Source organism: Acinonyx jubatus, chromosome A2 (genome assembly GCF_027475565.1).
Source record: "Acinonyx jubatus isolate Ajub_Pintada_27869175 chromosome A2, VMU_Ajub_asm_v1.0, whole genome shotgun sequence".
Taxonomy (NCBI): Eukaryota; Metazoa; Chordata; class Mammalia; order Carnivora; family Felidae; genus Acinonyx; species Acinonyx jubatus.
In genome coordinates, this window is record NC_069383.1 from 22,089,119 (window position 1) to 22,145,964 (window position 56,846).

The window sequence follows — 56,846 nt, forward strand, 5'->3', positions numbered from 1 at the left end:
TCTACCTGACAGAATGGTTCCTGTTTCGGTGATGGATGCAACAGCTTCTAACGGCCCAAAGCCATCCTTCCTTCGATAAAATATCTCTTGAATGTCCATGCTTGTGGAATGTGCTAATAAAATGAGCACAGGATCCACCCGCATGGAGCTTCTCATACTCTAATGAGAGGAATAAACAAAATCACGTCACTGTGTAATTATAAACTGTGATAAATGCTATGAAGGAGAAAATCACGGTGCTATGGGAGCTTAAAATAGGGGCATTTGTCCCAGTCTTGGGGGTCAGGTCACATTCGAGCCCAGACTCGCAGGTTACTAGGCATGTGTGTGCTTTGGCAAGGGGGCGGGGGAGGGGCAGAATATTGTGCCTTAATTTCCAGGCAGAGGAGATGAGGTGTGCAAAATCTCCGAGGTGTTGAGGGTTTTTATGTATTGGAGAGATCGAAAGGAGACCAGCATGGCTGAAGTGGCTGAGGATGACGGGGACAGTGGTGCTGGAGGAGGCCGGGCAGGTCAGCCAGGGACAGGCGAGGCTTTGGGGTGCACTTTCGGGTCTTTATCATGAGCTCAGTGTACAGCCCTAAAGGGGTTTAAGTAAGGCTGAGCCATGACCTATTTTCTGTCTTTGAAGGTATACTCTGTACACAGGGTGGATCGTGGACTGGAAAAGGGAGAGAGTGGAAGCTGGGCAAATACCTGCAAGTATCCTGCGTTTCTCCAGGAGAAGGATGATAGGGCGAGGATGGTGGTGGCACAGGAGCTCGGAACACTTGTCTGGAGGGAGAATGTTGGAGGCCAGCGGCATCGAGATTGTGATTGCTCTCATTTGCTCACTGAACAATCTTCTGTTCGTTTGGCTTGATCTTAACCTGCCTGTAAGGTGCCTATCCCTGGGATTTCAGGAAATACTTGTTGACTAAAGAAATGTGAATACGTTGGTCAAGCTGGACGGAGCAGGTGTCCAGATGTCTGGCAATTACGCTTTTCATTGTAAATGAATATAAAGGCAGTATAGCTTTATGTATCAGTCTCTTCTGAGCTTTCTTAGCATGTATCAGTACTGATAAACGTAATCATTTCTGGAACCTCACTGAGATAGACTTTTGGAGCCAAGAAATTTGACAGACAGTCCTGAATTACCTGTCAGTCCTGAATTCTCCGAGGTGAACGTCACCCTGTGGAGACTCTCTGAACAGCTACCTTTCCCTGGCAGTATCGTCTATTTTGATCAATGCTTTTCCATTGTCCTTTTTAAAAAATTTAAGTAAGCCCAAGATAGTCATATCCACGAATTGTTTCTGTCTTTAGCAATTATTCCACCCAGTGTGGGAAGGTGCTGCCCACCTACAAAAAAAGAACTATAGAATTTGATTGTCTAAAAGGCATATTAAATGTAGAAAGATTCAGAGTCAAGGAGAACCTTGTTCTAAATTGTTTCTCTGTGCACCTAACTTTTTATTATGGCACGTTGATTTCCTATGAAACTTAAAGTTTTTGTTTTTCAAATCATCTGTTATCGAGGCATCCGGTGATACTTGTCTGAAGGGCTCTACCTAGGAACTCTGGGAAGTTGGGCAGCTGAAATAATTGTCTAAGGTTTAATGAAGCCCTTTTGGAGCTCCTGAGTTCAGAAGATGTCAAAGAATGGTATAAAACACGTGTGCACATTTATGGCTGACTGTATTTTCCTCATCTTTTGCAGGGCAAAAATGGAAGAAACAGAGGTACTTTTAGATGGAGCAAAGTGAGCCACTGAACAGGTAGATAACTGAAAATAGCAGGGTGTGTGTATACATTAGCTCAATGAATTAGTATTTGTGAAGTCCTTGGTAGAGTACCCAGTGCATAGTAAATACTGTATGTAAGTATTTGCTCTTATGAAATTCTTTCGAATGTAACTGAGCCCAAAACAAACCAGTTGTGCAGCCAAGAAAGTACCCCACAAAAGCAAGCCTTTGCTCCTAAAGCAACTGAGAACATCGTTGGTAAATTCTTTTTTTTAATCATTGGTAAATTCTGACATGGTCTCTGTGTGACCTGTCATGCTGGCCTGAGAAACTTACGGTCTTCTTAATCTTTGAACACCCAAAGTGTTTGCACACTCATCCATTTTTGAATTTGAGCATTCATTCATGATGGATGACCTATTAAGCGTCAGGTCCATTTCACTTTTTGAAACAAAACAAACTTTTAAAAAATTCTTGAAGTAATTCCTTACCGTTTGGGGAATGAGATCACGAAATTTGAACTGTCCCCTTCCTTGGCCCCTGTGCCTACCTCTCTGGGTCTGCACAGTTCCTGCCTTCTTGCCTCGCTGTCGGGAGACGTGGGTGTCCTGGTGCTCTAGAATCCCACCTTCCCTCTCATTTCAGCTCCTCTGTTCCCCCGGCTCCTCAATAGGTCAGCTCCGTTCAGGACAGGGAGGAAACGCTGGGAGTGGGGCCCACAGTCTGATTAGGTAGAGCTAGACATTTCTCTAGATGGCATTCATATTGCACCTCCTCTCCCCCTGCCCCAGCTTCTGTTTTACAATTTCTGTAGTTTATTCTTTTTTTTTTTTTAATTTTTAATGCTTATTTATTTTTGAGAGAGAGAGAGAGACAGAACGTGAGTGGGGGAGGGGCAGAGAGAGAGGGAGACACAGAATCCGAAACAGGCTCCAGTCCCCGAGCTGTCAGCACAGAGCCCGATGCGGGGCTCCAAACTCACGAACTGTGAGATCATGACCTGAGCCCAAGTCGGATGCTTAACCAACTGAGCCACCCCGACGCCTTGTCGTTTACTCTAAATATTCTGTTGTTTTATGTTTTGTCATGTCTCCCTTCTGCGATTTTTGGATATTACCTTTGGAAATTAACTCTTCTGTTTGGAGATGTTCCCGATGACATTGTTTACTTGTGAGAGCTGGGCGCTGGTGGGGCACTCGGTATGTCCGTGGCTTTCAGACCTTTATGTTGGAAGCCCCCAGGAAGGGACCACGTGCTGCACCAGGAGCCAATGCACACCTTCGTGCACGTGGCTGTACGGTTTCCCGAAGTCATACCTTCGCTGTTTGTGAATTGTGATAGAATGTCCTAGTCTGTTGTATTTGATCCCTTTTTTTTCCTCTTTTTTCTCACGTCTTTTCTCTTTAATGCTTTGCATAACCTACAACTGCTGGTCAGTTGTACTCTGACAGGCTTGCAGTATTTTTAGGTGGTGGCAGGGGTACATGCTTTCTTCCTGGCCATATTCTGTAGTAATGTGCACAGGTCTCTTTTACCCCTACCCACTCCTTCAGACTTGCCTTATTTTCATTCCTTCTGTGCAAACCTTCTCTTTCCTTTTGTAACTAAGCTTCTGTTTCTATTCCACATGCTCCTCACTTCTCAGCTTTCTTTCTGTTTGAACTTTGACTTTCCTCTCCTGACCGATAGCCAAGAATCATTTTACCACTTTTTAAAAAATCTTATTTTTAAGTAATCTCTACATGGAGCTTGAATTCAACAACCCCGACCGAGATCAAGAGTCGCACAGTCCACCGACAGAGCCAGCCAGGCACCCCTCATTTTACCATTTTGAATGAAACAGATTCCTATGTACTATTAGGTCTCGCATATTAAATGTAATTTTCAAAAAGTAACACTTATTTTTCATTAATTCCTGTATTTGCTTATATCCCCATATGCAGTTTTTCAGAAACCTTACTTTTCTGATGGTCTGATCTCACAATTCATGCCCTTGCACGGTCCAGGGATCACAGAAGTCTAGTAATGCGGGAGTCTTCTCTACCCTGTTATCTTTTGGGTTGGTGTCATGGGTTACAGAGAGACATCTGCTGGCTCAAATGTAGTGTTGCATTGTTTTTCTATCCTGAAGTTTAGTGTATTGTCATTTTTAGGACCTTAAAGTTTCATAGTGCGCAGGTAAGCTTGTCTATTGGAATGCATTGAAGTCATTCACCTAATCCCTTCAAGCGTTTTTTTTAGCATTTCCAGCTCAACATGTAATGAACTGAAAAGTACTGGTATCATACCACCCTGTCAAGAAGCTGATACCTAATGGGGAAAAGGATTTCATGGCCAAACTAGATTCCTTCCCTTCATGTGCTCTTAGTGGGACCACAAAATGATAGTTTAGTAAAACACCCAGTAAGCCAAGATCCATTTAAAACTTCTGGAAATGATAATTCACTTTTCCAAGATAGTTAAGAACTTAAGTTTTACACGGTTTAGGTTTGCAGCTTGGTTGTATACGAGTGGTACATTTGGTTCTGGTTATAAGACTAGTGCTGGAAAGCAGGAATCTAAAATCTAATGCTTATTTATTTTGAAGCTGTAATTGGAATATTGTAATAGCTTCTGTGCAGTGCTTGTTGTAGCAAAATTTTTGTTCATTTCAGAGGCGAGTTTATTTCTCTAGGAATCATAATTATATACACCTAAGATTACTCAGTGCACACAACAGCTTTTAAAGATTATAATGTGCATAGTGGTTCTTTTAAACAAAAGTAGTATTCACCTGTCTTTGAGGAATATTTCTAAGGTTTTGTAGGCAATAAACGAGGCAGCATGCTCCAGTTTTCTGTCCTTGTTTACTCCTGGTACACAATCCATGCCTGGAAGCCAGTGAAAAAACACCAAAATTTGTGTGTCAGTCCCTTCAATCAAGGGCTTTGAGAGCGTACAGGAGAGAGAGCTAAAACCGTGGCCTGCCATGGCTCCAGCTCCCAGCAGTTGTCTCTTCTCCCGTCCATTTCAAAAGATAAACTAAGTGTCATCGAACAAGATCATACCGGCTTCAGGGAATGGCAGAAAAGGATGTTATTAATCGTTCAAGAGGACAAATTACGGCAGAAATCTAAACAGTATTTGGGAACATCAAATACTGTGTTTGAATTTAACAACCCCACACAAGAAGAACGACACGCATTTTTTAAAGTATTTCATACTTGCCTAATTTTTCTGGCCATCTTCCTTTATGCCTGTTCGGAGAGGGGAACCTGAGAAGAAAATAGAAACTATTTTTCCCTTAATCAAGGCACCTGGATTGTCATGAGAAGTGGGAGAAGTCACATCAGGTAGCCAAGCACTTCTTCTAAAAGCATGAAGGAAAGAAACAGAAGACAGCAAACAACAAGATCTGAAACAAAGTGTGTTATGGGTTGTGAGTTTTGAACGTCAGTGCTTAAGTTGGCTTATGGTATTGCCATGAAATAAGAGGAGTGAAATGCTTGGTTCCCGGTCAGCGCTCGGTGGGTAGCAGCCGCTGTTGCAGTGTACGAAGGCACCCTCCGTAAATTCTTCTAGTTGTGTTTCTTCTAGGCAGGGATGGATTTGTTTTGATCCAGCCTATATTTTTCGTGATGGTGTGTATGGCAAAGGAAACAATAATATTAATGGCATTTATTATTTTCCCACATTCTAAGCCTTGTGTGAAGAGCGTGAGGGAAGATACTGTTCCATCCCGGTTTTACAGGATGTGCGTGTTGTAAGAAGGCTTAGTTAGACTAGCGTGTGGAAGAACTCTGTTACCTAGCCCCTGTTGGGAATCAGCACTAGCCAGTCTCATCAGAACCATATGCTGGTCGGCTCTGAATAATGTTGCAGCTGTATATAAGCTTTAAAAAAAAACTTTGTTTTACATTGTTCATTAGCTGTGATAGCCAGAAGGGAAAGTACCAGTTACTGAAAGAAAGTGGGGTTTAATAACAGAATTAAAAAGTAACTCAGAGGGGCACCTGCGTGGCTCAGTCGGTTAAGCATCTGACTTCAGCTCAGGTTGTGATCTCATGGTCCGTGAGTTCGAGCCCCGCATCAGGCTCTGTGCTGACAGCTCAGAGCCTGGAGCCTGTTTCAGATTCTGTGTGTGTCTCTCTCTCTGCCCCTTCCCCGCTCATGCCCTGTCTCTCTCTGTCTCTCAAAAATGAATAAACGTTAAAAAAAAAAAAAAAGTAACTCAGTTTTCTAAGTTTGGAGCATTGCTTTTTACAGTCTACTGGTTAGTTCTCAGGGATAGAGTAGTGGTAATATTTTCTAAAAAGTTAAAAGTAGCCTCTTTTAAAATGTGTGTAGTCAGAATATCCTCGTGTTTTCAGATGTACTTAGTATATCTTGCTATTTTAGTAGGAAATGGTCTTTTTAAGGTAGACAGATTCCAAAGGATTTCAGTAGTTTGGGTATGTCTACATCAATAATGGGAAGAAAATAAATCCAGGACCTCTGATTGAAGAGGCAAATAAATATGTATCTATAACTGATTTTCAGTTTCCCACCTTCATAGCATGAGTAATCAAAAATTCCCTTTTCGCGATAACTTACTTTCTTGTTTAGTTTTTGCTTTGGGGTTCTTTGTTTTCTGGAGTGCAGAGGAACTGCCAGTGGGTTCAGAAGTGGCTTGTATAGGGGCGCCTGGGTGGCTCAGTCGGTTGAGCGTCCGACTTCGGCTCAGGTCATGATCTCATGGTTTGTGAGTTCGAGCCCCGCGTGGGGCTCTGTGCTGACAGCTCAGAGCCTGGAGCCCGCTTCGGATTCTGTGTCTCCCTCTCTCTCTGCCCCTCCCCAACTTGTGCTCTGTCTCTGTCTCCCTCTCAAAAATAAAATAAATAAATGTATAAAAAATTTTAAAAAAAAGAAGTGGCTCATATGTATCTGTGGAAGAGAGGAATATCCCTGTAACTTAAAATATGTCGCAGATATTGCCAGGTGTTAGAATTAATGCATTGGGAGTTTATTACATTTCATATTCATTTGCCTAATCCTAAACCTATGAAAGTCTAGGGCAAAGCAGGAGTTTAACGAGACAATCTGCTTGAGGAGCTCTCTTGGCCCCCCTCCCCTCCTCTTCCCATCTTTTTTTTTCTTTTCTTTTAAGATGAAATTAATGTAGGATTAAGATCAAAGATACTTGAAGGGGAAAATAAGTTGCAAAATAAACTAAGCTTGTGAATTTGGAATTGAAAGGTAGGTTAGAGGACGTTTACCTTAACGTTTTCAATTTGCAGGTAAGGAAAGTGAGTTTCCCAGAGCTCCTGGGGCTTGCACAAGGCCACGGAGCTAGTAAGAGGTGAAACTGATCCTGACACATAGATAGGACTTATTCAACCAGAAACTTCAATGGGATTTTTTTTTCATCTTTATTGAGGTATAGTTGACAAATAATATGGTAAAACAAAGCGTACAACAGTGATTTGACAGATGTATACCTGGTCAAAGGATTTCTTTCACTTGAATAATTTTCAAAAATGGCTATTTAACTCAGCCTCCTTTTGTCTTTTGTTTTTTGTTCTTTAACATACTATTTGGAAAGTATGGGTCTTAGCAGAATGTCCTGGAAAGCAGAGCCTACTCATATACCCAGTGCTGTTTTTTCCACTCTGCTACATTGAGGGTGGCCTGACATGTGCACAGACAGGAAAGGAAGAGAGAAGCCCAATCTTTGCCTCAGTGACCATGAGGCTGGTGTGGGATAACTAGTAAACCTGGAACCACTTCCTTTTCTAACAGTGGTTGCTCCCTGGGAAGTTCTGTGTCTCTCTCAGCTGGTACCCCTGAATTGTGTACCCCAATTCAGCCTAGAAAACAACACCCCTAGTTCCTGTAATCTAGGGGGAGGCATCCAGCAGATCCCCTCAATAAACAAAATGCTCCTGTTTGGAAGGTTCTTATCCAAATTACTTTTTACTGGTATAGAAGCATCTGGATGGCTGTCTTAAAATGAATGCGCTTGGTCCCAAGTAATGAAACAGAGTAATTGGGCAGCAAAATGAGCATCACCACCAAGAAAAGTCCCACTATGTAATACCACTAGTAAAAAGTGTCATATTCTACCCAAAGGCTATATCTTTTTTAGAAACTGCTCAACTAGATTGGTACATACTTGAATCATCCTTTTTTTTTTTTTAACCATAGAAAATGTACCCTAACCCATGTGAAAAGTATTGGTTTTAGATGCAATGAATACCTGTTAGAAATCTAATCTGACCTAGAAAAGAAGTACCTTTGAATATACCTAAAAATAACCTAAAATTATTATAGTGATAAATACTAAAATCCTATTTCTGGCTTCTGCTATGACTTTGACACAGGCATCCACACAGTTACTATTCAATTAGAAATTTTATTTTGACAGAACTCTACCTTATATGTATTTTTAAAACGTGTTACATTGCCTTACTTTTTTTCTTTGGTTGATTGATTGGTAAGTAATCTTCTAAACCCAATGTGGGCCTGAATTCACAACCCCCAGATCAAGAGTCATATGCTCTTGCCACTGAGCCAGTCAGGTACCCCCACCATTGTGTTACTTTTTTCTTTTTAAGTTTATTTATTTCGGGAGGCGGAGGGGCCGAGAGAGGGAGAGAGAGAATCCCAAGCAGCCTCTGCACTGACAACTCAGGGTTCGATCTCATGACCTGTGAGATCTTGACCTGAGCCAAAATCAAGAGTCCGTCACGTAACCCACTGAGTCACCCAGTTGACCCCGTTGTCTTACTTTTAATAGACTTTTTGGAGTATGTATATATAAACAGAGTATGAGAAAGCGTTGTCACAATATACTTAGGCCTCAGATTTTAACTTTGTTATCGGAGTATTTCATTGCATTTTGAAAGAATCCTGAATTACTTGAATAATTGAATTCTCCACATACAGTACATTATTATGCATTAATTTTTTTTTATAACTTTTTTAAGTTTGAAAGATAATCCTGTTTGGCCACAAGGCATTTTTATGAGGAAAGTTTCAAATTATGTGGCCGAGGTGTGGGGGTCAGATGAAGATCCAAACATGATTTCCCTTTGGTTCTGGGATTCATTTGCATGGGCCGTTTTAATTCAGATGGTATAGGAAGAGGAACAGTACTTTTCTTCTGCTTTCAGTGTGGAGAAGCACATTGTGTTTGCTCAGCACTTAAACAGTGCTGTGTCAGTTTCTTACTCGTGAACCTGGTAGCTGGAAATGCTAACCTTGCTACCGAGGATAGTGTCGATTTTTATTTAGGATAGTGTCGATTTTTATTTATTTTACTGTCTGTCTAGGCTCCGCGTGCACAGCTTACTCCATTAACCTGATGGCAAAGGTGGGTAGATTGGAGGAAAAAGAAAGCTTTGGTATATAATGCTTTCATACTTTTCTGAAAGACGATGGTGCACCTGTCACGGTGTGTATTATACCTGCGATATCTTTGGATCTTGTTTGAAACCCGTGTGTAGAGTAACATAAGTGGATGCAAAGAAGGAAGCACTCCTCAGAGCTCTGTGTAACCCAGACTGGCAGTAAACACAAGGGCTGCCGGCTGCCCGCTGGTTTGTGGAGATAAGACACGGAAGGGATGTGTTAGAAATGATTGGCTAGGGGGCGCCTGGGTGGCTCCGTTGGGTAAGTGTCCGACCTCAGGTCAGGTCGTGATCTCATGGTTCGTGGGTTCGGGCCCTGTGTCGGGCTCTGTGCTGACAGCTATAGAGCCTGGAGCCTGCTTCAAATTCTGTGTGTGTCTCTCTCTCTCTGCCCCCACCCCCCCCCACCCCCGCCTCTGTCAAACATAAATAAATATTAAAAAAAAAATGATTGGCTAATAGGAAAGTTTAAGCATCCAATAATGAATTCTTTTTAACTTTAAATAAATAAAGGAAGCTCGAGGCGCCTGGGTGGCTCAGTCAGTTGAGCGTCCGACTTCATCTCAGGTCATGATCTCACAGTCCGGGAGTTTGAGCCCCTCGTCGGGCTCTGTGCTGACAGCTCGGAGCCTGGAACCTGCTTCGGATTCTGTGTCTCCCTCTCTCTCTCTGCCCCTCCCCGGCTCATGCTCTGTCTCTCTCTCTCTGTCAAAAGTAGATAAACATTAAAAAAAAAATTTTTTTTAAATAAATAAGAGCTCAACTCATTACCGAAAAGCAGGGACACACTCAGTTGCATTTTTACATGTTTTCTCGGGAGGGAAAGAAGAGATGGAGTTTGAACTAATTTGTTGGGAAGCGTGTTCAGATGCATCAGGGTATCAGAGTGTAAAAGAGGCTAACTCTCTGTGGCATAGATGATGGACTTGAACCGCAGGAGAAAGAAGCAGGACAGCGAAGCCCAGGCAGTAGTGTTAGGAGCATAAGTTTGCCTTTGGGTGTATTTATTCCCTGCTTCCTCCCTGTCACAGACTTACCTCAATTAGGGGTGAGTGTGGAATGAACTGTTAAGGATGCCATACAACAAAGAGGGAAGGCTCGGGATCCAGACTTCTGGGTTGAGATATGGCTCTGCCTCAAAGGCAAATAACTTAATTCTCAGTCTCCTCATCCATAAAACATGGAGAGCATTAGTATTTACCTTTGTAGGGTTCTTGGGAGGATCAAATGAGTTAATGACATGTAAAGTGCTTAGAACCCTATCGGGCGTGTAATAAGCATTGGGCGTGTGTTAACTATTCCTATACTATGTGACCTTACTTAATTTTTTAAAATAATTTCATCCTCTCTCCATAGCCTCTGCCTAGAGAGAATAGACACTAAACTGATGAATGAGTGGATAATGACTTGAATGGTATCTTTACGGTGGTTGATTAGTAATGTAAATGCATCTTCCGTTGTGGGTCACTTTCCAAGATGAGGCCATGTAAGCACAGGACGGATTAAATTAAATCCACACATGTATCCTTCCCACCTGTTTTCAAACATGATCTTTAATCTTCTTTCCTAATAAACCATTTTCTTTCCTAGGACTCAAAGAAAGGATTATGTTTGTGAAAAAGTAGCACATAACACACACACACACAAAAGTAACAACTATTTTATGAAACAGTAATTACACTAAGTGTGAAAAACTCTTTTCTGTTTTATTCTATTCTCTGCTTATAGTGCATCTAATTTATTTTACAAGCCACTAATGGATTACCCTGCAGTTTGAAGAACCCTACATTAGACAAGTTTGACTCTTGTCCAGAACCAAATAGGGATTGTAACCCATATTCCCTTCCTTTTCATTCTCTTTCCATAATTGTCCTATAATGGAACTGGAATTCACCAGCTTTAGACACACACGGTCACACTCACTCAAAAATGCCGTCCCATCTATTCAGTAAGTCCAGATTTTGTGTTGTCATAAGAAAGAGCTTTAAATATTACTGTATTTCAGATTTCCTTTTAGCACGTTTATAACATTAAAAAGGCATGTAGCTTGGGATACCTGGCTGACTCAGTCGGTGGGGTATGCAACTCTTGATCTCAGGGTTGTGAGTTCGAGCCCCACACTGGGCATAGAGCTTACTTGAAAAAAATTTCATGGGGCTCATATCACTATAAGACAGGGTCCAGTAAGCATTGTCAGGAGACCGTTTAAGGTTAGGTATGATAATAGTAACCGATGTCTCAGATAATGATAATATAACTTCAGTTCCATCTCACCCTCCCCGATTAAATAAGGAATTAACTGTGTTGTACAGAAAAATGATTTTATTGTTAGAACAGAGCTCCAGAGAGCTGTTATCCTGTATGGTCGGTCTATAGGCTTGGTTTGTTCCTTCTTTTTGGCCAGCATCGGTTGCTTGGGAGCCTGCTGCTTAGAGCTCTTCATGCCCCGTGGCCATGAAGCTGAACACACACCGCTCACTACCCCATGCTGAGCCTTGACTCTATTCTCATCGACTGAGTCCCCAGCCAGGCCAAATAACTGCTTCTGTTGAAAGATTGACAACCAAATTCTTACCAGATTGAAAATGCGAAGCCTTCCTAGATTGTAAACACTTGGCTTTGCACACATTCTGGTCACATTCATGACCATTTGCACGTTGCCTTTGGTCAGTCTTCCGTACGCTCTGCTCCACACAATAGCCAGACTGTCCTGGCTCAGCTGGAGAGGTCTAATCCAACATTTTCCCATCTTATTTGGCAGAACTCTATTAAATTCTCTTCTTTCCCCACCCCCTTTTTACGTTATAGTCTTCATTAATTCCCTCCATTCATGCTACCATGTTTCCCTATATTTCAAGTAAATCTCTCTTTTTCTAAGCTTTTTTTTCTTTCTTCCCTCTGTTAAGTTTTGGAGAGCCCCCAGTGATGCTAGTCATAGCTATAAGCTCAAGGGTAGGGATATAATAGTGGTCAAGAGAGAAGAATGGAGTATATTTGGAGGTACAATAAGGCATAGTAACCAATGTCATCAACTTTTGAATGATTTTAATTGTCGTAGTGTAGCCATCCTCTTCTGATTAAACTTTCTCACACTTGCATATAGAAAAATCAAAATCATTCTTAGTTGTATTAGTTTATTCCTTATGTAATTACTAGTGTTGTTACATAGTTACAATATACATTTCATTTCAGGTACATAGTATTACAGATACCTTATAAGTGAAATAAGTTTCTGTGGTGGGATCTGTGCACTATCACTAACAGCATCATTCCTAAGGGAAAAGTAACACCAGTTCTGAACCCCAGCCCTGGTTTGGGTAACATAACCAGGTATTTGAGGACTGTTTACTGTCCTTATTTCTCTTAACCATGCTTTTTGTTCCTGGAAAGAGGTTGACTATTTTAAAATCATCTAAGTACTACTAGAGTGCTTCCATAATTACATTTAATAATCAATTAAAATGAAAATCGTGGGAGAATTCACAGTATTTTGAAATGAGAAATATGGTTAATCATGGATTTTGAAATGACAAGTCGCTTTTATTCTTTATATGTATGTGAATGTTTAGGATACAGTCTTAGACCTAGAGTTTGCTACTTTTAAACACTGTGTTTATTCTGAGGGATAGAACTTTCCCCCCGATTCAAGTTACTGGTTCCAGGTGACTCTGGCCATTTTCTCGCATGAACACCAGAAATACGTTGTCTTTGCCTGATGAGACACAATAACCTTTTTAAATAAGACTGGGGAACAGCAGCCAGAAAATGCTTAAAAATAGAAAAGGCTATTCCACTTTCTTGTTAGCAGAATATTAGAAGCATTGACTCTTCATAAGGGCATTTCAGTCTTTGTTCTCTGTGCTGATCTGGTATTACACTTTTTAAAATAATGATTACCTAGCAACACTTTAAATCCATTTTCATACTAAATCTCAAGGTAGTGTTTTTTTTGTTTTTGGCTTGAGTTTTATAGTATATAGTCTGAAACTTACCGTATCATAAGTGGCAAGCTAATGGTCACTGGTGAAAGTAGGATCAGAGCAGGGGATCTTACATGTCCTGGTGATGTTCTTACTCATTTAAAATGAATTATCTTGGGGCACCTGGGTGGCTCAGTCGGTTAAGCATCTGACTTCAGCTCAGGTCATGATCTCATGGTTTGTGGGTTCAAGCCCTGCATCAGGCTCTGGGCTGAGAGCTCAGAGCCTGGAGCCTGCTTCAGATTCTGTCTCTTTCTCTCTGCCCCTCCCGTGCTCACTCTCTGTCTCTCAAAAATAAACATTAAAAAAAAAAAAACCTTTAAAAGGTAAAATAAAATTAAAATAAAATAAAATGCATTATCTTGACAAGATTTTGTGTTTATAAAATGACTTTGAACTTGCAAATATCCTAAGGATATTGTTGCCAAAGAGATACAAATAAAGACCATAATTTTTGTGAGGGTCCACATAAGCCAAATATGACATAGAATTACTGAGTTTAGTGTAGTAAGCAGCATTTGAAATGTGATTTGATGCTTAAGAAATTGTGCCCGACTTGGAGACACAAAGGCACACATAGAATAAAATACAGTATGAGTTTTAAGATGGCACCAAGGTATGGGATGGGAAGAGATAAAATAGAGCCTTTCGGGTTTGGCAGCGTTGCCTCAGTAGCCACCTTGGGGGGATAATGAATAAAGTGGGCCCAAAAAACCCCCAGGGAGGGACTTTGCACCCTCAAGTCTTCCACATCTACTAAGGACATTCTGCTTTCATCCGGTGCACGGATGGAGCTTTCTCCTAAGGTTTTATTTGGGGGAATAAGAGTAGTTCCAGTGCTCACATCTAGTTTGAGAACCATTGTCCTGCCAGATTTAGATTTTCCTGTTAGGCAAAATACTTAGAGCACCAGACCAGCTCATCGTAAGGAGGAAAGGTATAAAGTCAGTGTCCTTGCTGTCAGATGTCACATGTGCTGGTCATCCTGATGCACAGAGGGGGAGCGAGCACTGGAGAGCTTATTTTGAAATGTTTTGTTTTCTAAGTTGGGGTCCCCATATCCAGAAAAATTCCTTAGAAACTTTGTATGTATTGGAGGAAAAGGTAAAACCCTTTTTTATTAAAGTAAGTCATAATTTTCATACTTGTTGGTGATGTTCAAAAAAACATTTATTTTTTTTTGTTCATGGTATAATGATAGGGTTTCCCCCCAGCACTTTGCACTGAAGTAAATTGACTGGACAAAATGGAGAACAGGTGATTTGAAAACCATTGTAAATATTCTGAAAGTCCCCACAGTGTTAGGTTGGATAAAGAATGTACCAAGAACAAGAAATATGGAAGTGTGGCATCATTTCAGATACATTTCTCAGTTTCTTTTTTAAAAAATCTTTTTTAAACAATGTTTATTTATTTATTTTGAGACGAGGAGGGGCAGAGAGAGAGGAGAGAGAGAGAATCCCAAGCAGGCCCCTTGCTGTCAATGCAGAGCCCAATGCGGGGCTATGACGCAGGGCTCGATCTCACAAACCATGAGATCGTGCCCCGAGCCGAAATCAAGAGTTGGATGCCTAACCGAGACCCCCAGGCGCCCTGAAAATATCTTTTATGTGCAGGGGGTAATGGGGTGGAAGTAGGTACAGGGGCCAGTGCAAAGTCAGTCGTAGGCAACGCGCTGCTGGTGTTCCTGCTGTTAGATGTAGACTCCTGAGCATATGTATTAGTACACTTTTGCAGAAGTTATTTTTTGTTGAGACTTCTATGGCAGACAGAACTGGCCGAAAGTTCTTCGTCTGGTGTCTGGAGCATAGTAAGCAATCAGTAAACATTAGTGTCCTCTCTTCTTCTATTTCTTCCTCTTGTTTTTAGCAGTGTATTTTATCTTGTTTTCCAGTGGCAGCATCTTTTAATGTAATGTTCATTTCAGCCTTGAGCACTGCATTTTTCAGGTTCTGAAGCTCAAGCTTTTCTCCCTTAATAGAGGGATAGAGAGGTGGCGGGGAGTGGGGGGGGGGGGGCGGCGGCGGCGGCGGGTGGAGGTCAGGTGAACCCAGTCTGGCTCTTCTTTTCCCAGTTAAAGCCACAGATTGTTCTGGGGAGGCTTTAGTGTTCTTATTGCTTCTGATTTCAACAGTAATCAAAGACAAAACAATTGAATAAGAAAGGAAAGTGGCAGCAACTGTTATCAGTTGTTCAGTCCCATTGTCAGGAAGACCTACAATCTACTTGCCATGCAGATTCCTGGGTTCTACCCCCAGAGACTCTGAGTCCACTCTCAGGTCATTCTAACGCGCATGGTCCAAGGACTACATGCTGAAAACCTCTTAATTCTAGAAAGATCCGTTTACACCATTGCTCCATTATTCTTGTTTTCATTCCTTGGTTGATCATTACTGTAGCACAAAGATCAGATTTCTTTTGAGAGTTTTCACCGCTCCTTGGTAATTCTGAGCCTCCAAACCATGGCTCAGAATTCTTGGCTTAAAAATAATGTGTACCATGCCTATACCAATGCATAACTCTTACGCCGTCATATAACAGGAGAAACTTTGGCGGTGGTTTGAGATTAATTTGTAAATTGCCAGTGTTGACACAATAATTCTTTCTTTCATTGGCATTGCCTAGTGAAGCAGTCTCACTGTGGTTTGTTCTCCTCGTGGTTTCCGTAGTGTTAGAGATTCTGCTACAGAAAAACGAACCCTTTCTGGTTTTGAATCACTCAGGAGTTACTCTTGACTCTTTATATAAGAGGCATGTCCTGGGAGGGGGCAAATCAGACCTCCACACGCGTTGCCTTCTCCTAGCCAATAGCGTGCTCAGAACGTGGATATTACAACGTGCAGTTTCATTCATCAAGGGGATTTTCAGGCTCTAGCAGCAAACTGCTTTGAGTTTTTGGGTGAATGCTGGGCTTTTGGGTCTTTGCATTAACTCTGCCATAGAATCAAGCAGGTGCATCTGGCTGTTAGAAGAATTAATGGTGATTCAGGTAAGGATAAATTGGAGAAATTATTTTTTTTTCCCTTTGGGTGGGTTTGAGATTTTAGAAGAATTAGTCCTCTCTTTGAGAAGAGCTCAGAACTATTTAAGTTAGTCCCTCTGAATTGCTTTATAGTGTTACTCAGTGTATCATCGTTTTAATGTGAAATCCACCCTCTTCAAAATGTAGTTTCATTTTCAAACATTAAAGTGAGGATTCCGTTTTACTTTCTGTGCATGAAATTTTTTAAACGAAAGAACTATAGTTGCTAAGATACTAATTACACAGAGTTTCCTGGTTTAGAGCTGAAGTCTTATAATTTTAGAAAGTATGCTTTAAAGGTTGGGCAGGGGAAATCGATGGGTTTGCATTTGATTTATAAAACAATGATGTTACATGTGTGTCAGACTTTTCCCTATTAAAGGCCAAATTTTGAGATAGACCGCTTAATCTGTTCTGACATGAGATTCCCCCACCCCCCATCTCTCCTCTCTCCGTGTTTCCTGGTGGTGGGATCCACTCAGCTCCTCTGCTCAGGCATGTGGTTTAGTCTGTGTACATTCAGTGCAGTGGCATTTTTCTTGAAAAAGTGACTAAGGCTTCTTGGATGAATTCTGTCTTTGAAAGAGGTGGTAGAGTTGCATCAGAAAAGCATTTACAGTAAATGGCTCCCCCCCCTTTCCTGTAATGACCACATGTGAAAGAATGCATTAATTCTTGTTTTGAGGAAATGAGAGTTGTAGAATTCTATGAAAAACTCCCTTTTTATCATTAATTAACCAGATTTGAATGTTAAAAATTCTAAAATCTGAACCACTTTCTGCTGTGTAAATAAATGTCACAAAAATATCCAGTTTTTCACTCCATATTCTATATGGAGTAACCAATTATATTGAGTTCAAGAAGAGAGGAAATAATGTTGACGATGGCACTAGTTAAAGCATACGCCTAACCTAAATTAATTTCTTCATAGTCATTTTCCATATTAAATTAATAATTTCTTACGTGTGTTGCTGATTTGTTTCAGGATTTGTTTCTCTGTGTGGTAGAACCTGAATCTAGAAGGAAACTCCCATAGCTCATCTAGCCAGGGGTTCTCTTGGGAAAAGTACCGCCCCCTAGGGGACCTGATAGGAATGAGATAGTGTAGTGTTTGGTTCTGCAGTGAGGGGCTTTTAATGGATGGGAGCCCGAGATTTTAGATGTTCCACCGCGGAAAAGACAGAAAGAGCTGTCCTTTATCCCCTGTGACTTTCAACTGTCATTTTGGATATAAAAATATGTTTATAATTACTTTAGCCTTGAGTTAAGTCCATTTTATATAAGGATGCAGGATAACATTTACATACTTTTAATTTTTTTTTTTAACGTTTATTTATTTTTAAGAGAGAAAGAGACAGAGTGGGAATGGGGGGTGTGGGGGCAGAGAGAGAGGGAGACACAGAATCTGAAGCACGCTCCAGGCTCTGAGCTGTCAGCACAGAGCCCAATGCGGGGTGCGAACTCACAAACTGCAAAATCATGATCTGAGCCGGAAGTCGAAAGCTTAACCGACTGAGCCACCCAGGCACCCCTTGCATACTTTTAATATACACAGAATATACTTATTTTCATCCTTTGGCCCACCCATACTTCTCCTATTTCGTTTTCCAGTTTTAAGATGGAAGTCTTCTGACTTGGCTCCTCTGAATCCAAGCTGTTCTTTATAAGTAAGTTGTAAGCATTTCATTACATAGTTAATTGGACCTAAAAATTATTTATATATTATTTATATATTGGATATATAGTGTTTTATTATAAATTGTTTTTCTTTTACTTTCTCCTTTATATTACATTTAGAGCATTATATTGATGTTTTAAAGGTTATATGTATGCTAGTTACTATTAATGAATTTTATTTCAGAATAGCAAATAGGGCGTTACAGAATTTTTGGTTCTAAAAACAGGGCTTTGGGACTAGTAGGGTTTTGAACCAATAATCCATTCTGTCTCTCTACTTTCAGGAGGGACAGTATGCATGCAAGCCACCCAGGTGGGAGGGATGTTTATCTTCTCTGTGAAGTTCTCCGAGGAAGACTGCACATGTACCTCATTAATATGTTTTAGTATCTTGAAGACTTCATATTAAGCTAGTTCTTCCTTAGTAATAATTTCCAGGAGTCTTCATTATGTCACTGGAAAAACACGACCTTCGGTTTTCCCTCTTTTTGTAGGAAAGGACAGACAGGTATTGAGAGACGCTTATAAGTCATCCTGCAAGCTAGCAGAGGAGTTAAAAACAGACTCCGGTTGGGCCGCGTGGGTGACTCAGTCATTTAAGCGTCTGACTTCAGCTCAGGTCATGATCTCACGGTTTGTGAGTTCGAGCCCCGCGTTGGGGTCTGTGCTGACAGCTCAGAGCCAGGAGCCTGCTTCGGATTCTGTGTCTCCCTCTCTCTCAGCCCCTTGCCTGCTCACGCTCTATCTCTGTCTCTCAAAAATAAATAAACATTAAAAAAAATTTAAAAAGGAAAAACAGACTCACATTTTCTTGAACAATGGTCTTGGCCTCATTGTCTCCTTACCGTGAACATGTTCTACATGTGCGATTCTGATCTCTGACTGTGCTGTAAGAATAGCACATCGTGGGTAACTGTTGTCAGTGTAGTAGAATTAAATCACCAGAATCACAGCTGTGAGCTTATGGTTCCTGGGCACATGCCCGTGCTGTTCACTCAGACCTGTTGTTTGGGGCCACACTTTTAATTTGGTAGATCTTTTTCTTGGATTGTTAGTCCTTGTGGTATTTTGTTGTCATTGTTTTTCTTGTTATGTCGACATGATGTAATTATTGCTTCTCAATATTTCTAGGGAAGCTAATAATTAATAAAGTTGTCTTTTGAGTTCTTTATAAAGTGTCTTCACTCCCTTGAATTTTCTGTTTCTTCCGGGGTCTTTCTGTTGTTTATCTTAGTTTTCTGCTTTGCATCGCAGGCTTTCTTTAAATGTATTACTGCCCTTGACACTTCGTTCACATAAAGGTGAGGTGGCACGAAGGCTGACCGGGGCTCTGTGCACGTGGGCACATCTTGCCACTGGCAGCCTCCCCTCTGGTGGCACAGGAGCAGCTCTCATGTTGGGGAGCCACCAAGCGTCAGAGGAAAGAGGGCTTGACTTTGGGGTTCTCAGAACCACACTAGCGGTTAGTCCTCACCAGACTTTTTGTTTAGTTTCTTTGGAGAGTTAACTTTTCATTTTGAGTTTTTGCCTGGCGGCCTATAAGATTTGTTGTTTTGAGATAGACCGCTTTTGAGATAGACCTGATAAACACAGGAATTAGGCATGGAAGGAACGATTGTTGACACCGGACTTTTCAGTTAATCTTCTCCTTTCTGCCGTTCTCGTTGTTTCTTTCCCATATTGCGTTTGCTTTTTCTTTTCTTTTTTTTTTTTAATTTATTTATTTTGAGAGTGAGTGAGAGAATGAGCAGGAGAGGGGCAGAGAGAGGGAGAGCAAGAATCCCAAGAGTGCTCCAAGCTGTCAGCACCCAGAGCCCAGCGTGGGGCTCAAACTCCCAATCCATGAGATCATGACCTGAGTCGAAGTCAAGAGTCGGATGCTCAACCGACTGAGCTACCCAGGCACCCCTGTTCTTGCTTTTTCTGAGTCTAGAGCCTCTTTGGGGTTTCACTGGGGAAGTCAGTCCCCACCCCCACCCCCGCCCCACCGTCTCAGCAGCAACCCTCCGAGAACTCTTTGGGCGGTAAGCTGCCTCTGCTCAGCTTTATCACTCAGTACTTCTCCGTCATTTTCTGGCTTCCAGACATTTCTTGAAATCTCTCAGGCCCCTGATAGTCTTTTTATTGTTGTGGGTGTATATAATTTTTGTTTTTATAACTGCAGTGGGATCTTTCATGCGCCCTGACTACTATTTTGAAATGGTGTCTTAGTATAGGTTACTACAACAAAGTACTATAGACTGGGTGGCTTACAAACAATGGAAATTTACTCCTCACAGTCCTGGAGGCTGGCTCATAGACAGCCATCTTCTTGCTGTGACCTCCTTTGGTGGAAGGAGGAAGAGAGCTCTCTGGGATCTCCTTTATAAGCACACTAATCCCATTCCTCAGAGCTCCACCCTCATGGCCTAATCACTTCCCAGAGGCCCCACCTCCCAATGCCATCAGATCAGTATTCTGACTTGGGAATTTTGGGGCAGACGGGAAGGTCTTTCATTTGTTGATTTGTCGGAAGTATATCTGAAGATGGGGCCCTGGGTGGCTCAGTCAGTTAAGAGTCCACCTCTTGATCTCAGCTCCGATCTTGATCTCAGGGTCGTTAGTTCAAGCCCCACGTTGGTCTCCACCCTGGGCGTGAAGCCTACTTAACAAAGAAAAGAAAAGAAGTATATTTGAAGAATTAAATCAGCCTGGGGAAAGATTTGATGGGGGCACAAGAACTGCAGTGAGTATTGGGTTTGGGGAAACTACTTCTTAGAATAAGTTGGCTGGGAAGGAACAATGAGCTGATGTTGTTATACAGATATGCTTTCCAGCCACGGAGGCTATCACCATTAATCACAGAGCTCTCTCAAGAGGCTCTTCCGGCTCTATTGCTAGAAGACAAGATGTGTCTTGTCAAAACATCCAGCTTCGTCATTAAAAAAAAAAAGAAATCTATAAATGTAGTGGTAGTTGTTTCTGATCATAATACAAATATAAATGTGGATATGCTTACTTTTAAATTTCTTCTCTGCCCTTTGGCATAGGAGTTCCTGAGAGAATCTACTATTCCTTCATTTCTAGAACTTCTATTCCTTAGGGGATAGACCCTCCTACTACTTGTCCCCTTTCTTGTAAGAAGCATCTCATATTCTTCCTTCCCATTTCCTTTGTGGAAAAAAAAAAAATCCAAATTCTTATCGATCGTTGTGTTTGTTGTGTAGTACCTGCAAATGGATAGTAGAAACAATGAAGATGGGAAAAATTAGGTGTTCGCTAATTAGTGCTTTAACTTCCCTGACACAAGTGGTATCCATTTGTGTCTTAGAAGAAACTCTGAATTGATGTTTCCAATCTTACCATTAACTCATTTTACTTGGAAAAAAAAATAGCCATTTTCTTGTGAAAAATCCTGGAGATCTTCTCTAGAGGTCCTCCATAGTTAGGGATGGTAGCCCTAACATAATCGAACCTGAAGCAGAATCTTCTCAGGCCTATCTGATCTCTGGAATAGTACCAGGAGCCCCAAGTCTACCTCTGGCGTTTGCAAAGTAGTACAGTTAGATGCTAATTATTCTTTGCGTAGTGGCATAGAGGCAATTGAAGATAGTAAAGGTCCTTACTTACAGGAAGCAGTAAGTTGTTCAGCTTAGAGCCTTTGGGGCAGTCCTAGATCCTAGGGCAGGCCCCCTGAGACCATGCCCCTGGAAGCAGATACGGAGAATACTGAAATGTCCTGAGCTCCCAGGGAAGCAGGACATACTTGTAATTTTACTTCTGGTATTGGCCAGAATGAGTATCATCAGCCTGTTCTAAGTAACTTTCTTCCCAAATTTACTTTCTTTTATCTATCCCCCTTAACTTGCTGGCAGTGAGGAATGTGTTGAATACAGGTTATCACTTGTATACTGAAAAATGGTGAACCTAAAAAGGACCTTCTGTGAGCATTTAGAACACGCTTACTTTGGTTTTTGGAACCTGGCATATTGATTGGCTTTTACTGTTGGATGAGAGGAAACCCAGCAAATTCCTTCTTTTTCCTTTGGAGAAAATACTGTCTGTAGGTGGTCCCAAAGAAATGAGACAGCCACAATAGTTGTCAAACTGGTTGTCTGTTACTCAGAGTAGTTCAGATACAGTCTCCCTTTGTTGGGGCCAAGGGATACAAATCAAATCCCATTCTTCAGGGGGACTTGGGGATATAAAGACATTTAGGGAGCCCTCCCAGCCCTCCTTTTTAATAGGTGTAAAATTTACATGTGGAAAAATGCACTGATGTCAAATGTAGTCTTGTAACCGAACCACAGTTAACATGTAGAACATTTCTACCCTCCAGGTTCTCTCATGCCCCCATCCAGTCCCTCTCCATCCCCATTGACAAATGCTTTCTGATTTGTCATAACAGAATTTTTTTCTCCTGTTACTGACCTTTATATAGATGGACTCCACATGTACTTTTTCAGGCTTGGCCTCTCACCCCAGTTTTATGTTTTTGTGTGGATCAGGTGTTCTTTCTTCCTTTATTGCCAGGTGGTATTCTGTCATACGAATACACCCAATTTGTCACTCCACTTTCCTATTGACAGACATTTGGGTTGTCTTCATCTTTTCGGCTGTTGGGAATCTGAAGCTGTTGTGAGAGCTCACTCACCCCTCTTTGTAGATCCTGGCTTAATTGCTGGGCCGTACCGTGCACGTATGTCTTTATGAGAAACTTCCAAGCAGTTTCGCAAAGTAATTGTGCCTTTTATGCCCCAGCCAGCAGTCAACGAGAGTTCCAGGTGTTCTGGTTCCTTTTTAGCATTTGTATATTGTTGGTTCTTCTGATTTTAGCCATTCTTCTGGATATGAAGTGGTTTCTCATTGTGGTTTTTAATTTGTATTCCCTTGATGACCAACATATTCTTACTGGACGTTTGTAGACTTTCCTTTTTGGAGTATCTGTTTAATATTTTACCCATTTTTTTTAATTTTTGAAGGGGCCATTTTATATTGTATTGTGTGTCTTACTATTGTAGATTGGTAAGAGGTTTTATATATATATAAAATCTGGAGAGATATATATGGATTTTATATATATATATGTATATGTATATGTATATGTATATATATCAGAAAACTGTGATGCAAATATATTCCAGTCTGTGGCTTACCTTTCATTGTCTTAAAAATGTCTTAAGGTAGAGGTGAAGGTTCCTTTTTTTGCACGTTTCTCGAGTTGTTCCAGTACAATCTATTGAAAAGACTTTCCTTTCCCCATTGAATTGCTTTGGCGCCTTTGTTGCAAATCCGTTGTCCATATATGTGTTGGTCTTTTCAAAGGAACCTGAAGAATGTTTGCATAGACCACGTGTGGCATGCACTTAAGTCTAGGAAATGAGTTCACATTGGCCAACTGTAATAAGCCTCAAGTGGCTGACTGCCTTAAACTTCTATATCATGGAACTTTTGCGTTAAAGGTCACTGACAGACACATATGGGGGGCGCTTTTTGCTTGCTAACCCAGCTGAGACTTCCAGAAGTCCCAGTGTTCCCACACTAAATATAAAGCTCTTATCTGCAAAGAGAGAATACCGTCAAGTCTGTGAGACCCAGCCTCAGCCTGCAGGCAACTTCGCAGAGAACTAAATAGTAATTTTTCTTATTTGAAAACTGGATATGCATGAATTTAACATAACTGATTTGGAACTCATTTTAGTTAAGTGTGGGTCCGACTAAAAAAATACTACTCTTAAGAAGGAGATTTTTCATAATGTAAAGAAGCTTGTGAAGAAAAATTTGTTCTAATAACTTGTGCACATTGTGTGCAGAAATAGATTTGCTGACTTTAAACGAGTGTTGCCTATGAGTAGAATCTCTACCTGGAAAGGTTTTTGTAAACAGTTTTACATAGTATTTTTACTTGAATATAGTAAATAAAAAAATTTTTATTTTAAAAGATGCCTTAATTTGAAAACCAAAGGATGAATAGAGGAAACATACCAAAGTTACCCAGGTAGAATAAATGGTGATAGTCTCTTTTTTGATACCTTGATTTTTAGAATCTTAGCATTCGTGTTTTCATGGTATGGCACTGGAGCTCAGCGCTTGAGCACATGACTGACACTGGCCTGTCTGGGTTGGGCCACCAGCTCTCCTAGTCGTCACAGGCAATGGACTTAAGCCTCTGTGTCTCCCCCTAAAACTCGGAGAATAAGAGTGTCTGAAGGAAGTTCAGACTTAGAGCTGAGCAGGCTCATAGTGAACCCTATGTAACTTTTGGCCAGTCGTAACATTATATTACTTTCATGGTAAAAACATATGCAGAAAGGAAATTTTTTTAGAAAGAAAAAGCCAAGAAGCAAAAGTAAATTACAGTATCCTATGGTTCAGACACCTCACTGTTCATAGTAGACTTCCCAGTTGGTTGAGTTGGTCAGATTTTACTGTTAATTCCCATTCTCCCCCAGAAGGGGGTAGAACTAAGGGATTTTCTTTTGAGCTCCTTGGGAGATGTTTGCCCTGAAAATACAAGAGGCACTCCATGCTAATTGCTAGACTTACTCTTGTCTCCATAAAAAGATTTTACAAGGAAAGCTATTCTTTCAAGCTCATGTCTTCCTCTCCTCCTGCTTTGCTCAGTTAACTCAAGTATAACACATCCACTCACTTGAAATACCACTTTCCCTAGTCCTGTGTTTGGACTTGCACAGCCGTGCTCAGCTCCTGGCCCCTGTTTTTGCTTTCTCCAGCAATTTCCCGGTCAGAGCGGGAACTAGAGCCAAGTCTCGGAAAAGTGGCCGCGATGGGCCTTTTTGCCCGCTCGTCTTCCCCACGGGACGTTGGAAGGGGGGAGGTGTCTGACCCTCACTGTAATCCTGTGGGCACACGTAGCAGGGTTGATGATACCCGGCAGCAAAATCCAGCTGGGGCTAAACGTGAAGGTTGCTAACGCACTGTTGATGATGTAATTCCAGGTGAGATACGATGTTTTTGTCACACGTACAAACCAGGTTTGCCCATAGAAGGAAGTATGAGCCTTCTCCACATGGTCACAGGATGGCCATCATAGTTCCTGTGAAGCATTTGTCTTTGTTGTGCACATGTGGTTAAGGCTTGAGGAAAACTGATACTATTACGGCTGACTTACCTGATCTTACGATATTGGAGATGAGACTTCTCATGAGGTCTGCTCAATGCAGTCCAGTTCTTGTTTATGTTCTCAGTGATTTTTGGTAAAGGCTACAGGTGCATAGAATCCTTGCCTGTGGCTCCCCTGAGCTGACATTCTGCAAGGTGACTTTTCCTCCCTGCTGTCCCCGCCCATCTCGTCCCCCAGCAGCTCCTGCAAGCACTTGTTAGCTCGCTCCTCCACCTCACTTCCTTCTGCAGCGGCTCCTGTGTCACAGGCGAGCTCATTGGTTGGGTTCTCACCCTGTCAACAAGCTTCGTCCGCGCCTGCCTCGCCTCTGGTTGCAGCCGAAGAGGAGTATTTCCTTATGCCCACAGCTCCACAGCTCCAGATCCCAGCCCCAGCTTCCCGCACCTTCTCAGAGATGTTCTCTCTGACCTGATACCTGCCATTCACTTTTTCCTATGCACATTTAAGCCTACACGTGTCTCGGGGCGCCTGGGTGGCTCAGTCGGTTGAGCGTCCAACTTCGGCTCAGGTCATGATCTTGAGGTTTGTGAGTTCGAGCCTCGCGCCGGGCTCTGTGCTGACAGCTCAGAGCCTGGAGCCTGCTTCGGATTCTGTGTCTCCGTCTCTCTCTGCCCCTTTCCTGCTCACACTCTGTCTCTCTCTCAAAAATAAACATGAAAAAAAAATTTAAACCTACGCATCTCACTAAACGCACTCGGGCGTGTGCGCGCGCACACACACACACACACACACACACACACACAGGACTTCAGTATTGCCTTGCTTTTTGGCTCCCTCTCTGTTTACTTGTCCTGCTAGGGCCAAACTTCTTGGAAGAATTGCCTCTATTGCTGCCTCCTCTTTCTCTCACTCCCGCCCCCTCCTCCGGGTGCTCCAGGTTGGCTCTCATATCTGTGACCAAACTGGTACTGCTCCAGCCAGAGCTGGAGGTGGCCTCCCTGTCCTGCTGTTGCCACGTGGACCAGATACGTTTGGATTCTTACCTTCCAGGACCTCACGACAGTGACGGTGTTTGGTGTCCTATCCTCTTTGGCCTCCAGGACCCCGCCTTGCTCCTTCAGCTTGTTCTCCGTGTTGCCTTCATTCTTTCCAGCTGTCTCTAAGCTCCATGCTTTGTGTTCAGACGCTAATGGGACATTTCCGCTTTGATATCTTACTGGCATCTCCTATCCAACAGGTTCCAAACGGATCCAAGTTACCCAGGCTTGAAACCTGCGGCTTCCTGACCCTTCTCTCTCCTCCCCTTCCAAATCCACAAAGAAACCAAGTCTGGTCAAGTTCTTGAATCCATCCACTTTGTCTGCAGTGTGTCCTTCCTGTTTTTCATCACCTTTGACCACAGTTCTTGCCTTTGCACCTGTCTCCCTGTGATTGGTATTCTCTCCCAATCCACTCTGCATTTAGGCGTCTTCCTGACTGCATCCAGAGTGAGGCCTCTAAAAAGCATCTGTGTTGTGTCACTTCATTCCCTGAATTCTTACCCGTTTCTCTGATCTCTTCTCCCCAAATTGACTGGGGCCTCTGCGAGGCTTGCATCCTCACCCCGTGCACAGAGAAGTCATCAAATCACTTAGGATTTACTCAGAGATGGAGAACAGAGTTACTTTCCCCTCCACACAGCAGAATTTCATGAAAACCCTCACTGGATGTCAGTCCCTCCACCCTCCAGAATTCCTGATTGCTCCCAGCCCTGCACCCTTCCCCCACTCACCTGTCTGTGCTTCCCAGCCCCGGCCTCCCCCTACCCATAGTTCTCCTGCTGTTTCCCCACTTCTCTTTTTGTACTCCAAGCAGCTCCGCCCTTTGTTGAACGTTCTGATCTGAGTTGCATCCCTGTCTTAGATTGGGTTCTAATTAATTGGTTCATGGACAGTGCCTAAAACTGTGTGACTCATAGTAGTGATCCATCAGACTTGCCCCAATGATGATAATAACGTTTGCTATTGACAGTATTACTTCTGACAGGTTTCCAGACCTGTAGACCAGATGGGAGTCCCCTTTGGGTGTGCTGGTAGCGCCTTGTGCCTCCATTAAATCATAATAGCCAGTTCTCTGAGGGAAGGGTGACGACACCCCGCTCGCCATCCAGCGCCTAGCCCAGTGCCTGGTGTGGAGTGCACAGTGTGGACTGTGGATGCCATAAATACTTCTTGAACAGATTTAATAAAATGACCCACAGAAAGAACATTCCAGTTCTGCTGTTCTTATCTTTAATAAGGCACTCTTTAAAAAATAAGGCTTAACGAACGAAACATAAGTGTGTCCTAGGAGTTTGTCACTAAATCCCGTGTTACTGAGTGAGCCTGGGCAAACTCTCTGGGTGTCTGTGTCCCCCGAACAGCTTTACCTAAGGGCCTTTGTCCAGCTCCAAAACTCTTCAGGTCTGCAGCTGGAGTTCTCAGTAAGGATGGAGTACATTTCTAGGACCCAGAGTTTCCTGTGTTCCTTCCCGTTAGCTGATGAGAAGACGTCATTGTGTTGCTTGGGCTTGCAGGTTCTTTCCTAGTTGTGGGGAATTTTTCAAGCTGGCTGTAATGAGAGGGTCTCAAAAAACCACAGAGAGGTCTGGTATGTTCTCTTCAAGTGAAACACGACGTCCCTTCTTATTTTCAGTTTTGATCTTCTGTGTTACGGAGCTGACTTCTGTAATTATCCCTGAAGAATCTAGTATTAGAAATAAGGTCTAGTTTATTTCAGTACCTGTGCCTTTGACATCCTTGGAACTCTTCTTTCATTGCCAAATCAGAAGCCTTCTTCAGGACTTCTGATTCTAACGATTTTGGTTCTTTCAAGTATATATATGTATAATTAACTGTAAAATATGTACAGCATAAAATGCAGTCTTCACATTTGTAAGTGTGCAGGTCCGGGGCATCAAGTACATTCACATTGTTGAACAGCTGTCAGCATCATCTATCTCCAGAACCCTTTGGTCTTGCAAGACTGAAACTCCACACCCATTAAGTGCTAACTCCTCTTTTCCCTTCCCCCAGCCCCTGGCAACCACTATTCTGCTTTCTGTCTATGGATTGACTACTCTAGGTACCTCATTTCAGTGGAGTCACACAGTCCTTTTCCTCTTGCCACTGGCTTATTTCACTTGAGGATAGCATAGTATCCTCAAGGTTCAACCTTATTGTAGCAGGTGTCAGAGTTGCCTTACTGTCTAGGGCTGAATAATATTCCATCGCGTTTATAGACCACATTTTGTTTATCCGTTCATTCGCTGGTGGGCACTTGGGTTGCTTCCATCTTTTGGCTGTTAGGAGTAATGCTGCTGTGAACGTAGATATGCATGTATCTCTTCGAGACCCTTCGAATTATTTTGGATAATGATTTTTTGAACCTTCTGTCTTGATGCTTCTGTTGTTTTCATGAACTCCTGCCCTTCCTCTTTTGGCCACTAAACTACCCCTCTCCCATCAGCCTTCTTCACTATTTTCCTAATAATGTCCTGCTGTTGGGATGGATCCTCATGCTTCAAGATGACCCTCACAGACCCTCCACTGCATGGAGAGACACTGACGTCTGAGAAGTAGGATTTGTTTGCACCTCCGACACTCCCATCGATTCCTGCTGTTTTCTGAAAGGTGTGCCACTGGTTCTTAAAGTGAAAAAAATAAAAATCCCTTAGTCATGGGGCAGATTTTTGTGACTATAGGCCTTCTGTATTTTGAAATTTAACTGTTAATAGTAGTATCTTCTTGATATATCAGTCTTTTTTTTTTAATATGAAATGTATTGTCAGATTGATTTCCATACAACACCCAGTGCTCATCCCCAAAGGTGCCCTCCTCAATACCCATCACCCACCCTTCCCTCCCTCCCACCCCCCATCAACCCTCAGTTTGTTCTGTTTTTAAGAGTCTCTTATGCTTTGGCTCTCTCCCACTCTAACCTCTTTTTTTTTTCTTCCCCTCCCCCATAGACTTTTGTTAAGTTTCTCAGGATCCACAGAAGATGAAAACATATGGTATCTGTCTTTCTCTGTATGACTTATTTCACTTAATATAACACTCTCCAGTTCCATCCTCGTTGCTACAAAAGGCCATATTGCATTCTTTCTCGTTGCCAAGTAGTATTCCATTGTGTATATAAACCACAATTTCTTTATCCATTCGTCAGTTGATGGACATTTAGGCTCTTTCCATCATTTGGCTATTGTTGAGAGTGCTGCTATAAACATTGAGGTACAAGTGCCCCTATGCATCAGCACTCTTGTATCCCTTGGGTAAATTCCTAGCAGTGCTATTTCTGGGTCATAGGGTAGACCTATTTTTAATTTTTTGAGGAACCTCCACACTGTTTTCCAGAGTGGCTGCACCAGTTTGCATTCCCACCAACAGTGCAAGAGGGTTCCCGTTTCTCCACATCCTCTCCAGCATCTATAGTCTCCTGATTTGTTCATTTTGGCCACTCTGACTGGTGTGAGGTGATATCTGAGTGTGGTTTTGATTTGTATTTTCTTGATGAGGAGCAACGTTGAGCATCTTTTCATGTGATATATCAGTCTTATAATTGTGATACTGACATTTATTTATTGTCATGGAAACAATATATGACAAGGGTAGAAAACATGTAAGATACAGAAAAAAAAATCACACACAGAAGCACTAGTGAAAGGTGACCATTATTAACATCATGTTGCATATTCTTCTTGTCTTTTTAATGTGAATTTTTGCATATTTAAGATCCTACTGTTTTGTATTTCTTTTTTGCACATAATAATAAGGTATAAGCATTCTTTTGTTAAGAAGGTCTTTGTAAATAATTACGTTATGTGACTGAAAATATTTATAGGGTGCTGACTAGCTTACATAACATTTTTCCAGTTTTAAAAATAAGATTTCCTTTAGAAAATGTCATATATAAATATCTTAATATTATAAAGAAGTAACAAAAAATCTAAATTGCCTGCCCCTTCTTAATCTTTTAAAATTACTCTTTTCTTTTTTTTTTTTTTTTAATTTTTTTTTTCGACGTTTATTTATTTTTGGGACAGAGAGAGACAGAGCATGAATGGGGGAGGGGCAGAGAGAGAGGGAGACACAGAATCGGAAACAGGCTCCAGGCTCTGAGCCATCAGCCCAGAGCCTGACGCGGGGCTCGAACTCCCGGACTGCGAGATCGTGACCTGGCTGAAGTCGGACGCTTAACCGACTGCGCCACCCAGGCGCCCCTAAAATTACTCTTTCCTAGTATCTTTTTGAGATTAGCTTTTGTATACCTCATTTGTCCGTGCTTCCTTCTCTTTCCGCTTTCCTTTCTTACTAAGCAATATTGATACCATCTTCATACACAATTTTAATTTCTTTAAAAATTTTTTTTCAACGTTTATTTCTGAGAGACAGAGAGAAACAAAGCATGAGGAGGGGAGGGGCAGAGAGAGAGGGAGACACAGAATCCGAAGCAGGCTCCGGGCTCCGAGCTGTCAGCACAGCACCCGACGCGGGGCTCGAACCCACGAACCATGAGATCATGACCCAGGCTGAAGTCAGACACTTAACTGACTGAGCCACCCAGGCGCCCTCACAATTTTAATTTTTTTTAATGTTTATTTATTTTTGAGAGAGAGAGAGAGATAGAGTGAAAGCAGAGGAGGAGCAGAGAGAGAGGGAGACACAGAATCCAAAGCAGGCTCCAGGCTTTGAGCTGTCAGCACAGAACCCGATGTTGGGCTCGAACCCACGAACCATGAGATCATGACCTGAGCTGAAGTTGGAAGGTTAACTGACTGAGCCACCCAGGTGCCCCCATACACAGTTTTATATCCAGCAGTTTCATCCAACATTGTATCCTGCTATTTCCAATGTCATAAAGTACTCTCCATTAAACACATGAATTTACCTACTGAGTCAGATGCTCCCCTCCATGTTTAATAGCAATTTTAGGTGATTGTAAGTATGTCCTTGTACAATTACTTTCCTGTGTATCTGTGATTGTTTCTTGAGGTGGTATTTATAGAGCTGTTCTGAGTCAGAACAGTTTTAAGGCTTTATAAAAAGATACTGCTTGGTTTCCTGAAAGGATGCTCTCACCTCACTCTGCCGGCTTAACTCTTTGTTGTCCATCTTTGTGAATTTGGTGGTTGTTTGCTAGTGAAATCCAACTCTGTTTCATGTTAATTGGCCATTTATATTTTGGAGTGAATTGTCTGTTAATAACTTTTACCTTATACATTTATAAATGATATGAGGTTTATTGCCCTGTTGCAAGTATTTTGTTTTTTTCTTTACCTTTCACTTCAGTTGCTTTTGGACTTACAGGTGATACATGTTCACATAAATGTGTTTACATAAACATTTTAATGTAGTCAGATTGATTTCCCATTATATTGCCTTTTGTTAGTTTTTTCGTTACTTCTTTTCCTATCTCTGATTCAGAAATGTCTCCTAATTGTATTCTTTTCCCCCTTCCTACATTTAACTCTTTAATCTCCACAGAATTAATTTTGGTGAAGGTTGTAAAGTAGGAGCTCATATTAGTTGTTCTAGAATATCCTCTTACTCCCATGTGTGTCCCAAAATCCCAGCGAAGCTGCAACGTGCACCAAAACATGTGCTTTTTCTTACTTTAGTGTCTTGATCTTCCCACTGGACAAGAGGAGGAGGCTCTGATGTATACCTGTGAAGGGAGGAGCCAGGAAGAGGGCCTGGGACCAGCTCTCAGAGCTCTACCCCCAGTCCAGGACTTGCCCTGTCTCTGTCCAGCTCAGGAAGGTACTCCACACACACTGCCGGAGGACCGAGATAACAGTGACAAGGGTCGGGGGCCCGTGAGTTAGGGACTGAGTGGCCCAGGGTGAGCCCCTCTCAGTCTTGACCCTGTTTCAGTTATTCACAACTGAATAACTGAAGCACCATAAGCAACCAGGACTGTGCTCATTGGAGACTTTACCTGAACCTCCGACTGTAGATGGAAGGCAGCACGTGGTGAAGAAGAGCCCTAACCTAGGAAAGCCAGAAAGCTTGGGTCCTGTTGCAGCTGTCAGTCAACGGTGCAACCTAGGAAAGTCTCTGAACTTCTCTAATTTCCTGACTTACAGAATTACGGAGCTGTGAGATGTATGTTCTCTGAGGTGTCTTCTCAGTAAATTATGGTCTAGGCAAGTGGCAGAGCTAGATCGTGCTGTGAATCTGTTGGGGGATCTTTCTTGAGAACTAATTCATCCTTCCTTAATTCAGCCAACCAGTGTGATACCGGAGATTAGGATCATTTAACAATGTCATTTAGTACTCTACCTTGGAGAATTTGTGCTTTTTACCTTTCCTAACTTTTCCTTGATCTACCTCAAGCTTCCCTGCTGAAAGACATCTGTGTTTGCTAACAATTTCTTCTTTTGCCCAGCCACATCTTGTGTTTAGGAATTAAAGAAAGATGACCTAGTTATCAAGTACCCAGAACTGATTCCTGTCACTGACCTTGCCCTACTGCTTGCCCGAAGCCGTGACACACATTTTTCTAAAAAGCTGAAATAAAAATGGGAAAACCATTTTGAGAACTGTGAAGCATTAATAAGGTGATAAAAGTAGTATCTATGAGATACAAATACCTGCTCTCAACCATGTTAATTGCTTACTATTGGTATTCATAAATCATTTATTAACATATCAGTAACTGAAATTGCATTGAGAAACAACCAAGCACAGGCCAAACCTTTGGAATTTCACGTATCTTTATATTAACATACTTTATTTTAGAGAAGTAGCACAGAGAATATGTCTTAAGTAGCTCTTGTATAATAGAGTCATCTGTCAGTCGGTCCATTGTAGTCAGATGTGTTTTAACACACATCTCCCACTTTTTGATTTCCAGAGCAAGTGAACGTGGTCTGATATGTGTGGCATAACTTATTTAACACATAAGGGTAATTCAGATTCTATCTAATGGTGATCTTTTCACTAGTTTCGATGCTGCAGATGAAAATTTCAGTGCACTGGCATTTTCCTCTGGAGGATGTTATTTGCTGTACTAAAACACAGTGACCACTTGAAATCTGTAGAACTTGGGCGGAGACTGGATGAATCTAAACAGCTTTCTCCTTTGTGCTCCAGGAACACAGAACACTATATATTAATAAGTATATTATTTCTTTAATGTATCCTTTATGTGTTTATACACAGCTGCATCTGATGTTTTGTTCGATTACAATTCTGTATTGCCTGATCTTCAGATAACATGGAAAAATAGCCTTCAAAGTAAACCTTGAATGGATATGATCTTCACAGAAAACCTTTCCTTTATTAATTAAACTTTCACTTCTCGCTGTGCATTGCTTTGATCTCATAGTTTTAAAAATGTCCCGAGGCCTTATTTTCAAGGCTTCCAAACAGATTATTACTTCTCAAAAGCCATACTATATTCATGGCTCAATGAATCCTAAAGACAGTATTTTTAAAACCCTCTTAAGCTTATTTTTCTTATGTGCTCGTCTACTGCATAATTTTCGTTGCTATGGGTCACATGATCCTTCCCGTCTGTAACACAGGCACTTAAAATTTTTACTTCCTGATTGAGCCATCAAGATTACGTAAAACGTAAATCGGTCTAAATACCCCAAAGCAGGAATTTTAAGGAAAAGATGTTTTCTTCTTCTGTTTCTTTATTGACGCCTAAAAAAATCAGAGTGAGCGTGTGCCTGCCTATCTGTACTTGGAAATGAGAGACGGTTAGGGATTTTTTGTGTGTCCCGTCCCCTTCCACATTGAATCAGACTTTGCTTTCATTATAAAAATAATGTAGCAACTAGATAGACCGTGGGAGTGGTGTAGTTGCAGGGCTGAAATCAAAATGGTTCCCATTACTGAGAGAGCTGTTCATTTACTTATTACTCCTTTCATGATCTGAGTGAAGGTACAGCATCTCTCAGAAGGTAACGATCTGATGCCTCAGAATTGTAAATGGCCATTTAGTCTTGCTGCTGCCTGATAGAAATGAAAGTAATTTCCAGAAGGCTGGACGACACTTGTTTTATCATGGATCTTAAAATCCTTCACATTTTCTCAGAGCAGCTTTGAAGTTGTCATAGTAACAGCATGACATTTGAAGAGTCTTTTAAGTAGTTCTTTAGCTAGAGTTAATTAATTTTATTAACTCTGGATGTTTTTCTTCTTCCTTCTCTCTGACAAACAGGGGCTGTAATTGCTCAGATATGTATTTCATGTTCTTTATTTCTTGGTGACTACAATTTGAGAACTTGGTGTTTTGTTAAGCTGTTTCAGGAAAAGAACGAGAATGTCACCGATTGACTTCAGAAAGGTTAAACTTGGGGTTTTAGTTACTCGTCTGTAAAATTGCACTACCATGATAGGACCAGAACTTGGTTTTATTTAAAGAGGTGGATTATGGGAGATGCCCCCCAAATTTAATGGTGATTTGCTCCAGGGATTATAGCTATCCTTTGGTTTGATTTGGATATATTTAAAATAAGGATTGAAGAACACGGAAGGGGGAATGTGTCAGACTTACAGGAGAAAATTATTTCTTTAAAAATGCAACACTCAGATACATCACCAAAAGCATATTCCACAAAAGAAAAAAAATTGGAATAATCTGACTTTGTCAAAATTAAAAATGTAATAATACTCTTTGGGACTCTAAAATCTGCTAAAATAAATGATCCTCTAGGAAAGTTTGTGGGAACCTTCTACCGGGAGAAAGTAGGTCGGGATCTTCTGTTTGTAAAGCTCCATGGCAGAAATTCTTGCCATTATGGTGATTGGTGAGAAAGGGTCAGGTGGAGGGTCAGAAGAAATAATGATCTGTACCAGGTCTGGAAGCTGGAACTTTAAAAAGTATCAGGTGGTCGGTGCTTTTGTTTGCTTGTAAGAGTGACCAGAGAGGTGAATACAGAAGGTATCATGTGAGCTCTGGGGGTTTAATGCTGAGGCCGGTATCCTTCCTGTCCTGGGGAGTATTTGTTCAGGCAGGGGCAACTGAAGACCATGGGGACAGCAGCGTGTGCCCCCGACAGCAGTAAAGGTGCTAATGCACATCCAGTGATGTCAGGAGTTACGAGCCAGTGGTTTCAAAACACTGCAGTAAACAGGGTCAAAGTGTCCCGGTTTTGCTGGAAGAAGGTTTGTTTTTATGAGCTGGACAGTACGTGGATGAAGTAATTTTTCAAAACAAACCAAATTTATACGCTTTTTGTTTGTTTGTTTTACTTTGTGGGTTTTAAAAAAATTAACCAGATGAGGTTTAGTAAGGGTTACATTTTTAAACAAAATTATACTTTTTCCCTTTTTAAAAAAAAAACCAAAAAACGGCTTTCTATGGTTTTCACAGAGGAAATGAAAATACCTCTGGATCTAGGATTTTTAAATGGAGTTTTAGAGAGCAAGCTAGGAGCCAGTGTGCAGCAACCGCCAATCACAATCACTAGTAAAATATTCCTTGTAATTTTGTACCTTCTGCTCTTCTTTAGACAGGCATTGAAGTACCAGAAAGTTAATGGCACAGAATACTGCTGACTGCGTGGTTCTCGTCTTAATGCATTTTCCAACCTTGAACCTGAGAATACCAGAGGCTGGGGACTCTGGACACTCCTCTGCACAGTTTTCTGCCAGTGGCCTGGTTCCTGAGGTAACAAGTGGGTGTCCCGGGCGTGTGTGTGTGTGTTAACAACAGCAGTGATGCCACGTGGTGCCCAGAGGTCGCCGCGATCTGTCCCGGGGGTTCCTGGTCCTCGGGGCTTCTGAGATGAACTGTGAACTTGGGGCATCCTGAGAAGTACAGGCGTTTTGGAGTGTGCCACAGCAAATCTGGATGTCGGCATAAACACAGCTCTCAAAGTGAAAGCAGGGGCCTCGAGGAAGGAATTACCCTCATCTCGCTCCCGACCTGCTTACTGTGCTGGAAAACAAAGTAAGTTTTGTTTGTTTCTTTGTTAGTCAGTTGCTGCTACATGTTTTCTCTTGCTAACATTGTATCAGACACTCCATATCTGGCAAACGCCAAGCTTTTCCCCCCTCATTGGGAAGTAGGATATGAAGTTTGTTACATAGCTACTTGCTTCTTTAATCTTTTCTGTCTCTCTTCCTATATCTAGCGTGCTGGCTTCCTTGTTGGAGATCGTATGAGACTGAAATTTATTATCAATGAGAAAACACAAAGTTCTTTTTTTCTTCTTCTTCTTTTTTAAACAATCCAAGAACCTTGCTGTTAATTAAAGGACAGTGACACAGGCAAAACTTTTTTTACGTGGTGCAGCCAGCAGCATATCTAGCAAAAGAGCCCCAGTTCACCGTCCTTATTTCCATTGGGAAGCAGAAAGGGTGCCTGTACGAGACTTACGTGAAAATAGAGTGTCCCCCCTGTGGGAACGGCAGACATTGGCTGGGAGTGGTGCCTGAACAAGAGGCCGTAACTTAAAAACCTGTTGGGAAATGGGAAGGAGCTGAAGAATACGAATTATTTAGTGATGTTGGGGGGAAAAAAAAACCCACAAACAGACTTTTTGTAAGAATGGGATAAAATGTATAAAGACCTAAACTTGTCGAGGAAACTGATGTTTTCCTTCAAGTTAGAAAGATTCATGTTTTGTAGGTTTATAGAAGATGTGTGGCTTTCAGAAAGTAAGAGGCATCACCACCTGTGCAGATTTTGGGACACCAGCCTAATTTCTGACACTTGACCCCTGTCTTCCATTTGTGTTTGTTTGTGTTTTATCTGATCCTAGCTCCAGAGCTGTGGCATGGCTCAGTAAATTAATACAAAGCTCTATGGTTTTGAAAATGCAAAACAAATGGAAATGCAGAGTAGTTTATGATTTGTAATTAGATTATCCCTCCTCATAAAATGGACTGTTTTTACCGTAGAGTTTTCTGGACTTTTCTCAACTCCCAACGGTAACACTTTAAAGGTAGAAGGAGGCATTGTAACTACGGAGTGGCATTGGAAGAGCAGAAATCAGGAATCTTCCTTCTAAATCTCGTATGGAGTACTGAGTGAATTTAAGTTAGGGCTTCTGTGCCGTGGGAATTCACGTTTTATCTCAACGTGGTGGTGGTAGGACGTGGGGTGTCCGTTTTTCATTTAAAACCCTCCAGGCTCCTTTTATGAATGTCTGTGGATTATTCAGCAAACTTCCTTTAAACACCTTTTTGCAGAGTACTGTACTCAGAGCTGCAGTTTGTCACAATTAAACCTACCGAGATTTGGTTTGTCAATTAAAGATCCAGAACAGTTTGAAGCCAGGGTGAATGAGCAGAGCATTCCCCTCGGAACGGTTTGTTAGAGATGGTGCCACATGAGCTGGGCTGTCCGCTTCTGAGCTGCCCTCCTAATTAAAGGGGAAGGTGCCTGCCATCTGTCTGCTTTCATTCAGGGCAGTAGGGGGCCTGGGGTGGAAGGAAGCCACCCCCCTTTATTTTTTCTCCCACTCTTTTTTACAGTCCTCTTTCTCCCTAGTCAGTGACCCAGAAGGTCATTGATGATCTGTCTATCTCAGACTGAATAGTAACATAAGCATGCAAGGCACTTGCAAAAAAAAAAAAAAAAAAAAAAGTTTATAATGTGTGCTTATCCATTTAGAATTCTGCTTGAATTATGTCTGGGAGTGTTGTAATTTCTATGTTCGTGTCTTTGCTCCTGTTAACTGAGGGCACTACTGGCAGAAAAGTAGGGATTTTTAGTTTTACTGATTTTGCTTTTTGTGTGAAAAAATTGTTTACACTTCACTGGGCATAATCAGAAGATGGCAGCATCGTAACTGTGCGGTGGGGATGTACAGAAATACCGTTCTGAACAAAACCAGGGCTACCTGTTGACTGTGATACGCACGTGTCATCACAAGGGAGGTTGTGCACAGGGGTGTTAACACGTGTCCGTGTTACTGAGCGGTGTGCTGAGGCTTCCTGGGCCAATCATTGAAATAATTCATGGTATTTATCCTTTAGTTAGGCAATAAGCCTTTTAGCCCCTTTCTCATGAGAATAGATTATTGGAGAATTTGGTTTGGGGTCATGGCTTTTAATTGTTTTTGAAATGTAGGGTGCTCTAACTAAATGATTGAGCTTTCTTGCCTCAGTTTCCACCTGGAAGAAATCTCTGCTGCTTTCAGAAACATTTAAGAGAATATGAAATAAAATTTTGTCTTCGATGAAAACTTTATTATCACTGAAAATTTCTAAAATCTGCGGTGGTTTCTCTTTTCTGTTCTTATGTACTTGAGCAAAGTGTCAACCGTCATTTAAAAAGATTCAGTCCTGACACACACTGTTGAGCTACCCAGGCAGTAGATTTGGACTTTCCAGAATATACTGGGTTTTGGAACTTTCTGTGACAAGGAACTGTGGTGTCTCTTAAGCCCTCCATGTTTGGAAAGCCCAAATGTGAGAGTCATTGTCTGTAATTTTATTTAAAGGTTTTTTTTCCAATTTGTCATCAACTTATAATGAGCTTCCTCGTCGATGTGCTTATGTTGTTCAATCTGGGAAGAGCAGCATGTAGGTTCTGGAGACAATGACGTCAGTCTGCATGATTGGATGATCATGAAAAGTAGATCGTTTCCCAGGCACTGACGGGTGCACAGTGCCGAATAGGCAGGTCTTTTCATCTTTTTTATGTAACAATTTTAGATCCCCAACAAGGTACTTCACTAACTGTCGTCTCTAAGGTGTGATTTAAAACTAATTTGGTTTTACTCATCTTGTATTTACTTCAGGGGATCTAAGTAAACAATTTAAATGAATCACATCTAGAAAGCGTTCCTTCAAAGTAACGCAATTAATATTTTAACGCACGTAGCAAAAGACACACAGACATGCAAATGAATGTTGCCTCCTTAAGTACCGAGTCAGCTAGGAAGAAGTTAAGCCGCTACTTAACTGCAGCCATGTCATGTCGTCTTTGCCAGAGACACACGTAGGACTTGCCGTTTGCTGGTGCCTTGAGAGCCTTCCATCCTTTTTTATTGCCCACTGTGGTAGAAATTCTCTGTCCTTTGAGGACAGGAAGGAGACAGTAATCAGGTCTGATGAACAGACTTATGATCACATAACTGACTGGTGTCATCGGTTCATGTAAACGTTTACGGAGGCACCTACTACATTCCAGCCATGAGGACTGCAGATTCAGAAATGGACGTGCCATGGACCTGGCCCTCCAGGAAGACACAGCTCAGTGGGGTGAATGATGTCTAAGGAGGTAACGCTACATACCGACAAGGACTGTGACAGAGGCACACGTGGTGTTGCGAGGGCCCAGAGATGGGGTTAAAATCAAACTTGCTGGAAAAATGAGAGTTGTACACGTGATTTATAAAGGGCATTACATAATAGCTTTTGGGAAATGAAAGCCCTGGGAGCTGGGGGGAGGGGGGACCTTTTCTATTTTAAGGATGAGGAGCTTGGAATTCATTTCTGCAGTAAATTATCAGCCGTTTGAAAGCCTTTTGAGAAAAAGTGTTTCGTTCTGTAATAAACATACTTCTTTTTCACCAGAAGAAATTGTGGCTATATAAAAGGGGGGAGGTCTAAAAATTTTTTTGGATATTGTGAGAATACTTCTGTCATTCTCCAAAGGAGACTATTTTGAAGAATGGTTTTTATTTACATATTAAAATCAGGTACTTCTGAAATACTCAAGATACCAAAGCATGACGTGCCATGGTTATTGCTGAGATTAGCTGTATAGCTTGTGGGAGACATGAAACTTACGGCATCTCTAAGTATAACTTGGAAAAGAAAAGGCTTCTTCATGTCCTCTCTCGTGTTTCCTGCCCTAGAGACAGAATTTCTGTCCTGTAGCCAATAGTAGATCTTCCTGTGGATAAGTTCATTTAACAGTTACTTGTGGAGTGTCCCTCAATGCCAGGTACAGTTCTAGGAGCTGATCAGAAGCTGAGCTGATTAGCTATAGACCCTGGATGCTGGTGCTACTCAGAAGGACTCTGTAGGGTTGTCCGTACAGCCACCATTTCCTGGGTGTTTTTTCTGAGCATGGCAGTGTGGGCGTGGCCACGATGCTATCCTTGTAGAACTTGGAGTAAGATTCCGTGCACAGGTGACAGAACGAATGCAGAGCAAGAGATGAATGTATTAATACAGAGAGCTAACTAAACATACCACGTGTTTGCAGAAAAGAAAGCTTGTCTGTGACCAGGATGATCACGAAATCATTTATGGATTAAGGAGCATTTGAGCTGGACATTGAAAGAAGACTCAGGGAGCATGTTCCAGTCCAGGGAAAGCCAGGCAAAGGCCTAGAGCGGGATGGGAAATTCCAGTGTACCGAGCAGGCAGTAACTGATTCGTTGTTGCTGGGCAACCATGTGTGCAAAAGTGACTAATGAGAGGATAAGGCCGCCAAGGTCCCTTGAGGCCAGATCCGGGTGGACCATGTATGTCCAACAACTAAATGCTTTAAACTTGATCCTGAGCCATCGGGGAGCAGTGGAAGTGTCCCGGTCAGGAGAGTGACAGTGGGATCTCTCCTGGAGGAAGCCTTGTCTGATGTCAGTGTGGGGGGTGGTTGGCCAGTGAGAGAATCCAAGCGGAAGGCATGTGAGCTGCTGAGACACAGTCCAGGCCAGAGGGGAAGAGGGCCCAGATGAGGGGGGACGACTGGAATGGAGAAAACTAGACAGGTTAAAGAGGTGGGCTTTAGGAACTGCCTGGATAACAGAGATTAGCTGGTGGGGAGGTGGGAGCAAAAATAACTCCAGATTTTAGAACCAGACTCTGTTTATTACTTCTCGGCCATTCGCCAGGCATTTCACATAGATCAGTTCATTCAGGTGTATCCTAATTCTATAAGGTTGGTGTTTTTGTCCGTATTTCAGAGATGTAGAAAACCAAGGCTCAGAGAAAGGTTTGTCTAAAGTTGTCCAGAAGCTAATAGGATATTGAACAGGGCATTGCAGGTGTTCCTGATTTCCATGCCTGTGTTCTCTCTACCGGGTTTGGAAGAGAGCAGGCGTGAGAGAAAAGGTGATCTCTCGTTGTTTTGCACATATTCAGCGTAGATGCTGGTGAGACGTCCGTCAGGTGACTGGAGACACAGAACCGAATCTCTAGGACAAAGTCAGGAGGACCAGAGCTTAAGAGCCAGCTGCATGTTTATTTAGCAAATACTTGTTGAGTGTCCTTTGGACCAGTGCTGCATGGCAGGAGTACACTGGAAAGCAAACAGGCCATAGTCTTGATTCACAGACCCGCAGGCCAGGGAGTGAGACGCCACCCTGTGGGTTGAGTATAATGCAGGGGGAAGTGCAGATTTGCCACGGGAAGAGCCACTGAGGGGAAGCTAACCACGTCTAGAGACACAGAAGGCCTCGGAAGAGGTTGTAGCGCTTAACATGACTCTCGATGATGAGTGCCAAGATAAAGTGGAAAAAGGCCTATTCGAGGCAGGGGACCTAGAATGTACTAGACCCAGAGGCAAGAGGGAAACACAGTACGTCTGAGGAACTGGACATGGTATGCCTGGAACAAGGGAGGAGGAAACCAGGTAAGTTAGAGAGGTGGGCGGCAGCTAGGTTAGGAAATGCCCCAGAAGAACAAAGGTCAGCATGCAAGTTTCTGAAGGCAGCCGTGTTGTTGCTGGTACCTGCTGGGGGGGCGGTGGGGGGAGTCAGATTTGGGGCTTAGAATTGTTAGGTTTGGTTATCCTGAGTAACCAGTGGCCTAAGTAATTGGTGAATACAGTAATGGGGAGCTCAAGGACACGAGGTTGCAGCCGAGAGTGGGATGTCCAGATTTATTATTGCTCAAGTGCAGCCGTTGGAGGGATGATGAGAGAAGAAGGTCATGAGAGCGGGTGGGTGAAGCGGAGGGCAGAGGCCGGCTGTGGGAGGTGAGGGGGTTGAGGAACTAAGAGACTCCGTCCTGTGCTGGATGTGGGGTTCACGTGGAGGTGGGGTTCACGGAGGTTGTCGGCCCGACTTGGAGCAGAGAAGGTCAGCGTGAAGGTCGGCTGAGGAGGCGTGGAGGCCGGGCACTGAGGTGGGCCCTGAAAACGTGATTTCCGCAGATCGTGTGACGGCGTTAGTGAACGAAGACAAGCAAGGGCACAAAGGCAGAGTGAGTAGGACCTGGGGCCAGGGGTGGGAGGAGATCAGGAAGGCGTTTTCAAAGAGGAAAACAGGGAAGTTCAGAGTCCCGAAGGCCAGAGGAGGTCCGTGCCAAAGAAGGAGGTGTTGAGCAGCAGCCACTAACTCAGGGCTCAGGAGGAAAGGACTGGCAAGGGACCCTCCGGCCGGCGAGCGCAGAGCGTTCGTTGACTTAAGGCGTGTAAGGGAATCCCAAAGTACAGGCAGCGAGTATAACCCCCACTTGCAACACATTTTTGGTTGGAAGAAAAGAGGAGGCATATGGTAGCTTGAGGAGTAAATCTACTGTAGCAACAATGAGTCTTGTTACTTTGTTATTTCTTTGACAGTCTTCTAGGATTCTCCACTGTGTGTCCTGTTGCTGGTCAAACTGTTTACCCTTTCCATGCTTCGTTTGTCAAACGGGTACCTGCCTCATGGGGCTGTCGTAAGGAGTAAATAAATGGGTTGTAAAGCGCTGCCTTGGACACAGTAAGTGATACACAAATGAAGGTGAAAGAAAGCAAAGAAGGAAGCAGATACATACGTTACAATAATCAATCATATGTATTATATGCAACATGTAACATGCACACATGCACCCTTGTATTTTAGGCACTTACCCCTGAGTATTCATGATAATTCTGTAATGTGAGTGAAACAGAGGCCCTGAGAGTTACAGGGAACTTATTCCAGGGCGTGCTGCTGACGAGCAGTCATCCCGGGAGACAGGGCCCTGTCTCCCGACTTGGAGTGGGTGGCCCTCGCACTGAGCCAGGCTGCGTCCTTGGGCTGTTGCAGGAAGAGTGCTGGACCTGCAGCTTCACAGAAGCAGCTGAGGGCAGCTCTTCTGGGTGTGGTGTGCACTGTGCTCTCCACACAGCCCCCGCCCCGTTGGTGTCACCCCTCTGTGCTGCGTACTTGGCTGGTACCGGCACTGAGTTTGCAACCCTTGTTCCAAAGGCTTGGTCCCCTGTGACTGGAGTGCCTTCCTTCTCCTGACTCATCCTGCCGTGCAGATGCCATCGTCTTCTGCATCTCCTTTGTAGGGTTTCTTCAGACTTAGAATTCACCTCTAAAGAAGGGGGTGCCTCGTCAGAATTCCTTGCCTCTCATCTCATCTCAGAGTGAAATTGCTGTGCGTTCTAGAGAATTTTCCCACTGGAAGGAACCGTCTGAACATCATCTCTTTTGCAAGGATGGTGTGATGGTCAATCTTATGTGTCAGCTTTAGCCAGGTCACGGTACCCAGCTATCTGGTGAAACCCTAGTGTGCGTGTCACGGTGCAGATAGACGTCATTTAGTTTTAGATGAGGTTGAACATTGAAGGCAGTAGACTCTGAGTAAAGCAAATGATCCTGTATAATTACCCTCATCCAGTTGTGACAGCCTTAGAGAAAAAGATTGGTCCCCCTGCCCCCACCGCCACCAAGGAAGAGGGAATTCTGTCTCCAGACAGCCCTCCAGCTTGGACTGCAACACAGCTCTTCTCTGGGTCACCATCCTGAGTGTGGGTTTGCCAACCCCCATAATCGCCTGAGCCAGTTCCTTAAAATAAATCTCTCCGTCATTCTCCATCTCTCTCTCCACCATACGTGCACACTGAGACAGACAGACAGACACACACACACACACACACACACACACACACGCACGCACATCCTATTTGTTTCTCTGGAGAACCTTTATTATAGATAGGAAAATACAGAAATTGAAATTGCTCAGCTGCTGTTGATAGTAGCAAAAAGCTGCATCAGCTCTCTCGGCATTCTTGGTGTACATGTGTGTGCATGTGTATATACATACATATGTATACATACATGTACATACATATATACACACACACTTTTATTTATGTATGATTTGTTGTATAGATGGGAAAGTGAATTGTAGAAAGGATGTGGGGTACTCAGTGTGATGCATAAACTTGATGGGAGAGTTAAAGAAAGAACTTGATTTCCTCTGGTTGTGGTTTAGTTGTTGTCTTGCTGTTTGGCTCTCATGTTTTTATTAGCAAGATAATAAAGTTACTGGGTTTGCCATACATAATTATTGCTAACATTTATGGAATATTTTCCATAGGGTACTAATCTAATTGCTTTATAGCTGTTTATGATTTTTATCCATACATCTACCCAGGATCTAATATTATCCTCATATTACAGATTTTTTTAATGTTTATTTATTTTTGAGAGAGAGAGAGAGAAGCAGAGTGCAAGTGGGGGAGGGACAGAGAGTGAGGGAGACACAGAATCTGAAGCAGGCTCCAGGCTCCGAGCTGTCAGCACAGAGCCCGATATAGGGCTCGAACTCAAGGACTGCTAGATCATGACCTGAGTCAAAGTCACACACTTAACCGACTGAGCCACCCAGGCGCCCCCCTCATATTACAGATTTGAAACACCGAGTCCCAGTGAGCAACATGGTCACTGCTGTGGAGAACTGAGTGATGGAGAGTGCTTAGGGCCCTGGCAGCCTGGCTCCAGAGGTTATGTTCCTAACCATTCCTTCTGCCCTACTGCTTCTCAGCGTAAGACGTCTTGAGCAGAGCTCTTCATCTGTCCTTGTGGAGTCCTCATCCAGAACAGTCTTTATGGTAGCGGTACTTTCCGTAGGGTTTGTTTTAGAAGAGAAAATGCTTGGGGTGCCTGGGTGGCTCAGTCTGTTAAGCATCCGACTTCAGCTCAGGTCATGATCTCGCGGTTCGTGAATTCAAGCCCCACGTCGGGCTCTGTGCTGACAGCTCGGCACCTGGAGCCTGCTTCGGATTCTATGTCTCCCTCTCTCTGCCCCTCCCCTGCTCATGCTCATGCTCTGTCTCTGTCTTCGTCTCTGTCTCTGTCAAAAATAAATAACATTAAAAAGATAAAAAATAATAAAAGAGAAAATACTTATAAGTTATATCAGTTATAAGAGGCCATCTAATACCTGCATGCTACCTCCTGGAGAAACAGAGAACATACCCATTGCAACAATGGTATGGGCCTCTTGCTGGGGTAAACTTTTAGCAACTAGACTTTCCTGTCTAGCTTGGTAACCATCTAATTTGTAAAAAGCATACAGAAATGTGATAAAGTGGTGATGTGGTTTAGTTTCTTGTCCAGCAATTTGGTGAGTGTCCCGGGGAAGGAGATAGCATGCTTCTGTGTATATGTCCCTTGGTTCTCTGCAGAAATAACCATCAAAACTGCCATTTACTAGGCCTTGTGTGCACCAGGAACTGCTGCAAGTGCTTTACAAACATGCCTCATGGAGTCTTCTCAACATCATCCTTCCGTTTTACGTTTAAATAAGGCAGTGATGAGGGAGTTCAAGAATGTTTCCGCAGTAAGTGGCACAGGACTTACACTTCATCTTAATGACACCAGTGCTCTCAGTCTCTCTGCTGTATATCCCTGAGACCCACTACTCTTCCCTGCTAGACTGTAAGCTCCGTGAGGACAGGAACTTTTTGTTTCACTGGGTTCACCACCATATTTGAGCATCTACCAAGTGCACTGCCTGACACATAGTAGGTACTTAGCGCCTGATGTTGAGCGACGAACTCACTGTGTTCTCTGTGATCACCACCAGCCAGCTATGGGCCAGGTAGAGAGCACCGACCTGGGAAGGGTACTGTGGACTCCTGCAGATTCAGCCCTCAGGTACCTGTTGGAGGATATTTTCTCTGTGTCTCAAGATGAGCATATCAGCCTGACCTTCAGGTAGATACTGCATAGCTCTGTCAATAATCTCCTTCGCCAGAGAAATCTAAATGATGTTATGTACGTCCCTGTCCTTAGAATTCAGGACTGATATTTTATAGCTTGTACTCTATACTGATCTGGAAAACATCTGAATAATACTGGTGCTTTTTAAGGAAACATCAAATTATAAATTACATATAAATAGTTTTAATTTCTTCTTTTTAAATTTTTTATTTCAACGTTTTTTTATTTATTTTTGGGACAGAGAGACAGAGCATGAACGGGGGAGGGGCAGAGAGAGAGGGAGACACAGAATCGGAAACAGGCTCCAGGCTCCGAGCCATCAGCCCAGAGCCTGACGCGGGGCTCGAACTCACGGACCGCAAGATCGTGACCTGGCTGAAGTCGGACGCTTAACCGACTGCGCCACCCAGGCGCCCCAATAGTTTTAATTTCTAATGAATTTTTTTTTTTTTCTTTTTTTTAGAGAGAGAGAAAGTGAGCAGGGGAGGGGCAGAGAGAGGGGGACAGAGGATCCAAAGCAGGTTCTGTATTGACAGCAGCAAGCCCAGTGTGGGCTCAAACTCATGAACTGTGAGATCATGACCTGAGCCAAAGTTGGATGCTCAAACTGACTGAGCTACCCAGGTGCCCCATCAAATTATATGTTTTTAAGACATTCCCAAAGGTCTCTGTTTATTCCATTTTTCCAGATCTCTCCCTCTCTCTTGTGTCTTTTTTTTCTTCACACAGGCACTCGCACACACACACCCGCACTCATACTCAAACATGCACTCACACACACTCACACACTACTCATACATGTACATGCATGTACATGTGCTCACACACACATGCATTCACACTCATACCCCTTAGTTTCTCACTAATTAATGAATCTTCTTTGTAAACACTTTATAAACCAAAACTGCATTACTTATATTTATATTTTGTCCCATTTTTTTCCTTAAAGTTTAGTTTCTTTGCTTCGTATAACTGGACACTAAGTATTGCAATCTGCACCATTATATAAGCTTGTTTTTCCTCTTGGAAGTAGTAAATTATGATGAGTTTGATAAAAAATATAAATCAGAATAAGCAGCATTCAGTACTTAGCCTTCTAGTCTAGCCTATGTTTGTGCAGGTGTATGATTATTTATGCAGACCTATAGTAAATAGTGTGAACTTTCTTTGCAAAACAAATGGTACGGTCCAGAAGAATCACCTCTGGGCTTGTATGTTTTGTAAACTATGTGGGTCTGTATACACACTTGACTTGTGAGCCACGGTTTATACCTTTTATAATTTTTTTCACCTTAAAAAAACCCTACATGGCAAGAAACTCCATTATTATTAGTATAAAAAGCCTTATAATTTATAGCCAAATCAAGGCCAGGAAAGAATGCAGATTCACTCAGTAAAAACTCATTAACAGCCTGCTCTGTACCAGAATGCACTTCCTTGTAGCTTTGGAAAGCCTCATAGTAGGGCGGTTTCTGTTTGAGAATGAACAGTCACAAGAGCAAGGCAGATATAGACAAGAATGTAATTTTCCAAAATTTAAATGAGGGGTGCTAGAGTATACATCCAAACAAAATACAGGAGCACCTGGGTGGCTCATCTGACTTCAGTTTAGGTCATGATCTCATGGTTCGTGAATTCAAGTCCCACATCAGGTGAACATGAATCCTGCTTCGGGTGAGCCCTCCTTCTCTCTCTCTTTCTCTCTCTCTCTCTCTCTCTCTCTCTCTCTCTCTCTCCCTCCCCCCACCTCCTCTCACTCTCTCTCTCCCTCCCCCCCCACCCTCCTCTCACTCTCTCTCTCTCTGCCCCTCGTGGGATTCTCTCTCTCTCCCTTTCTCTCTCCCTCTCTCTACCCCTTGCTCACTTGCGCCCTCTCTCTCTCAAAACAAAACAAAATACAGTCCTATTAGAGTTACAAAAGTAATAGATAAATTTGAAAAAAATGTACTTTTGCAATCTTCTCAAACTTAAATTTTTTCTGGCATTCCTCTTTTTGAATCTGTATGCTGAATTGTTTATTCTTTTTTTTAGTAGGGAGGAAGAAAACGTTCTCCTTAGGAATTCATTAGAAATTAAAATTAATTTCAGCATTTAGTATTCTTTAGACTCTGGTGGAGGCTGATTTGAAAGGGTGTGTTTAGTTGGATCGGCCATGGAGAAAGAGAACAAGCAGTTGTCCTGGCCAGTACATCTTTGCTATGATGGGGAAATGGCGTCGCTTTAACGTTCATTTATTTTTGAGACAGACAGAGACAGAGTGCCAGCTGGGGAGGGGCAGAGAGAGAGGGAGACACAGAATCTGAAGCAGGCTGTGGGCTCTGAGCTGCCAGTACAGGGCCCGATGTGGGATTTGAACTCATGAACCTTGAGATCATGACCTGAGTTGAAGTCGGACGCTTAACTTGACTGAGCCACCCAGGCGCTCCAAGAAATGGCGTTGCTTTAATTGCAACTCTTTCATTGCCTTCCTTGCCAAGCCCAGTGGCTCCTGTTATAACATGTGGTGACTTTTCCCTTGGAGACTAACTCGCTCCAAGTTACCGTAATATTTAGGACCAGCTACAAAGACATTTCTTCCCCCAAACCCATGCCAAATCTAAATCAAACTATCGTCTCCTCCCTGGCCACTCAAATACACCCGGCTCATATTTGAAAAGGACAAGAAATGCACAGGCCTCTCATGCCTGTTTGAACAGATAGATAAACAAGGCACATCATGCCTAGTGTTGCTTTGAGCTTGGTCATTTCCTTCTAAAATAGACTCTGATACTATGTTCACTTAAGACTTGGAACTTAGATGTTCTAGAAAGAAGCATATTTTAAGTCTAGCTACAGCAAATTTAGTCTGCTGTCAGTGCTGATGCAGGAAAGAGGAGTAAATCTAAAATCATGGGCCTTCAATAGGTGTGGCTCTGAGCTTCTCCTACACAAACCTCAGTCTCGAGTGCGGGCAGGTCAGCTAGATGTCCCGTCCCCATCCTTAGTGGCCGCAGGTTGTCTGCTCACCACAGGTAACGCTAAACAAATAATGCTAATCCATTTTGTTTTGAAGAAGGCAAGACTGGGTGGCTCAGTCGGTTGAGCGTCTGGCTTCAGCTCAGGTCATGATCTCACTGTTTGTGGGTGCGAGCCCCACATCGGGCTCTGTCCTGACAGCTCAGAGCCTGGAGCCTGCTTCGAACTTTGTGTCTCCCTTTCTCTCTACTCCTCCCCTGCTCATGCTCTGTTTCTCTCCTTCAAAAATAAATAAAAACATTGAAAAAAAGAAAAAAAATTTTTTTAAAAAGAAGGCAAGTCTAGCAAAATAGGAAAAATATTCCTGATAAATAAATTTGTTCTGACCTGTAAACCTGGTGTATTTCAGTCACCCTTGATCAAGTAGTTCTGTTCCATAACCAGCATTATTAGTATATATTAATTTCTTCCTAGTTTTAGCAAGATTGACTTCCTGTGCTGCTTAGCTTATCGTTTTGAAATGTAACTTTCAACACAATTCAGGTTTATAGATTGTATTTCTTTTCAATTGATTGATTACTTTACATATACAGAAGGTTATGTGTAACATCTATAAGCGAGCGCTAAAAATAATTTCAAAAAAAATGTGCTCCAGTGAACCACCACCCAATTTAAGAATTTAGAACATGACAGATACTTTTGGATCTCTGCTTCATTCTGTCCATTCTCTGCCTTCCTCACAATTCTGAAATTTGTATTTAGAATTCTCTTGAGTGTTTTTAACAAATATATATTTTATCACATAAATGTACATTGCTGCAGGCGTTTTGAGATGGGTAGATATGTACGCAGTTTTTTGCAGCTTATGAAAATTTTCCTCCATATTATAATGTTTATAAAATTCATTCGTGTTGTCGGGGGCGTGGAGTAGCTGTTCCCTCATATACATTGCTGCAGCATTCCAGTGTGTGTGCATATATCCTGATTCACCCGTTGTCTTGTTTACGGGGGGAGGAGAACAAAACAAGGAGTCTCGTTTTGGACATGTTGACTTTGAGACGTCTGTTAAATCCTTAGGGAGATGCCGGGACTACGGTGGATATTGAGGTCTATAATTCAGGAGAGAGATCTGAGCCAGAGATACCAGCACGTGGACGGCATGGAAATCGTTACTTCCCCAGCTGTTCCTAGAGTCTCCATTGAGATACTTAAGAGACTTTTTTTTTTCTTAAAACTTCTTTTCGGTTTTGTTTTTTCCAGTCTGCCTGGTGTCTTTGCCAAAGTGTGACTTGTGAGAGAATAAATGAGAATATGAGCTTCAGAGAAAATAGGGAAAGTGTTCTGCAAACTCTGAAGGGTCGTGTAAAGGTTAGGTGGCGTTATTATTACCTGTCTCACAGAGTCGCGTGAGGTACAAACAAAACTATATATAAAATGGCTTTGTAATATGGAAAAATACATACTTAATTATACTTGATTTTTATGCCTTGTTAACTTTTGGCTGTGAGCTAATACTCGCCTCCCCGAGTGCAGACAATAAGTCAGCGAATCTTCACAACCATGTGTGACCGACCAATAGATACTATTTCTTCCTATTTTACAGATGTGCAAACTAAAGCTCCTAAATGGTGGACCCAGGATTCAAATCCGTAGGGTTGGCTCCTAAAAGCTGTGCTCTTGGCTGCTATGTGGGACTGCCCCCCTTTTAAGTAAGTTTCATCCAGTTTCTTCAGCTTCAAGATGTAAAAAATTTTAGGGACGTATTTCAGGGTGGCCACTTAGAACCCGGCTAAAACATGGCGCTCCAGGCAGGGGCTCCTGGCAAAGGGCTTTGTACTGAGTTTCACCATTGAACCTGGCCTCAGACCTCACAGACCACTGCCCACCTACCAAGTGTCCATTCTGTGCCTGTTGAGTATGATGTCTACTTGATTTAAGCGAAGTTGCCTGCAGCCACCCAGTGAGTCAGTAGTGGCCAGGGACTAGAATCTGGGTCTCCTGCCTTTCAAGCATCACGTTTGTTTGGTATTAATAAACCATATTTCTCCAGGGGATCTGGCAGAAATTTGAAAGTGCTTAATTTTACTGCAATAAATACTAAGAATCCTTTTTAAAGCAAGGAAGCCAAGCCCCAACCAGGGAAAACCCGATTTGCTCTGAGGGCCTTTGACAAACCCACACTGGCACTAGGGTTAGATCATAGATTATTGGCTTCGATTCCATCTCCCTCCAGGGCTTTCTGCAGGGGTTAAGACCTCTGTTATGGCCACAGGCTGCAGCTGGACCAGGAAATACTCTTGCACATGAAGCTGGAATGCACAGTGTTCTATCCACAGAGTCAGCAGGTCACGGCCAATTGCCAACAGGAGGGCGTGATGGCAAAGGTTACATTCCTGGCACACTGCTGATGCAGGTCGAGACCCAGGTGAATTAGCCCGGCTGTCGGAAGGGAGACCTCTCTGCCTTTCTCACTGTGATGGGTGCTGTGCTGTTAGCTTCCTGTGTTTGTGAGTGCATGGTATTTTCTAAAGCCACATCCGGCAAGGAAAAGGTGTGGGCATCCAGGAGGAGGGAGAGGAGCATCTGAGTTACAAACGACTTGAGTGCAGAGAGTGAAGGGGGTGATTTATTTTGTCATCAGAAGACTGCTAGACATGCGGTGGACCCTCAGCTAACAGCTGATTTTGATAAATTGATTGAGAAGCAACTGAGAGAAAGGTTTCGGCAAGATGAAAGCTGAATTTCCAAGGTTGGTCTGACTGCTTCAGAAGGGAGCTGGGTTTGAATGTATTTTTCACAAGGGAGATTACCACGGGAGACCCACAGTATTGGGGTACAAAAGGCACGCGTTCTTTCTTTTAATTCTCACGATTCCCAGGGCAGGTGACAGAAGGTTACGTCTGTCTCTGTCTCAACAGAAGGGCTTCAGGCAGTTGTGGCAAAAGCGGACCGGATGAGGGCTGTTCTCAGCTCAGCGGGTTGTGTTTTCTGCCACTAACCGTTCCTGGACAAGATACTTCAAACCATACTGGTCTGTTTGGACTTTTCCTTTCCCTTAAGAAAAAGTCAGCGTTCGCACTTTCTCTGTGGTGCACGTGATTTTGCCGCCACTTCCTGCCGCCCATGTCACCTGCAGAGACTGAGCAGTGAGGCCCGCAAGGAGGCGTGCGCAGCCTCAGATCTGGGGCTTTGTGAGCCTGGCGAGTCCTTACCTGTCCTGCGTGGATCACACTGCCCACTTGGGGTATGTTGTGTGAAGGGGAGCACTGCGGGGCTCCCTCTCGGAGCCAGGGTTCACAAGGATCCCCTTGGAGACATACTCGCCTTCCTAGCCGTTGAGTCTGAGGTTGTCCTGACCCCAGTGACCCTGCTTATTGTTGGCAAATGGTTTGCTCATTGACCGGGGTCTTATGTGAGTAGTAAAAATGGAAAGGATTTTTTTTTTTAATCTCTATATTTTTTAAGTAGCAGTATTGAATTTTTTTTAATGTTTATTTGGAGAGAGAGAAAGAGATATGGAGAGAGTAGGAAAGAGAGAGAGAGGGAGGGGGAGAGAGAGAATCTCAAGTCGGCTCCACGCTGTCAGCACAGAGCCCAACGCTCGATCCCACGAACCGTGAGGTCATGACCTGAGTCGAAACCAAGAGTTGGACGCTCAACCTACTGAACCACCGTGTGCCCCGGGAAGGGTTTCTGGAGAACTAGTTCTTCCTGCACATAAATTGATCCAAAGTTAAAAGTGGGGCTTTGTGTTTCCAATATATGTTGAATGAATAAAAAGGGAAGAAACTCTCAACCTTTATCACAATTTTAAACCATCCACTTAGAGAAACGGCTCTGTATTTACAAACAGGTAACTTGAAAGGTCAGTAAGCAGAGCAACCTGCTTTAAGTGGCTGTTGTATAGACAACGTAAAAGATGTAGGAGCAAATTATTCCTCACTTCCGTGCTTCTGTGTCATAAATAATCATTTTAATTTAATGCTAAAAGATCCCTTGGGGTTATGAGATTTTATGAGGTAATAGTTACAGAGACTTTTAAAATCAATGAGTGTAAAATCTGATGAAACTGTGAAAGTCTTCCTTCTGTTTACTGAAGCTGGAACTAGCATGGCTCCTGTTGAGACATGTCTTCCCTTCCTTTCCACTTCTCTCTTCTTCCCTCCTCCCCTCCCCCTTCCTTTCCCTTCCTTTCCCTTCCTTTCCCTTCCTTTCCCTTCCTTTCCCTTCCTTTCCCTTTCCCTTTCCCTTTCCCTTTCCCTTCCCCTTCCCCTTCCCCTTCCCCTTCCCCTTCCCCTTCCCCTTCCCCTTCCCCTTCCCACGTTGCATTCAGCCACAGTGCTGATCCAAAGATAACACAGACATTACTCCTGCCTTCGTGGGATTCACAAGCTAGTGGAAGAAGCAGGTGGCATACAAGCATGCAAAGGCAGCTGCAGGTTATGATATGCCATGAAGGACAAGACCATTACGGTGACAAATCTAGAGAACACCGGCATGTTACTCTCTGTGAATATACTCAGAACCTCAGGGTAATGACAGAACTGATCTCTTGTTACCTATTAGAGGGTAGATTTGTAAGCATAAAGACCTTGGTTTTATAAAGTATCTAGTAAAGAAACACTCTTGGAGATTAGTATTATGAGTTTGTTTTCCTATAGGTAAAGAATACATAGGTAGGTACACTGATACACAGATGTAAACGTACATAGACACTTAACATCCAAAGTTTTTTCTAATAAGCACAAGTGACAGTGTATGGAAACTTAATTTTTCACGCGTGCATTGTAGGATCAGATGATGGCGTTGGTTGAGTTGTGATAGACTGGAGGAGAAAAATCTTTTTAAAATACAGTTTGAGCTAGGATATACATATTCTCTACCATTTTCAAAGAGCAATTGGAAAAAAGAGCTGTCATTTCTGTGGTGTTTACAATGGCTGGCTGTTCTAAAGAAAATTCATACAACAATCCCATCAGTGCCCTTAGACGGAAAACAGGGATCAGGTCTGCTGTTCATACAAGACTCAGTGGGCGAGAGAGCGTGGATGGATGTAAGGAAGGCACCATCCCTGAGGGTGGCCACCCTGGGTGGCAGGTCGGCCGGCACAGGAATACCTTCTAAACACGGGTACCTTTGCACATGTGCTGGGGGCTGCTCGGCCCTGCACATTTCCGATTTCCTGTTGGAAAGAGGGGTTTGGCCTCAGGTTCTTCGCAGTCGTCACTCAGCATGCTTAAAGTAAGCAGAAAACAGTGCCTTCAGCTCAGGGAATGGTCCGCTGTCCACTAATTCTCAGATCTGTCTTTGAGTCCCCTGGGGACAAATGTTGTGTCTTTTTCTTTGGCCTCCCGACTAAACACAGCCAGGGTTTTTAAACCGACTAATTTTCAAAGATTTGCTAACAGAGTAGCAATAGGAGTGGAATACTCGACCTTTGAAAGCTGGTTCACGTTTGTGGTTGATGCTGTATTTTTAAGTGATTTAAAAACGAACACCTCATTTTAATAATAGTTCACTTCACTGTCCTTCTCACCACCGTCATTTCCATGAGGTTCTAGGTCTTTTGTGAGCAAATTAAACACGGTACTTTCTTTATGGCATGAATTAAATCTAGACCCCAATGATATTTGGCACTTTCTAAATACCCAGATGGGCACAGCGTTTGCCTTGAAGTGAAGACGTGCGCAGGGTTTTAATCAACATCATGTTTTATTTTTTCCTCTTTTAAATATCGCCTTTTCAATAGTTGCTCCTTAATGAATGACTGATTGTTTACTGTGGTTTATAACCAGAAATTTGAACATCAGAAAATTCTAACCAAGATCAGGATGAAAAAAAATTTCCCCTCTCATTCTCTCATCCTTTACATTAGACAAAAATAAATTGTCTTTCTTAAGTTTGAGAAATCCTTCATTGTTTTCTTGAAAGCTTAAGTGTAATAAATCAGAGGAAGTTTAATTATAGTTCTTAAACCATAAAAAGTTCTTATAAAATAAAAACACAGGTAGGGCTAGAATAAGTTTCATGAACTGTTGAGTGTAACCAGCACTTGAAAGAAAATGCAGTTAAAGATCTATTTTTGCTGCATCTTCTCCATTATTTTTCCATTATTTGATCACTGTGATCATAACTTGGGAGTTTTTTAACAGTAGGAACAAGACACAGAGTTTGTTACCTACTCAGGTAAGATCATCTGAGTCCAAAGACCAGATTCCAGAACAGGGCTCAGACACCTGTCGAGGGTGAGGGTTGTTCAGGACAGCCTGAAGGCAGAAGGGCGGTATTGTTGTAGGGGGTCTTAAATGAGAGTTTGGGATCAGAATTGTACCCTCTTTTATCTTTGAAAGTAATAAGTGAATCTTCGTAGCAGATTATTCTCTTGAAGCAGATTGACTTGATGACCACATTGGAAGTGAAGTGCCCATCTAATTAAGAAAAGAAATAGCTGATTAAAAAAAAAAAAAGGCCAGGTAGCTGAGAAATGGTGTTTCTTCTGCTGAACTTCTTTTCCAAACGTGAACACAGAGTCATGGAAGCAGGTGATTTGTGCGATCCCATTGCTATCCGTGTGTTGTGCTTTGCCACACATCTCACACACACACACACACACACACACACACACACACACACCCTCACAGACAACCTCTCAGCCCTTGGTTTTCCAGCTTCATCTGTCCCAGAGGGCCCCACGCACTGTGGGTTTAGGCTAGGGCTTGGGTTTGGTGACAGTCAGTGCTCCCAAGGCAGAGGACTGAACTTAGCTTAGGGCAGACGTGACAACAGAAAACCTGTCTGCACTTTGCCTGGTATGTCTGTAGTTAGCATTGCATTTATAATGGAAATAAATGATCCGACACTCACCTAGATAAATATAATTTGTAATTTTGATGTAAGCCCGAAACAGGAAAGACTATGCTTTTCAAACTGCTCTGAGGACTAACCCACACCACTCATTTTAAATAGTGGTGAGCTGAACCTGGCAGCATCTGAAACAGTGTTCACCATTTGTTCAAACACCTGCAGTTGGGTACTAATGTGCATGTTTAATTGCTTGAACTTAAGTGATAAAATCCCTAAAAGGGTGTTCCTACCCCAGAAAACAAGACAAGTCTATTGCAAAGACTGTCTGCCCGCTCTTACAAGCTCCATGCATTTCATAGGACTTAACACTCCATTCCCTCTTAGGAGAGCCCTGTTTTGAAATACAGGAAGTTTAGCTCTTGAGGGAAAAGCCCAGATGGCTGAACCATCAGCACAATCCCTGCATACGCTCCCTTGAGAAGTGTCCTCTGTCCCAAACACGTTCAGTTCAGGAGCTGTAGTTCTGTGGGTTTCTTGAAGGTGGTGATTAGCGTGGCCAGAAGTCTGTTTCGTCAGCCCAGAGACTGCCGTTATTTTCACCTCCAGTCCTTCACCTCTGCTCGTGTTGACTCTCTGGGGCCAGAGGAGATACCAGAAGGCGATTAAAGCAGCCCTACGACAGAGCAGGGCGCTCTTGGCTTGTGCCTTGTTATCTGTCCCTCCAGTGGTTCCTCACTGTTGTGACGTCAAGGCCGCCATTCAAGGCAGAGAAAAAGGAAACCGTGGCCTCTCTTCGCATCAGTAGCCCGGACAAGCTGTTGTTTCTCAGGCATCCAAAACGCTCTCTGTCTGGCAGAGCTGTGCATTCCATGCCTGGGTGACCTGGTTAAATGGAGGAAACCAAATGCTCTCCGCTGGATGCTCTCCAAAACAAGCATTCCACCCTGAGCTCCTGAAGCAAGGGCTTCGCGGCTCCTGAAGACTGCAGATGGAACGGCAGCACGGCTGTGCGTCGTCTACTTGATCGTGGGCTTCTGGTTTGTCTTAAAAGACAGAATATCCGTATCAGTGGCCTTCGCTAATCTACTCTGCAGCAGCATCCTGATGCTACCCTTTGGATCAGTGCTAGAAAATCCTGTTTGGAAAACCAGTCCTGTGTTACATGTCTTTTGGAATCATAGTCAGAGGTCCAAAACCGTTGACTTGCCACCTCTTCCCTCCCATCCCACTTCTGCTCACCCCCGTTCCCTGGTTCCAGACTGCTGGATTCCAGAAAGGCTCTCGGATATACTTACATATTAATTTTGACTGTGCATCACTCAGCTTCTGTACCCTTTGCACGTAGGAGAAAGGATCTCTACTGTGATGTGTCAGTCACCGGCTCTCGATTTTTCTCAATGAAGAGTAAGACTTTTGCTTTTCAGAGGGAAGGAGCTATTTGAAAGTGT

The 56,846-nt window shown here is 42.7% G+C and overlaps 1 long non-coding RNA gene across 1 annotated transcript; it reads left to right on the top strand.

The window, feature by feature from the left end:
- Window positions 1-345: 345 nt before the first annotated feature.
- On the top strand, window positions 346-48,913 carry LOC128314715 (uncharacterized). Its single transcript, XR_008296630.1, has 2 exons — window positions 346-1,760; window positions 35,323-48,913. It is a non-coding gene; the product is annotated as an uncharacterized LOC128314715 (long non-coding RNA).
- The last annotated feature ends 7,933 nt before the right edge of the window (window positions 48,914-56,846 follow it).